The sequence below is a fragment of the Eschrichtius robustus genome, chromosome 1, assembly GCF_028021215.1.
Source record: "Eschrichtius robustus isolate mEscRob2 chromosome 1, mEscRob2.pri, whole genome shotgun sequence".
Classification (NCBI taxonomy): Eukaryota; Metazoa; Chordata; class Mammalia; order Artiodactyla; family Eschrichtiidae; genus Eschrichtius; species Eschrichtius robustus.
The window spans coordinates 172,509,010-172,581,098 of record NC_090824.1 but is presented as its reverse complement, the minus strand read 5'-3'; positions in this window follow the sequence as shown (position 1 = coordinate 172,581,098).

Here is a 72,089-nt window from a genome sequence, read left to right as displayed (position 1 = left end):
AGCCTGTGATAATGACTTTCTTGGCCAAAGCACCTCCAGATCCCTGTTGTGTTTATATTGTATCATTGTCCCCTTGAGTGGCTTTGGCTAGGACAGCACATAATTAGACAGTATATTCTAAATTATTGCACGAACACAAAAGGTGAAAATTACTAGCCTTCGAGCCAGTTGGAAATTTTTTTAAATAGATTTTTTTCCCTTAGATTCGATGACCTAAAATGTTTGTTTTAGTAAGATGGGTTTGAGCTGTATAAGGATGGAGCCAACTGCATAAAGTAGCTCAAGCTGAAAATTCATGGTTTGCTAACCCCCTAAATTACCTGGCACCCTGTGATGCTGGTCTCTGCTACTGTACACACTGGAAAGAAACAGGCTTTAGAAAAGCAATGTGGGTTTTCAGCAATCTGAAAATGCAACAGAACCTGCTTTGAACATAAGATTAATCCTCCAGATAATATCAATCTGTTGGCAAACCCCAAACTTTTCTGTGCTACTATGAAATTGTAAATGCATAAATAACAGCATGCTAGAAATGGCCTCAAAAAAAAAAGCGTTTGCACTGTACCATCAGTAAGAGAGACAAGCACCCATGCACAACATCACACTTTACAGCATCTGGTTTCATCTATTTTGGGGAGGGTTCAACTGTCTTTTCAAAGTGGCAAACAAGTACCTTCTGTACAAACGCGCCTTTAGTTTTCCATGTCAGTCATTGAGAGGATCACAGTGAAAATCTAGCTTGATAATAAATCTAGGAAGTTACACTTAGTATAAAAAGTAAGGCATTTGGAAGATGACTGAATTCTGGCTTTTGTCACTATCCGGCTAGGTCACCTTACCTCGGGTAAGTTACGTAACCCCTCTAACTTCCGTTTTCCCATATCTATTACCTGAAAATTTTGTAAACACACACACATGAACAATTTAAAGATGAAAGCACTTTACACATTGGAAATAGTAACTACATGCCAATCAGTATTACTCAGCCGAGGAGAACGGAGCTTCCTACTGTTTTATGTCTTTCGAAGAAACGTAAATAATATTTTTAAATTTCAGAGTTTGCAGAGTAGCAGAACCAAGAGGAAAAAGAGAGTTTGGATTCGTACTCCTCATTGGGTTGTAAAGATTCTTGGTTAGGTACTAGAACCCTACCCACTCTTTCCTCCTCTTCAGCCCCCTCCCCAGTTGAAACAGTGGCAGCACTAATTAGTTGGCAACTGCACTGGCAAGCAGTCCAGAAAGTCTCTCTCCAAAACCTGGAGTTTTCAAATTCACTGTCAAGCTTTGGGAGCACTTCATCTACATAGCTGACAGGAGCATGAGAGTTGATTCCAATAGATTAATATCGCAAGGCAGCTAAGAGCAAAACAAACCTCAAGGCTGCAGGGAATCTTTGAAGACAAAACCAAAAAACAACATTTTTTTCTTGGCTATAGGGGATAAACTATTCTTAGGTTACTTAACTGCCTCAACTCTTAAATGATATTAAACAAATTTTATTAAAATGCTTTCTGTAATTACTTAGAAGCAACAAGGTATCTACAGAGTCACTCCTGTGTTTAGAAGCTTAATTTTCCTCTGTGTGTGTTTTGAACTATTTCACTACAGCCAGACTAAAGGGTCACTAGAATAGACAGGAGTAAAATAAGTGAAAAGAAGGAGTGGAACATGTGACAAGGTGAAGAAGCACATCCTATGTCACAGGACAGCCTCACTACATAGATTACAACTGTATTAACCCAGAAATGATGGCTGGTCTAGGAAGACCTTCCAAATTTTCAAAGACAATAAAACCATTAATTTGTATGTGAATTCGTAATGCTTAAATGTTAGAACCTAATGTTTAACCCTATTTGCAATAGCAGTAACAATTAAACTGGACAATTTTAATAAAGCTACTATTTGCAATAGTTATATAAAAATAGAACATTTCTAGGAATAAATTTGAAAAATATGCTGAAGACTACTTTGAAAATTATAAACCTTTTCTTAACAATAATTAAGCCTAAATATATACAGTTATATATTACTTGCATGGATACAAAATTATAATTCCCTAAAGCTGTCATTTTTCCCAAATTGACATGTAGATTTTTTTATAATTTGAATCCTAAATTAGCCAAATCTACTTTGTGTACATGTAAAAATGAGACTCCTACCCTGCACTATAAATATCAATTCCCACAAGAAAAATAATTTATGTCAAAAGCAAAATGATAAATTTTAAAGACAAAAAGTCATATATGTTACATGTAGGTTATATATGTATATGTATACATTATATATATAATCTTTGTTAACCTTTATGACTTCCTTAAGCACAAGTGTATAAACATCAAAGACTGACCAACACAAATCAATTATAATCAAGAATTTCTATCCATAGGATACATTCAGAAAATGAAAAGATAAAAATAAATTGATACGGCCACTATGCAGAACAGTATGGAGGTTCCTTAAAAAACTAAAAATAGAATTACCATACGACCCAGCAATCCCACTACTGGGCATATACCCTGAGAAAACCATAATTCAAAAAGAGTCATGTACCACAATGTTCATTGCAGCTCTATTTACAATAGCCAGGACATGGAAGCAACCTAAGTGTCCATCGACAGATGAATGGATAAAGAAGATGTGGCACATGTATGCAATGGAATATTACTCAGCCATAAAAAGAAATGAAATTGAGTTATTTGTAGTAAGGTGGATGGACATAGAGTCTGTCACACAGAGTGAAGTAAGTCTGAAAAAGAAAAACAAATACTGTATGCTAACACATATATATGGAATCTAAAAAAAAAAAAATGGTTATGAAGAATCTAGGGGCAAGACAGGAATAAAGACACAGACGTAGAGAATGGACTTGAGGACACGGGGAGGGGGAAGGGTAAGCTTCCCCCTTAAGAGAGTGGCATGGACTTATATACACTACCAAATGTAAAATAGCCAGCTGGTGGGAAGCAGCCGCATAGCACAGGGAGATGCTTTGTGACCACCTACAGGGGTGGGATAGGGAAGGTGGGAGGGAGATGCAAAAGGGAGGAGATATGGGGATATATGTATATGTATAGCTGATTCACTTTGTTATAAAGCAGAAACTAACACACCATTGAAAAGCAATTATACTCCAATAAAGATGTTAAAATAAAAAAAGTCAAGAAGACAAGAAGGTCTTTGCCAGATGTATAACTCACAAAGGGCTGGTATATAAAATACAGGAAGAACTCCTAAAATAAATAAGAAAAATCAAAACCAAAGAGAAAAATGGTCAAAAGGCATGAATAGATATCTCACAAATAGAAATGGAGAACACAATGAGATAGTATTTACACCTATTTCTTTGGCAAAGTAACAAGCGTGATGATATTAAGTTATAGAAAAGATGTGAATCAGTCAGGGGTCATACATCACTAGGGATAGTGAACTTTTGTGAAAGCATTCTGCAGTAAAATGTGGTGTTGTCTTGTGAAGTTAAATATATGCAGATTGCATAGCCAGGGAACCTCACTCCTTGATTACTTACCCAGAGTAGTAATTGCAAAAAACTGAAAAACTTCCACTGAGAGGAGAATGGACAAATCAAATATAATCACATTATAGGATACTATACAGCAGTTGAAATGAGTAACTGTGCAAAAGCTTCCATAAATCTTAGTAGCACAGTGCTGAATGAAACAGCCAATCCTAATAGATAATACATATATAATACGTTCATATATAATATATAGTATCACATCCTTTTTAAAAAGCTTAAACATTTGTACAGTTTAATAATACTATATATTTTTGTTACACATTGAGTGTTAAGAGAGGGTTCCTTGGAAAAGAAGAAAGTTACACGGTGACCTGCAAGATGAGAAGGAACCAGTCATGTATAGAGAGAAAGAACATTCTAAATAGAAACACACACACACACCACTGGACACCTTGAAGCAACTGAAAAAAACCCTTTAAACAGCATAACGATGTTTAAAGGAATCTTTCTCCTACAGGAACCAACCGTCATACCTCCAGTTGCCTTCCCTCCTTTTGTGAATAACACTATTTGTCTTCTCTCTCAAGGGTGAACTGGGAGATTGGGATTGACATATACACACTACTATAAATAAAATAGATAACTAATAAGGACTTACTGTACAGCACAGGGAACTATACTCAATATTCTGTAACAACCTCTATGGGAAAAGAATCTGAAAAAAAAATGGATATATGTACATGTATAACTGATTCACTTTGCTCTACACCTGAAACTAACACAACATTGTAAATCAACTATACCCCAATTGAAATTTTTTTAAAAAGATGCCAGATCTGATATACTGTGAGTTATTTCTGAGCTTCTACTTATATGTATAGAGAAACTGTGTGGGTATCTGGGGACCTACTAAACCAATATTTTCCAGGCTTTGCAAAGGTGTGATCACATTGATGTGGGAGGGAGAGCCCATCAGCGGGATCCCTAATGTTCTAGGAAGCCTGAAGTAGGAACCTGCCCAGCATCTGCTCACCATGCAGCCGGGAGGCTGCGGGCTGGGGGAACAGGCACAGCCTTAGAAAGCCTTTGGGACTGTGACACTGGAAATGCTTGTCCATCTTCTCTGAAACCGTCAGCAGTGGTTCCACTGACAAAAACACAAATCCTCCCAGACTCACCCTCCAGACTCTTGGATACAGCCCTGGCCTGACCCGACCCCTCAGAACTCCTATAAAATTCCTCGGGGAACATACTCATTGACTCTTGCTCAGGACACTGCACGTTTCCTCTACTTGCAGTCCTAGCTGGGGTCTGGCTTCCCCCTGAGGACAGCACTGCTCTGTTAGCTCCTGTGTCAAGATTATGTTTTCTCCCACATCTTTTCAAGAGTCTGATAACCCCTAGATCTTGTTCTACCCAGACACTCCGTGAAAGTACCTTGGCAGTGATTGGCGTGTCTGCTCTATTTCCTTCTCTTGGTAAAAGCATCCACTTTCCTTTTGAGGAAATGTCCATCCTCTAGCTATGTTATTGGGAAGAAAACTCCTTCTCCTTTAATACAGTTTTCTAGATTCTTTTGCAATAAAATGAATTGCAATAAAATAAAAATAATTGCTTCATTCTCCACATCACTTTGTAAATATAGGCATAGTATCTTTTTCAGAGTTGTAAATCCAAAATATTTTATTAAGAGAACCAGTTAAATGTCCATTTGACTACTAAATGTCCATGTTTGACTGCTAATATTTTGAGGATTATGATTTTAAATTGTCTGACAGCTTAGCAAATTATCATTCAGAGGAATAGTTCCAGGCATACAAAATTTCTAGAAAAACTGAAGTATTTATAATTTTGGCTAGTTTTATTCATTTTCAACTTGGCAGAACATAACTTCTTTGATACTGCTACTAACAAATAACCTCAGAAGTATAAGGTTGAAAAATAATTTATTCTAATTTTATTTAGTTACTTAACAAAATTATTTCTAAGTGATGGTAGTAGTTTTATTTCCAGGTTATACTGCCAGCATAGTGTAACTATCAGGAAAATGTATGTGTGGCTATCTGACTCAGGGGGAGGAGCCTATATTCCAGAAGAAAGAGTCAAGAGTCATGAAGAATTATCCCCAAGTCTTGGAACTTAATCAAGGAGCTCCCAACATTTGCCCTGCTGGATTTCAAAACTGCTATGGACTGGCGACTCCTTTTTACTTGCCATGTTCCTTCTTTCTGACCTGACACATCTATAGCTATTACCCTAAGCCTGTCCCACCATTGCATGTTGGGTGGGATGGGAAGATAAATTGTTTCTCTACTTTCACATGTTCACAGAAGAAGAAGAATTGTGCTGTACTTACCAGGAGCTGTACTTAACTGATTCCACCCAGAAGCGTCATCTGCACTGAGACCTGACTTAGATGATGAGATTTTGGATTTTGAGTTGATGCTATAGTGGGGTGAAACTCCTGAGAACTTTGGGAGGAGAGTGACTACATTTGCACGGGGAAGGAAGTGAATCATTTGAGGCAGAAGGTGGACTGTGGCAGACAGACTTCAAGGTGGTGCCCACGATCCCCACTTCTCGGTGTCCACATCCTCACATCATCCCCTCCCCTGGAGTCTGGGACCAACCTGTGACTTGCTTTCAACCAATAGACTATGGTGGTAAAGGTGATGAGCTGGCACTGCCGTGACACCATTATTTTACGTAGGGTTCCGTCTTGCTAGCAGCCTTACTCCAGGTTCTTGCTCTCCATTCTGGCTTTGAGAAAGCAAGGAGTCATGAGTCCTATTGTCTCAAGGACATGAATCCTGCCAAAATGACTGAATCAACTTGAAAGGGGACCCTTCCGTCATTGAGCTCCAGCTGAGAACCCTGTCCTGTCTGACACCTTGATTGCAGTCTTGGAAAGAACCCAGGTAAGCCATGTCGGGACTCCTGATGCAGAGAAACTGAGGTTTAGTAAATGTGCAGTGTTCTAGGCAAGTCCATTTGCAGGAATCTGTTGCACTGAACGCTGTTAGACTCTGCAGTGGTGCTGCAATGAATAATACTCTTCACTGTTGCTTGCTTGAGCCTGGTGGACATACATTGCCCAAGGCTAACCACAGTTAAGAGGCACTATTTTGTTTCTGATAAGTTTTCTATATTCCTTAGAGAGAAATAAAGTGCTGTTCTGATTGATTTCTGGCTATGAGTTTGGGCTTACTATAAAAAATCTCTAGGAAGTCATTGAAGCAATCAACACATGCAAAATGGTGGCAAAAACACATTAGATTAACAGTTCATCTCCTCCAAGGATGCTATCAGAGAAAACAGCTGTAAACATGGCATAAATTCGATTCAAGTTAAGCACAGCAATCTAGTTCAGGTTATTGATCTTGTCCCTAATAAATTAGTGGGTGAATGCCTGGCTGGGCAGAACAAAGGTGGTTGAAAATTCCTTACCTGTAAACACTCTTGAATGATTCCTTACCCTGTTTTCCTCCACCTGGTTTTGTAAAATGGAGCTTAGGAACTAATTCCCTGTTATCCAGGCAAGGGTTTGGTGTCAGAAAAAAGCGGTGCTTTTAACACCAATTAATGCATGGTTTATAGGGTCTCAGATTGTGAACACTGATGGAAGAAAGGCATAGATTAAGACAGAAATAAGAGTCAATGACAGGGATAACGAAGCAACACACTTGCAAAATGCAAGTGCTTGTGTATTTGTTTAGCACTTTGAGGCAGGGAGAAGATTTTTTAAATGTGTATGTTTCGCTGGTTTATTCATTACAACAGTAAATTTGGTAAACGATCATCAGTGAAATGATCTGGTAAGTAAAAATAATACCTCCTGGTCTATACTAAGTTCTTCAAGAAAATGGGCAAATCCTGCTGTAAATGAAAGAACAATATATAAAGTTAGATGTACAACAGTACTTACTCTCCAAATATTGCCTTCAGCAATTTATTGACTACTGAAAAAAACATATGACAGCATGAAGCCAGCAAGCCGCAGATAATAGACTATCTTGAAAGAGGATCCTTTTATTCTACACACAGCAGTAGCTGATAAATGGTTCTCATGTCAGTGCCTCCTATTTTCCTCTCTTTTCCCCCCAAAGTATATCTCAGATCAGGGACTAATAGCCCCCCAGGAGAAGATATCCTGACACAACCCCTTCTTGGCTGTGATAGATGCCGTTATCATGCATCTGTCAGAAACTTCCAGTGGGGACAGGCTGATAGCTTGTTGTTTGTCTACCAAAACATGGTATTTTCAGCTATAAAACAGGAGAAAGAAACATAATGTAACTTATTTCTGTAAATGGGAGAGGTTTTATGATCCTACAACCACAGTTTAGCCAGAGGCCTTTGCAGTATTAACTATTTCTCTTAATATGTACCTCGAACAATAATATCTGTCACAAAGGTTTCCCACAGTGAATGGGAAACTTGTATTTAAGCTACCTTAGAGCGAAGCTTATTTTAATCTTGTGCTTTGAAAAAAGGAAAAAAAAAAAAAGAAAACATCAATTTCACAATTTCACGATGACATTGAATCCTATGAAATTTCTAGTGTTCAACATCGCCCAGTAGGTGTGTATTTAATTCAAATGGGTTTTAATGTCACTTTGAGACAGTTGCCTAAAAGTTATCATAAGTCTCTGCAGGTCTGCCTGATTGAAAATGGACACACCTCTTAAGAGGCCGAAAACAAGGCCCCATTCAAAGCTATCAGCACGGTAATGCAAGTACTGGATCCCCTCTTATTAAGAAAACATGTAACTGTAATTACAACCTACTCTTATTTGTTTTGTTGTCTTTAAGAGAAGAGTTGCTGGCCTCTTTAAGAATGTAATGGTAAAATAAGGTGATGATTCTTGGAGATGTACTGTGAGATTTTAGAGAGAAGCTGTGAAACCATTTTGAGGAAGGGATTTAAGAGCCATAATGAAGACAGATAGCAATTAAGGGCTCTTGAATCATTTAATAAAGAGAAGAGATTAAGGGCGGCTAGTACTCCTAGGAAATCAGTGAAGGGTGGTGAGATAGTTAATTAGTAGCAGCTACCGTGCACTTTGGTGGTTGTGGGGAAGCGCTGTCTAGATTCGTTTTGGGGGATGATGGGCTTGTTATTACCTACCTGCTGGGAGCGATGCCAACAGACAGTCATCAGCCGTCAGGCCCTAGATGAGTCTAGCAGGTGAAGACCACGCCTCTTCTGGGCAGTGCCTGCTCTCTGATTGGTCAAAGGGAGACTAAAGGCCCGGCCCCCTTCCTCCCACTCAGGATGGGGCACGTAGCATGTTATCCCAGCTCTAGGACTCCTCGCTGGCTCTGCCGAGGAGCCCATGGATTGCTTCTTGCAGAGATTATACCCAACGGAGCCATGAGGCTGAGCCAACATTGACCAGTAGCACCCAGAAAAGTACACATAGGACTGGATTCTGAGCGTGCTTGACAAAGGGAAGGAAATCATAATATTGGGTATGAAAGATTTTTATATATTGGGAGAACTCTTCCAAGACAGAGGATTTAACACCCCAGCAAGGACCCCGAGAGATGGGGAGTACCCATCGTGGAAAACAGTGATGGCACGTGCTAGGTAAGGTAGAAATGCCCGGACCCACCTGTGTGGGAGAAAGGCAGGAAAGAGGTTCTCAGAAGCAGAATTGGCTGAGCGGTTAGACTATGGCCAGACAACAGGCTGTGGGCCTGGAGGTGCACCGCATAGCAAAGCAAAGAACACACCAATGAACAGGGTCCAGCATCACCAGGAAGTGCTACGGAGGGTCTCTTCCACAGGCTGGGCTAATGGGAGGAGGCACAGTCTTAAACCAGTCTTATAGACAGCAATAGGATGACTGAATCCCGAAAAAATAGAAGCCAACACTGGTGCATCACTGTCACAAGCCAGATAGATTAAATAATTATAAAGCCCAGCAAGATTGGAATGACAGCTTCAACCCACAGGGGGTTATGGAGGTTTTGGATAAAATGCAGTATCCCTAGAGGCACCCACCAAGGACTACGCCTGTAGTCCTGTAGCCTGTAGTCGATCTGTACAATTTATGTAGGTAAAGGAGGTATGGTCAGGAGGGAGAGGACAGTCACACCATTAAAAGTCACAATCCTTCGCCATTTTCCATGTGAATCCAGTCTTCAGATGCAAAACCCATTGCCTGAGGAGAGGTTAAGTGCTCACCACTCCCAGGAAGGCATCATGGCAGTTATTCTCCAAGCCCTTCCAGTGTCTTTACTTGAGAGACTGTGCTCTGGGGAAAGGGGGAGAGTCAAACGTTTCGAGCCCTGGTTTACACCAAGTTCTTGTTGCCAATGACACCTTAAGAAGTACAGTGACATTGCAGAGTGGGGCCACCTCAAGGCCACTGGATAAAAGGAGCCCTGACTCATGTGCAGCTCACAGTGGTTCCCACTGTGTCATTTCCCTGGTTTCCAAGTGTACTTGGCAGTTGAAAAAACCTTTACATCTGTTCCTTGACTTATGCGATGATGACTATTCTATTTAGGGAGGCCAAGTGGAAGCCTCAAAACCTTTCTTCTCCCAGTCAAAGTGATACACCCAAAACAGTATGACATCCTGAAGGGGGAAAGTGAAAAATTACTGACCTAAGAGCTACAGGTGTGGTAGACACCAACATTCCACTGACTTCATGAAATGGCCTCTGCAAAGACCAGACAGATCCCAGAGCAGTTGCTGCCTTGGGTTTGCAGCCCCTGAGCTAGCAGATTCATTCTCTTCCATTCCCATCTAAAGAGAAAATCAGAAAGTACTCATGCAGTTGAAAAATAACACAAGAGGATACATTTACAATCTAGCCTCAGGACTGTGTTTACACTCACACTTCTGCCAGGACATAGTCTATAGGGAACTGAACCAGTGTGACCCCACGAAATGTCACACAGTTTCACCACCTCAGTGACACAGAGAAACAAGCAGTGGCTGGTCCATAGGAGCATTGAGAAGATACGTGAGCCCCAGAAGGGACCCACCACGTTAGAGAAGTATTAGTTATTAGGACATGCCCTGCACAATAAAGGCAGACACTGCACAGTGTACCCCCATCACAAAGGAACAAGCACAGCACCTGGCCAGCATCTGAGAGCCACACGTTCCACGCCAGGTAAAGCCACGAGGCAGCGGAGGTGGTAACTGAGGATGAGGAAGACACAGTAGGGAGACTAGAGAAAGAAGGTGAGGAGCAGGGTTGGGACCCCAAGAGCTGCAACATCCAGGGCTTCAGCTCTTCCCCAACCTCTCTCTTCTGTACTTCCCTCAGGAAGAGAGATCTGCCAGAATCCTGGAGGAACTTTTCCAAGAATCAACACAGAGTGTATCAGATGGTTGTAACGGGTGGACTATGGCGCCATGCAGGGCCCCCTACAGGAATGGAGTGTTTATTACCCCAGCTGCTCAGGACGTGTCTGGAAGACAGCCTCGGCAGCCACCCATCTTCAGAAACTGCCTCGGCTGCAGAGAGCTGCCTTCCCAGGGTGGCTCAGATCCGAATGACTGAAGGGCATGGGGGTATGAGACACCTCAGCTCAGAAAATCTCTGGATTTATTGATTTATCCCATTCCCGGAACCCTCCGTTAGATTAAGGCTGAGGCTGCCATTAAGACCAATACTCTTCCCAGGTCCCCACAAAAGAACCCAGTAACACCCCTCCTCATGCTGATCTGGGTTAGAATCTGCCTTCTGGAACCCAGCCTGCAACCTGCAGGCACGTGATGTGCTGGAGGAATTAGTCCAGCTCCATAAATTTAGCAATGTCTTCCCTGCTCATTTCCATGTTTCATGTAATATCACTGTCTTCATAACACAGAAATTAAGAAAATGAGTCCAATCAAGAAATCCTGGTGGTCTTGGTTTAAATGAATTAAAATGACTGAGAAAAATAGAATCTGTCTCAACGTGGATAGAAGTGTGTCCTCCTTATTTATCCAAAGCCAGTCTTGAAGCCAAATGTTTGCATAGCCTAAAATGTTACTCTCCATTTGCACAACTTCTTTTTGATTCAGGAGGCTGACGGTAGGGAAGACAGATGCTGGGAACTAAATCTGTGAGAGTAGCTAATTACATGAGTTCAAAACTCAAGTTGTGGTTTGTACATATTATACAGATTCACACCCCCAAAGCAATCTTATGACACATATACTTGCTTTAGGATAAACTTTCCAAAGGCTGAATTATTTCAGTCCCAGATTAATTTGTAGGATTCAGGCAGACTGAAATGTCAGTTCTCACACAAACGGGATTTGTATCTAATACAAGAAATATCTGTCATCATCATGAAGACAAAACTTCAGCTCTCCTCATGTTGGTATGTATTTTATTTAAGTCTCAATTTTTCCTTTTTGATAATACACTTTGCTATTGTTATTGCACAAAGTATGGGTGGTATTGATTTTTTTTTAAATTCTTGAAATACAGTTCAATTTAGAAAGCAGGGGTTTAACACCAACTAGATAGAATTAAAATCCGGCCAGTTACTTCAAAGATTGTGAGATGAGATGTCAGTAATAAGGGAATTTCAGATTTTGTATAAGAAATGAATATCTTCTCACTTTCATCTTGCCATCTCTTTCCAAATATTCAGATGATTGAGAGCAAACGTGGATTTTGGTTTCCATTGCTGACAGCTCTGTGGTTGTATTTCACAGTGGCAGAGAAATTGGAATTTTGTTTCCATTGTATTTTCCAACAGATGCTTGGAAGCCAGAACTGAACACAGACCTGGAATCCTAGTGTTGTGTATCTTCATTACAATGTAAAATTCCTTTGAGGGAAAGTGGTGTCTTCAGTACTAGCTGTGGAAGATAGTTTATGTATCATTATTCATCACAGCTTACACTCTGGTTTGATGTTGGAGGCCCTTAAGTTTCAATGCTTTATATGTAAAGATTTATTCATATGTTTCCCAACAGACCCACTAAACACACCCTCTCCACTCTGCTCCAATCTCTGCGAGAGATTTAATTAATGCACGTTAGTGGTGAAAAGCTTTAAAATGAGCCATTTTTTAAAGACTGTGAAAAAGCAATCTTATATTTCATGTGATTTATTTCAATTTTAAATCATAAAAGTTACGTTGGAAGAATGAAATAACTTATGTGCGTCTGCATATCATTTTATTTGAGGTAGTTCAAATACATTTAAACTTATATTAGATATTTCCCTGGAGTCTAATACTGAATAATCATGAATCTGTATTAAACTATTTCACATGTATTTTCTACTATCTTGTGCCTCAGTTTCAATCTTGCACAGATCACAAAATTTCTGAAACTTGAAAAATTCTGAGTCATGACTTCCCCCCGAAATCTAAAATCACAATGCATTTGTTTAAAAAATACACCAAAAAAAGGAAAGAAAAAGAAAATCAAAAACAACAAGGATAAAACCTTCTCTTATCCCCACTGGCTCTTTCACAGCCATATTTCTTTGCTTATCTTGGCGGAAAACAAACTCCCTCTTGGGGTCTCCTCCTATTCTTATTAAACCTCTCTGATTAGATTGGTGTCCTCCGCCACTCCATAAACACAAGCTTTGTCAAAGTTTCCGGTGACCCATACTTTTAGAAGGTCAATGGTCAATTTCTGCCTTTATTCTATCAATAATATTTGACATAGTTGGTAACTCACTTCTTTTGTCAATACTTTCCTCCTTTGGCTTCCAGGAAAACACATTTCTGTTTTTCTTTTGAACGTTTAATATGGAATTCCCCAAGTTCATAACTAATTGCTTCTCCTCTCCCATCTCCACTTCCTTGAGGATCACATCCAGTCTGGTGGTTTTGTTAACATTTATACATTAATAATCCCTAAAGTTATACTTCTACTCCTGATCTTTTCCATGAAATCCAGACTTACATAACAACTCAAGTAGAGACCAACTGCAGCTTCGCTAGAGGTTTCACAGACACTCAATGTGACTTAATACGGCTGAAGATAAAATCCTAACTTTCCAGCCTCCTCACTTGCTCTTCCCCGTTCAGTGAGGGGACTGCATGCTTCCACCTTCTCAGAGCAAAAACCTTGAAACAGTCCTTGATTTCTTTCCTTCCATTGCACTACATATCCAATCCAACATCAAATTTAGTTGACTCCATTTTTAAAATATATTCTGAATCCTTAAGTTAATTCTAACATAACATTGGTATAAAAATATCACAATTTCTTCTATCCCCCTACTGAAAGATAATAATCTCATTTCCAATCGTTCCTATCACAAATAAAGCTAAAGTGTTATCCTTACGTAATTCTAGTATGCCCACATGAAAATGTTATCTAGAAACTTAGAATTTTCTAGAAACATTAGAGTGAATTTGCTATATTCCTCAGTTTTACTGGCGTTGCAGAATGGCCCTCCAAGGTGATTTTACCAAGGCACGTTACCATCAGTAAGTTTTGAGTTCCTTTTCCCTGTTCGTTCATGCTAACGCTCACTATGTCAGATATTCTTTATTGCAAATCCAATTAATGAGAAATGGAATCTCAGTTTTCTCCATTTGCATTTCTTTGATAACCAGTGTGGTTTTAATTCCCAGTGACTTGCTCGTTCACGGGAGCTGGGTTTGCAGCTGGGGGTTGTTGGAGTTTTAACTTTAATATCTTCACCGTAGATCTGCCTCTGTCTCCACAAGATTTATCAATTTTCTGCACTGTTGACACTCTATGGTTACTGCGTCTAATATCAATTTTAAGTCTGCTTTTGCACCTTTGGTTTTCTTATCTTTTTCTTTGTAAACAGTTTGCGTCAATTCAGCTTGGTTCTCTACACTATCTACGGAGTTTATGGTAGGATTGTTCTCTCTTTCCACGTGCCAAAGAGCTGGTAGATGCTCGCAGACACTAGTCAAATGTCTGGCATCTTTCACTTAAGTTCAGCAGTGTGATGGGTCCTTCCTTCCGACTGCCTGATCACCATTCTAAGAGGAGGTGAATACCTTCCTATTCTGAAGCCATCTGTAAATCTTACTTTGCTTCAAACAGGGAACAAAGGAATGGCCTGTTGGGAAACATTTAACTATCAGGAAAATTTTGGAAGCACACATAGATATTCATCCTACAAAATTATTGAGCTATATAAAACATGTCTGATACTTATATAAGGCTCATAATAATCTCCTGAGGTAAGTACCAATATTTTCCTGTTTACATAGAAGAAGAAACAAAGTCATAGACAGATTAAATAATGTCTAAAATTTCATACTTAATACATCTTATCTTAAAAAAGCAGTGAAACAATGGCTGCCATAATTTGAGATAAGGGCAGATAGAGTAGGAGGGATTTGGAAGTAAAAGTGAAGCCGATTTAGCATTTTTGTAACTAAATGTGCCTGTTGTGAACCTACAGATGCTGCCATGGGCATGAATGGAAAATATTTGCACATGAGCCAAGTAAATTTATCTCAACAGATCCCAAAGATCAACTTTTTGATTTGTGGAAGCAGCAGGGTGAATGTAGTCTGTATAATTTTTGACTGGAGATTACTAGGAGATAGCGAGAAATTATCTCATAGGAGTAAAGGAGTCCATTCCCAACCGTGGAAGTAAATACGTATATACCCTTAGTAAATCGCTTTGTCTAGGTGGACTTAGATTCCCTATCTGAAAAGTGAGGGTTTTAAGGGTCAAATGCAGAAACCAACACAGTGCTGTGAAGCAGTTATACTCCAATAAAGATCTATTAAAAATAATAATAATAAATAAATAAATATATATATCACTTTCCTTTTCAAAAAAAAAGAGTAAATAAAACTGTCTTCTTGGAAGGAAGATATTTAATAATACAAAAAGTAATTCTCTGCAATTAAAGTAGTTGCAAAAACAACAAAATATATGATCTCTCTTGCTTCTGGCTTTACTACTTCTATTTCTTCTGAGAAAAGATTACATCTAAATAAATATTATGCAACATTTAAAACTTAGATTATTGCTCAATTGAATTTAAATTTTTAATATATTCTGCAAGCCAAGATAACTGTTATGGATCTAAGAGTGGTGGGATGCAGAGAAAGGGTTGAGATCGTCCATGTAATACCTCTGCTCTTGCAGATAAAAGGTCTGTGAGGTCATGTGTCTCTGACACAAAGCAATTCAGAAAATAAATCGTTTATTTCAAAAAAATGTATCTTTACTACATAGTTTATTGCTATACCTGTATGTTGAGTATATTCTATCATCAAATAACTATATTTACATAAATGCAAATATAGACTTCCTCAGAAATCGACGACAATGCATAACCATGTGTAAATCACAACCACAAAGACTACATAAAATAATGCTATGATGGAAACAAAATGATACTCAAGGCAAGTAAATTTCCTAAAGTTCTAAACCCCAGAGAAAGTGAGTGCTACAAAAAGGGAAAATGGTAGAGGAAAGATCCATCATTTTTTCAGGACCTAATGTGGTCCATCGACTTCTCTGTATTACACTCTAATTTCTAGATTTACATTGTTAATAAGATATTACTGTGAATTTCTCACAGATAAAAAAATCAGTTAGGGTCAGAAACTCTCAATAGGGCCTGCCATGCTTGGGACGTGCTAAAAGTTCTAATTCCTGTTATACTTTAATAAGTCAAGGATGCATGCTGTGACATCTATGTAATCATTAAAAGAATAGTAAAATGATGTTTACGTAACCAACTAAGAGTGAAAGTGTAAAGTAGTAAGAAAAAAATAATAATAATCCAGGAGAGGGAAAAAAGGAAGAGTTAAAGGGACATCAAAAACATGGAAGAAATTGAACACAGAAGTAAGATGGTTGATGTTAATCCAAATGCATGAGTAAATTTACTGAATTTAAGTAAACAAAATATTCCAATGAAAGATTATGATTCTTGCAAGCCTGGGGTCTGAGTTTTGAGCCATTCCTGCTCTCAGTTTATGGGGGTCCTTTGTAAATCAGAAGCCACTGGACTCAAAGTGTGAAGGGCACCACTAGGATGAAACACGTGCAGTTTTTGACAAAAATGAGTCACGGCAGTGAAACCATTGAACTGAAGCACGGGACACAGATCCATGAAATAATCATGGGGGCAAATGTCAGCATGAGTACATGTCTCAAATCTCCAAGCATGATCCTGAAAATCACAGAAACGGCACAGGGGGAACACTGAGAGTGCTGGGAATGGCATTTGATATGCTGTCCTGCCAGACAGTTTACCTCTGGGTGCACTACTTGTGGACACTGAAACTCAGGTGAAATCTCAGGAAAGGGAAGCCCTTGTTGGGAGAAACCGAGGCCAGGGAGGAGATGATGGGTCCTAGGCAGTGGTGACGCTGAAGATTACTGTTCCAGAATGATGAGTGATTTGGAAACTTTTCTGTACAGGTGTTGTTTACGTCAGTTATTTGTAGGCAAGATAATGATTGTCAGAGTGTCTAAAAACCACCTAGATTCCCTACATGGAAGACACATAAATATAAGCACACAGGAAGGTTGAGAGAAAAGGACAGAAAAAAGTTTTCATATGCATGCATTCATACAAGACAACTGAGGTACCTATAATAATATCAGACAAACTGGAATTTAAGTCAAGAAGTATTGCTAGACATGTCATGATAAAAAGCTGACATAATTCAAATTGTCTTTACAGCTAATGATAGAGCCTTAAAATATATAAAAGGTATAAAGCAAATATGACAGAATAATTTTTAGAAAGCATATAAAAATCCCCAGAGATGCAAGAGAAGGAATTGAATCTATATGACAAAAAAGAAATATTATAAAAGAAACTCTCCAATAAGAAAATAAAGAGCTCTTAGAAAGTAAAATAGAACCACTGTTTAACATAACTATCATATATTGAAAATATAAATAAGGAAATCTCTCATGAAATATTAACCGCTGTCAAAACAATGGCTAATAGGAAAGAAAATATTAAAAAATTCAGAGATCAATCCAGGAGGCTCAGTATCCAATTAATAGGAATTCCAGAAAGACAGATCTGAGAAACAGTGTGTACACATTTATCAGTTATTATCGAAATCAGAGAATATTTCTTAACACTAAAGTACTTTATTTTCCAAACTGAAACTGCACACCAAGAATCTAGTAGGATGAATGAATACAGACCACACTAAGGTACCTAATCCGAAGATTAGGAGAATATTTGAAAACCTTCAGATGGAGAATAATATACATGTTCAAATATCAAAAATCAGAATAGCATCAGACTTCTAACAGCAGTCTAGGAAGCTAGAAGCCAATTCAATCGTGTGAGTAGAATAACTACATTTTAAGATATGATAGATCTCAAATAAAGCATATCTGCCATGTACCCTTCTCATGAAATGACTGAGAATCTTGTTCCAATAAATGAGGGATAGACGGTAAGGAGGAAACAGAATCCTGAAAATAGCATCCAATACAGGAGAAAAGTTCAAAGGGCATCTGAGTGGCAAGCCCCCAGATGGACCAGTCTGGACTGGAAATGGTCTCTAGAAGTCCCAGGAAGGATGTACCGTAGCAGGAAGAAGCCGAGAGATGGACACCTGATGTGTTTGGCTGCCTCTATGGGGGCATCCGGAGGGACGTTCCCGTGGAGAGCTTGGAAGAAATGCCAATAGGTGCAGAGGGAAGAAAGGGGAAACAATTATTAATTCCAGGAAAAACAAAAGGTGCACAGAAAAGGAAGTGTAATCACAGTGTACTGCTTGTCTGAGGATGAAGAGTAGTAAAATTGGCCAAATGGGTTCAAATGAGTGTTGATTTCAGCTAAGGCTGTATGACCCTGTATTAGAATGATACAGGGAGTGAGGTGGTATGAGGTTAGTCTGTCTTTTCTGTAATAAAACAACAATTGAAAATGTTTATTTTGCTTAATTTATAAATGAAATGGTATATGGAGATGAATTACAGAAAAAATTGCTGATAGAGTGAAGTGTCATTGGCTGAGCAGGGAAGGCTGAAGTGCCCTGAGTACCCTTTGCCTCTTCAAACCGTGCTGTGTTCGTTCCACAGGGCGGCCATAACAAAGCACCACAGATTGTGTGCCTTAAACAACAGAAATTTATTTCTCAGTCTGGAGTCTGGAAGTCCGAGGTCCAGGTGTGGGCAGGTTGGTCCTCCTGAGGCCTCTTCCCTGGGTGTGTAGACACCGGCCTTCTCCCTGTGTCCTCACAGGGTTGTCCCTGTGTGTGTCTGTGTCTTCATCTCCTCTTCTTATAAGGACCCCAGTCCTATGGGATCAGGGCCCACCCACTTGACCTCATTTTACTTTAATCACCTCTTTAAGAACCCCATCTCCAAATACGATCACATTCTGAGGGTCTAGGGGTTAGAACTTCAACATATAAATTTTGGGGGACACAATTCAGCCTATAACATAGGCCCATGTATAACTTTGATAAAAATGAATATACTAACTAAAGTAGCAAGTGAACATATTTAGCAAAACACATCAAATTATACTCTTAAGTGCATGTATTACATTGTATGCAAATCACACCTCAATAAAACTGATTTTAAAAGAATGTGCACGGGAGAATTTGGAGTAAATTTTATTTGAGCTAAGTGCTATTTAAGTAAATTTAGAGGTATCTCCTCTTTGGATTGCCATTGTTTAAATTACCTAGACAAAGAAGAGATGAATTTTATGTTCCTGGTTAAGTAACTGAAAATCTTAGGATGCTGTTTACCCTCTTTTTATGCATTCTTATTTATTACACACACATACACACACACACATATGTTCTGAGCAGGAAAGAGGGGGGGTAATGTGGAATTTATCAATTGACAAACACTTATCCCCAAGGAGGGAAGACAAATGTGAAGGGCGTAGGTGGCAGGGCCACCACTCCAAGTGGGTGTTGCCTCCATCACAGACCCACGTATTACATCCCTTGTGTCTTTCCGTATTAGTCACTGTCAATTCTCCCTCAAAGTGGCTCACAGTGAAAATGCAACATCTCTGCTCCCCCCTCCAGATCAGGCATCCGCAATGGAGGTCACGTCAGTTGTGGATTCTGTGGCATGTCCTTTTCATCCTTCGTGTCCTCTGCCTTCAGTCCTGGAATCATAACCTCAGGCATATGCTCGGTGCAGGACCCTACAAATCGTCACCTGGACGACGCAGCAGGGCCCTGTGGTATTAAAACTAAGACATGTTTCACTTATCAAATATATGTCTTAACACTGCTGATAGCCCAAAGTGAGGAAAGGCGTAAACACTGACACCAAAGTTGAGCTCCCACGCTGACAAGCCCTGGAGCGTCGGCAAGACTTTTTCTTTTTTCCAACAGGAAAGTAACTAATGAAATAGTCTGGGGCTACAAGAGCTCACTGTCAGGGAGAACCAGTGTCAAAGACTTTCCTTTTTCCTAGCTTAGTCACATTGAGTGAGCTTGAACTTCCCACCAGCGTTATTATAAGTGTGTTCATATACTGATTAGAAAAAAAAAATGCATTATAGACACGGGCAAGTCACAAATGTTTGTTCAGTGAATTGCCAGTTGGGGAGGCCTTTAGGATGAACTTACCCTCCTGCTTTACTCCTTCAGTGACTTGTATTGAAGTCGTTACAATTTTGAGTAGTTTAATTTCTTATAAAATTTTAGAAACGTCGGTCAAAGAACCATGGATCAAAATATAGCCATATTTTGCTGTGGCCATTTTACTCAATTCATACATAAGAATAGTCATTGGATTTTTGCTGTTTGTAAAGCACCACGTTTGATTTTTGAAACATAAAGAGAATATTTATGTTTCTTTAATTGTATTTACATTCTTATTGGCAAAGATGTTATAATACATGTAATAATATTATAAGGTAAAAATACTAAGTACCAAGATAACAATATAGACAAAATGCCAGGAAGCAGTCACATACTCAGTGTGGCACTCTCTATTTTTCTGTTCAAGAAAGTAAAATAATGCACAATTCCGTGATGAGTTCTCATCTTCCGGGCTTGGCTCGTTCAGAATTGACTGGGCCCCGTTCTGCAAACATTCCCAAGTACATGAACGCCCAGCCTTTATCAGAAAGAACAGGGATCCTTCACTCTCCCCCAGCTCTCCTACACCTACTATTTCCTTTGGACACATTAGATCCAATCTGTTAGAGAAGAAAAAATGTTTTCTTTTTTCTTTTCTTTTTCGTCAGGAAATGGCCACCAAAAGCCATGCTTTCTCTGTCAGCAACACAGTCATGCCACACGCATGTGACGTGTGTTAAATGAAGCCAGAAAATTGGTGGGCGCCCATTTTGCATGCAGTGTGGATGTTTCCTGAGTCAGCAGTGACCCCCTCTCCGTTTGGGAATCCTCCTTGTACAGTTGTCAGGGCCGTCCGTAAGTCATAAGTTTGTGCATCCATGTGAAACATCTCTGCCTAAGAACTGTGGACCCACCGCAATTAAGATGCCTGTCTAGTATGCCTGGTGCCCCCGTGATATTTATGCCCTAAAAATGAAATGAGATGAGCATTATACACTTCTCATCTTGTCCTCGGAGCATGTGATGGGTCATAAGTGGGCAGACGGTCACGTGATTCATAGCTTGTAATGCCATTTAGTGGGGGCCGGCCACCTGGAAATGGGGATGGGGCCCCTGTGTGTGGATGGACTCTAAGGTTATGGGATGCTCGTTCCTTCTGGCGGTGACACGTTACACTGAGCATGTGCAGCCTTTTTCTCAGGTAGTTCTGTTATTATGAGAGTCTCTAATTTCCTGTGACACAACAGGAAAAATAAAGGCTACCTCAAGCAGGTCCTATAACTGTGCTTCTTAAATGAAAGATCTTATGTCTAAAATCAAAGACCCCTGTAATATTTTTCTCTCTTATTTATGTATCTCAATGAAAGGCAGATGTTTACATACTTTTTTCCTTCTCCCTTTCTCTCCAGAGTCCCCAAATGTTCCTTCTATGTTCCTTCAATGTTCTGTCTTCTTCTCACTTTCTGGAGACAGGCTTTTCTCCAGCTAGTAGTTACTTTGAAATGTAACTGATTTACCCTTCTGATTTTTCCAGCTCTCTGCTTTATCCATTGTCATGACTAATATCACGAAACTCAAAGGCTGAGTTTACTAAGATGGAGAAGGATCAGATTGGTTTTTTTCCCAAATATAATTGTAATATTTAACATTTGAATACACAATTATTGTGTATTGTCTCAAATAAATGCTAAATCAATGTGTGTAAATACTATAATTTCTGATGTACAGAAGGGGAAACTAAAATAGAAATACTTTAAGACCCCTATCCAAGAATAACGTAATTGTAAGTTGCAGACCCAGAATATAAACACACAGCTCCCAATAATCTAATGTTTTCCTGACTATGGCATTCTGACAATCAACTTGCGGGATTTATTTCTATATGAGTAGAGTTTTTATATGCTCACATGTGATATAAACGTTAAGTGCCAAAATAAATGCTAATCAGCCAATTAAGGAGCAAGTTATTCATAGAGGTGTTATATTTTCAAAACTTGGGGCAATTACAGTGTTTAGATATACTAAGATTTAGTTTGAATTCTTAAAAAAGCCCTTTTAGAGCAGAGAAGATAATGTAAATAATCTTAAAAAATAGAAGAAATGTTTTACAACTGAATCAGTACATGATATGTGTATTTTGATACTCTAGGTTATTAGGAAGGAAATCCAATATATCTGAATCTTTGTTTTATTCTATAGTTTTTTACAAAATGTTTTTTAAAAAGCATTTTAAATTAGAGGATTTTTAACTTTACAGAAAAATGCAAAATGAAGACAGAATGTTCCCATAAACTACACATCCAGTTTCCTCGATTAATAGCATCTTATATTAGTGTGGTTCATTTGTTAACAGTGAACAGACCAATATTGATATAATATGATTCACCAAAGCCCATCTTTTACTCAGATTCCCCTAGTTTTTACTGAGAGTCCTTTTTCTATCCCAGGATTCCATTCAGGACACCACATTACATTTCATCTTTTTGTCTCCTAAGGCGCCTCTTGGCTGGGCAGTCTCTCAGACTTCCCTTGTTTTTGAAGACCTTGACAGTTCTGAGGAAAACTGGTGTAGAATGTTCCTCAGTTGGGATTTCTCTGCTGTTTCTCATGACTAGACCAGTGTTCTGAGTTCCTGGGACAACAGAAGAGAAGTGCCATTCTCATCAAATCCCGTCAAGTGTAAATCTTCTTAAAATGACCCGTCACTGCTGAAGTTGACCTTGATCACCTGGCTAAGGTCGTTTATGTTAAGTTTCTCCACTGTAAAGTTACTCTTTTCTCCCCTTTCATGCGTTTAATGAGTGGAGAGTTATGATTCATCTTGAGGGCAGCATATCTACATAAATCGTTTGAATTATTCTGTATAGGGTATCTGTCTATTCGTCCCCATGCATTTGTTTAGTTAACCATTAATTTATATCAGTATGGATTCATGAATATTTATTATATACTATTGGTTAAGATCAGATAATATTTCTTTTCTTGCCCCAATTGTTCCAGTTTTGGCTTCTGAGTCCCTTTCGCATAACCTATTATTGTCATGTCTTTTTTTAGTTCCCTTCCTTGATTTTGGGGTCCATGAGACAATTCAAGATCTTCACGTCATAGAATCAGGCATTTCTCTAATGAGCCCTGTTCCTCTGATGGACAAACAGTATTAGAAACCAAGATCTGGGTCCTGGGGATGTTTGGTGCCATTGGCTCTTGCTGGGCTCTCTTAGCTGACAGAGCAGGGTGATGTCTGCGTGTGCTCTGAACTGATTCTGTGCACACATCTGCAAACGTTTCTACACGTAGCCGTCTGTGTCTGTGCTGAGCTGAACGTGAGCTCGTGGTGATGTCTCCACCTGGAACCCATCACCTCATGGATACTCTGCCCTCCTCCCTCGCGTATCTGTAACCGCCCCTCCAACAGTGGGAATCACGGCCCCTGTCATCCACCGATGTGTCATTTTCATTCCTGTACACACGCACGGTGACGTCAGAGTAGCTAACACACACCCTTACCCTGAAGGGAAACATCTTTATCAACTAGAGCACAGAGCTTTACACACTCCCTTTTGCTTTTTCCTCAGTCTCCACTCCAAAGTTCCTTAGGTCAGCAAATCTTCCCCAACCCCTCTTCAGGGAGGGCATTTCACACTAACTGTAACTCAGATAATTTGGCTACATGTTGTATTCCATTCTGGGGTTCCCCCGACCTCCCAAATATTTTAAAAATAATTTGTAGACATTAAGGTTCATAGTCTGTGCTGTTAAGCTCTATGGATTGAGAAAAAAAGCATGATTTCAAGTGTCCATTACGGTATCACACAGAATAGTTTCACTGCCTTAAAAAATCCTCTCTGGCAACTGTTTTTATCTTTTTAAGTCATTTTTAAAAAGCTTTTAATCAGCTCCATAGTTTGGTCTTTTCCAAAATGTCAAATATTTGGAATCATATAGTATGTGGTCTTATCAGACTGGCTTCTTTGCTTAGTATATTACCTATCTTTTTGTGGCTTGATACTTCACTTATTTTTATTGTTGAATAATATTCACTGTGTGTATGTACTACAATTCACTTATTCATTCTCCTATTTAAAAACAAGGTGACTGTGTACAGTTTGTAGAAATAACGAGTGAAGCTATAGAAAATAGGTTTCTGTGTGAACCTGAGTCTTTACATCAGTTGGGCAAATACCTAGGAATGCAATTGCTAGATTGTATGATAAGCCTATGTTCAGCTTTGTAAGAACTCTGTGTAACCGTCTTCCAAAGTAGCTGTACCTTTTTGCAATCCCAGTTGCAGTGAACGAGACTTCCTGTTATACCACATCTTTCCCAGCTTTTGGTGTTGTCAGTGGGGGGAGTTTGGCCACTCTGCTAGGTATGCCGTGGTATCCCATTGTAATTTTAATTTGCAGTTCTCTAATGACAAATGATATGGAACATCTATCTTTCCATAAGCTTATTTGCATCAACATATCTTCTCTATTCAGGTGTCCGATCAGATCTTTACTCGTTTTTTTCAATAAGTTATATTTTTGCATGTGAGTCTTTGGAAACATGTTCTTTAGCAGATATGTGCGTGTTTTGCAAATATTTCCTCCAGTCTTTGGCTTGTCTTTTTATTCTCTTAACGGTGTTTGACAAAGCAAATATTTTTGATTTAATAAAGTCCATCTTATCTATTTTTACTTTCATAGATTGTGCTTTGGGTGTTGTATCTAAAAACTCATCACCAACCCCGATGTCACCTATTTTCTCCTACGTTTTTTTCTGGCTGTTTCTTAATTGTTCCTTTTACATTTAAATCTAAGATCCATTTTTGAGTTAATTTCTGTGAAAGGTGCAAGGGCTCTACCTAAGGTCATTTTCCCCTTAAGGATGTCCAATTGTTTCAACACCATTGTTTTAAAAGACTTTCCTTTCTCAATTGAAGTCCCTTGTTCCTTTGTCAACAATCAGGTGGCTGTATTTGTGTGGGTCCATTTCTGGGCTCCCTATTCTGTTCCTAGACGTGCACATCTATTGTTTTGTCAGTACCATGGGGTCTTGATCACTGTAGTTTTATAGGAAGTTTTGAAGTTTGGTAGCGTCAATCCTCTGACTTTGTTCTTCTTCTTTGGTATTATATGGCTATTCCAGGCCTTTCCATATATACCTTAGATTCAGCTTGTCAGTACTTACAAACCAGCTTGCTGAGATTTTGATTGGGATTGGATGGAATCTATAGATCACATTGAGGAGAATTCACAACTTAACAGTCTTCACAACGCGTGAACACAGACTATCTCTCAGTTTATATAGATCTTTGATTTTTTTAACCAGAGTTTTGTAGTTTTCCACATATAGATCCGTACATGTTTAATTAGACATATATCAATCTTTTTATCCTTTGGTGCTACTGTAAATGGCATATATATATAGAGAGAGAGATTTAGATTTCAAATTCCAATTGCTCATTGCTGGTATATAGGCAAACACTCTGCTTTCGTTTATTAACTTTGTATCTTGTGATCTTGTTATACTGAATAGTTCCAAGAGTTTTTTGAAGAGTGTCTGGAATTTTCTGCATAGTCAACCTTGTCTGCTGCAAATAAAAATGATATAATTTCTTCCTTTCTAATCTGTACATTTTTTCTTTTGTCTCTCCTCTCCTCTCCTCTTCTCTTCTATTTTGTATTAGCCAGGACCCCCAGTGCCATGTTGAACAGGAGAGCCTATAGAGGACATCATGCCTTGTTCTTGGTCTTAATGGAAAAATGTTCATTTCTCACTCAAAATATTAGCTCTACATTTTTTAGAACATTGACACCTTTATCATTATGTAATGCCTCCCTTTATCTATTTTAATCTTCCTCTTTCTGAATTCTGATTTGTCTGAAATTAATATATGCTTCTCCAACTTTCTTTGACTAGTGTTTGCATGGTATATGTCCCTTCTTCTCTTTAATTTACCTGAGCTTACATTTTCCATGGTTTTCTCAACATTAAGTTGAGTCTGGGGGGTGGGGGTTGTTTGTTTGTGTTTATCCACTCTGATAATCTCTGTCTTTAATTGGTATATTTAAACCATTCACATTTAAGGTGATAATTGACACGGGTAGATTAATATACCAATTAGAGACAGAGTACCTTGAATCCCTTCCTCCCACCCTCAGTAACACTGCCATCTTCATTTCATTAGTGGGTTAATTTTCCCCATTACTTAGGCAAAGCCCTCCTGAGTATTATACTCAATCTTCCTTGAAATAGATTCTCCAGTTTTGTTGACAGAGTATGATTCCAGGCCTTTGTTCCTTGTAGTTCTTTAGAGCAGTTCTTTTCCCTGAGTAGCAGTTGCCTCCCTCATGCCCTGATGCATACCCAGATGAAGACTTAAAGGGGAGACTCTCTCTCTCTCTCCCTCTCTCTCTCTCTCCCTCTCTCTCTGCATTCTCTCTTCTCCAGTACGCTGCTCTATGAACTCTATCTGCCTTGGTCTCCCCAGACTCCTGATTCCTCTTTTATGGGCTGTGGCCCATAAATTTTCTCCATGCATTAAACTTTGGCAGGCATAGGGCTGCCCTCATTCCCTTCCCAAATCTCACTGTGCCCCTTCACTGCCTGGTGTCTAATAACTTGAATTATATTACTTCATACACATAATCTATTTGTTTGTTACTTATTTCAGGCAAAAGAGTAAATCCAGTTCCTGCTTCCTCATCTCAGCTGGAGTGGACTCTTGCGCACCTTTGATGGTAGAATATTTGAAGACGTGATTCTAGTTTAAGATGATCACATAGCGTAGATAAAATGCAGAAAAAGTGGCCTGGGATAGGAAGCACTGTTTCATTTAGAATAAGAATAAGATTTTAGATTCTGAGTCAAAGGTTTGACAAGTTTTTTTCTTTCTATCAAATAAATAACCAAAATTAACCTAGTTATATTTATATTACAGATAAATATTATCTTCTCTGGGCTTTATACATAAGGGTGTTCTTCTTTAGTCAGTAACTCCTACACACTGCAGAATGCTAGGCTTATATATATAAATAATAACATAAATATATATATATACTTATTTAAGCCTCATCTAAATGTAAATTTTGTTATTATTACAAAATAAAGTAGGAATAAAGTATAATTTGGAGGAAAATGGTTTAATTAAATTGTTACATAGTGAGTAGATAATCCAAGATACAAATTTATTGGTCTCATCCTTGAATTTACTTTTCTTTCACTAAAATATTATGCTTTAAACATACTTATATTTTTCTTCTACAAATTTATTTTAAAATAAAAATGAATTTAAGTAATGAAAATGTTACCTTTCCCACTGATGTTTTACATTAAATCTAGAAGGTAAGGCTTGAGTTATTTTATTTTATTGTATTTCTCAAATTAAAATGTTAACAACCTTATCATATAATTACAAATCATACCTATAAGTCCTCATTGATGGAACCACAAAGGGAACACTTAAATTAATAACCCATGGTTAGTATTTGAAAGAGAAACTATTTAAGATTCAAGCTCGATGATAAAGCAGGCCTGTTTCAGCAAAAGTTCTAAGAGAAAATTATGAGCCCAAACTCCTAAGGAGATTATACTGCTATAGATTGGAGCATAAATGCTCCAGAAGACAGATGATGAATATCCTTTAAAGTCTGTGAATCTTTAAATGCAAGCTGGAAGAATAAGGCTGCATTGAATTTTTATGATATTCTATGGTTACTGGATAAAAGAAAGCACAAAATCAATATTTTCACACAGTATCCAGTTATTATTGTAATTTCTTGTTAGAATCTGATAATTAAATAAATATAAGTGCTTTTTCTTTCTAAGCCATTTGGAAAAATTATTTTAAAAACCCTATGTAGATATTGATTTAGGCGAATAATATCATTCACACAATCCTTTATAGTATGCCATTAGTTTTCCCATTTTCAAAATTAATAGGAACTAAGATGCATACTAATTTGGAGATATTTGGTGGAATACATTTCATTCCTCCTTTGAGATATGATTAATAATTATAATACGTAATATCTAAACACTGTCTAATGAGCCTGAAAACACTAAGTTAAACAAACATATTAACCTTGTAGCAGGAGTTAGAGTTAGTGTTCTATGGAACCAAATATTCCCCATGACATATTCAATGTTAATGGGATTTCATGCCTGGGCTAAGACGAAGACTTTCTTTTTTCTTTTTTGTTTGTTTCAACTGGGGCTACCAATGCACATTCACATTTTTTTGTAGTTTAACAGAAACTATTTTATTCTGAGAAGGAAAATAGAACAATTTATGGTAGGGCATCTCTGGCCGAGGGCCGTTTTGACCATTGAACTATGAGGGCCGTTCAGAAAGAAAATAGGAAAGTGCAGGTTTTAGAGCCCCAAGTCTTGGTCTAGGATTGTTCTCAGCCAAGTTTCATTCACAATCTTTTAAACAAAGTTTCCTTCTTGGAATGGTTCTCTCTTTTATTAATCTCAAAGAAATTTGTAAATAATTCTGTTTGGCATAAAGGCAGCAGTCTAGCAGGATAATCACTTTTCATTTTCCTATCTCTACCTGCACAGGGACAAACCATCTGGAGAAAGAACTGGATCACAGCCAGGCCGATCTGCTGTTGCATTTAATTTAGCCAGTTTTTATATGATGTTACTTGTGTTAGAATCCCTGATCAAAGTCACTGGCTTTTTGTTCTGAAGTGCCTTATAGTTTAACTACTGTTGAGATATGTATGTTTATCTGTGTTCATCATTTAGTTGTTCTCTTCATTCAATAGAAAATAATAAATCCAGAGTACATTCAATCAAATACCAAACATATTCTATGCACGCAGTATATTATAGAGTAAAAAATTAATAAATATTGTTCTGCCATTGGTCCCTTAAAATCTAGTGAAGACAGACGTGTATATAGTCGACAATAATGCAAGGCAAATAGGATTACTTGTATTTCTTGAATGTGTATTCTCCTTACTACTCTTGCTGTCACAATTATAGTAAATGTTTGTATCATTCCTTAATGAGAATATTGCAATAACTTCCAAGTTGATCTCCTTGCCTGAATCCTTGCCCCTTCAAATTATCAGCAAGAATTATCTTTCTAAAATAGAACTACCATATGATCCAGTAATTCCACTCCTGGGTATATTTCTGGAAAAAACAAAAATGCTGATTCAAAAAGATACATGTACCTTAATGTTCATAGCAGCATTATTCACAATACTCAAGACATGGAAACAACCCAAGTGCCCATCAACAGATGAATTAAGAAGATGTGACTATCTATCTATAAATAAAATGGAATATTACTCAGCCATAAAAAGAATGAAATATTGCCAGACAGAAAAAGACAAATACTATATGATATCACTTATATGTGGAATCTAAAAAATAATACAAATTAACCTATATACAAAACAGAAGCAAGACTCACAGACATAGAAAACAAACTTATGGTTACCAAAAGGGAGAGGAAGGTGGGGAAGGACAAATTAGGTGCTTGGGATTAACAGATATAAACTACTGCATAAAATAGATAAGCAACAAGGATTTACTATATTGCACAGGGTATTATACCCAATATCTTTTAATAACTTATAATGGAATATAATCTGCAAAACAAAACAAGTCACAGTGCTGTACACCCAAAGCTAACACAATATTGTAAATCAATTATACTTGGGTAAAAAATGCAAACCCCATCTTGCTTTTATTCTGATGCTAAAACTCCAGTGTCTCTCCATTGCTTCAGGATAATACCTGGCCTGGCAGGCATGTCACAACCCTTTATAAATACCATCAACATCCTCCTACCCTATCACTTCTGTGAATGAATATGTTTTCCAGTCACTCCAAGCTACTTACCTTCCTCAGAAGTAGTCATAATTCACACACACACACACACACACATATCCCTCTTTATGGAACACTCAGAGAGTTAATACATCTTTATTTAATAAAACAAATACCCTCATTTTGTCATGTCCTCCAAACAATCCATAGAGTTTTATACTCTAATCTCATCCTGCATCTGTCCCTTGAGCAGCTTTATTTGTATGAATTCTATTTGGGGAAAAGTTAATTCATGAATTATCATACAGAGAATGCTGTCTCATTTGAAACTGAGCCCTCTTTCCCATGGACCAAATCAAAATTATGATAATGGAACACCTTGGTGTTCGTGGAAACTTTGTCTCTTAGGTGCTGAAATCATTTTATCTATTACAGTACCTTGTTGATTTTTACAACTATAAAAATGCAGAAAACGGAAACCACTTAAGTTTTTTACCCAGAAATATCTATGTGCTAATGATACTAACACATTTTTAAAATTCTAGTTTATTATAACATAATAAATGCTGTAAAATCTCAGAGACTCTAGGAGGGATACATGGACTAAAGTGCAGTTTTGACCAGGTCCAGCAGGAAGAAATCTCTCTGAACAAAAACACTCAACTTTCCATGGTGATACACCTTTCCAATAGCTAAGGTGCTGACAGCAAACTAATTTTAAGCAAAATACAGAACAGATTTGGGAAGAGAGTAATTACAACTGAGACCCTACTTGTAACATACACTGAGCTGAAACTTTTATATATCCTACTTTATTTAATCCAAGAGGGAACACGGAGCTAACACAAGATTGACATTATCCCGTTTTGTATTTAAAGAGGTTAGTTTATTCACGCAATGTCACAGGACTCAAATTCATGTCTTTTTGATTCTACATCATCAGCTTGTCACACTACACCAGCTTGCCGTCAAAGTTTGCTTTGTAAACTTGTCACTTTTTAAACCTCTTTTTCACAGCACCTTATTCTGTCTCAGGTATCATTATCCACTTTATCGTATTTTGTGTATTTTTATTTTTACTCATGTTGCTAATTTGGGATTTTCTCACCAGAAGAAAAACGTATTTATTTTGTTACTAAAACCTTAGGGCAAATTGGATTGTTAGTTCTTGTGGGCAATAGATAGAGAACGTTAAAAAAAATACGTGGCTAATTTAGGGAATTTCCATTACTGTGGCACCTGTTGTAGAGATGTTTTCAGGCGTGGGTCCCTCCTAATGGCCCTGAAACCATACCCTTTATAACAAGGTGCATTCGTTATACATATAATCATTACCCAGCTGGCAGTTTCAGAGTACTCTGTGTGTAAGACCCCATCTTCAGAATAACAGCATAACCATCTGAACTAAAAGAAAATTAAATCAATAAGCATTTCACATGGAAAACAGGCAGTTCAGAGCTTAATTTGAATGTGTGAAGCACTCAACCCAGAGGGAAAATGTTAAGTACATTTTTAAAAAGCAGTCACAGTGTCATCAGAAGAACAGGCAATTCCATGCTACTAAGTGCAATCAAATCAAACTCGAGAACACATATCAATACAACCTTAGACTGGAAGGCCAGTTTATTAGACACTCCAGGCATGTCTCCATTCAAATGCCAAGTGGGTATGGTTGTGCCTCTTTCACTGTTCCCAGAATCTTTCATGTCTGAGGACCACAGCGTGTCTTTTGGATTTGCAGAGGGATGCTCTCTGCCTGTGGGTAGGCTAGTCCATCTGACTGTCCGTGACCCCTGCAAGCTGCCCCCCCCCACCTTTCCAAGCACTCCCCTTCAGTACAAGGGTTCAAGAAATGGAAGCTGCTTTCTCTGCATCTTTTGCCAGCTGCGTTTATGGTTAAAGCCCACCAGTGAGAAACTTTGCAGGTTACCAAGATGGGAGAGAACCAGAAGCCACATTCTTTCTCTTTCAAAGGCATGAGCACAAAGGACAAGATTCAGCAGACCTGATAATGAAGAGCAAGCTTGGGTTTTCCCTGCAGAGATTTTCTCTGCTGCCATCCTGCTGGTTCTGCCGTCTCCTGACTCTGGCAGTGAGTAGCCCACATAAGAAGGTGGTGTCTTCCATTCCTTCTGAGTCCCCATCTCTTCTGTTGGTTTTGTGGTCACCACATGTCGTGAATTACAGTCCCTCCTGCTCAAAATCTCCAGTGATTTTCTCTCCTGGACACACCATCGCCATAGGGCAATTGACCTTGAACCCTCAGGACGACCAGTGCTGATGGTTGACTGCTTCATTTACTCGGAGGAATTTCTTCATTTGAGTTAACCCTAAAACATTCTTATTTTTTCAATAAAGTTCTCATTGCTGGATAAGGGTCGTTAAAATCCACAGTGTAAGCAGCAGATGGAATTAATTTCAATATAACTGAGAAACATAGTAAAAGTAAATAAAAATGCGTGGACCTCACACAAATCCGCTAAAAGTCTCATTTTACCCATTGTCAGTAGGGGAGTATTTGTGATATTATTCCACCCACACATTGCTTACTTAGCTTTCCTTAGATGATCATCCATAAAATGCACTAATTTGCGGATGAGAAGACACCATGAAAATGGTGTTATACCATCTACATGGATGGTTTTATAATTTGACTCCAGGACAGGTCCCTGAGAAGCGGAGTTTGAAATGGAGATGCTTGTGTAAGTGATATATTGAAGGAGTGCTCTCAGGAGAAACACTTTAGGGGTGAGGGAAGCCCAAGGGAGCAGAGGAAGAAAATAAGCACAGTGCGTTTAGACTGCGGTCCAGCTTCTGCCCGAGTCCGAGGAGGGCCCTGGGGTGTGCACGGAGCAAGAGCTGTCTCACTCAGAGGCAAGGGGGCTGTGTACTTTCACATTGATTCATTATGGGCCGTGGGATACTTCTAATTGAAAGAGCACATAATCTCCTGTGCTTCCTGCAGAGGTGGCCCAAGCCAGGTGAGGGCAACCTTCTGGAAAACGATGCAGCCATGAGTGATTAGCACCCCACAACCACTGCAGCTGAAAGTCTGGGGTCAGGGGCTCCATAAAGGGGATCAGTGCAGGTCGCCAATAACATCTACTACAGAATTCATTGATTTATGGTGTGGTTTTTTTTTTTTTTCTTTTTCTTTTTTTTAATCAGTCATCAATTTTATACACATCAGTGTATACATGTCAATCCCAATCGCCCAATATGGAGTGTTTTTTTGAAGAGATAGCCCATGTTTATATGGTCTAAAAGTCAAAAGGATGTAAAAAAGATAAACCGATATCTCACTTATGCCTCTCCCCATCCAACCTATTTATTTTTGAGTCTTTAATGTATTTATTTAACTGAGTTTTTTCTCATCCCGGATTTCTTTAGGTAGACATAAGGAAATACAAATATATATTAATTTGTATCTTGCCCTTTCCACATATGCATAATATACAACAGTGTATGATATAAGAATTCAACATTCACTGTTGTATACTCTGCTTTTCTCACAAGTATATACCGATGTCTCTCCATCGTAGTACATGGAGATCATCCTCATCCTTTCAGTTGTAGAGAAATCTGTATGTGGGTGAAATATAATTTATTCAGACAGTCTTCTCTCATTAGGTACTCACTAAAGAGAGATCTAGAGAGAGATTGGCTCATCCATGTTGGTAGAACTCCATTCTTCTGGATATATCATTTAATTAGAGCTGCTTTATTAGATGTGTGGTGTTAGCGAATCAGCCAATGAATGGAAAAACCTCATAATAAATGTGAGGTATTAACATCTCGCCCATCCTGGATCTGTGCTCTGAAAAGTCAGATGCACATGATTTAGACAAACTTGTGAACATTCTCATTTCAGATTTATTTATTAATGAAGCTACTAATGATGACAATAGATTTATGCAATTCAAAAATAGTCCAACAGATGGACTATGGAACAAAGGAATACACATAACTAAAAATCATAAAACGTCTCATTGTTCTTCTCTACTATGAATAATAACAAGAATTCCGAAACACTGCGGTATGCTCATTTCATTAAAAATGATTCAATTTATGTCAATTTAATGCAATAGTAGTCTGATTGGGCTGCACTGCATTGTATTAAACTTAATTTGTATCTATTTCAGACCTCTGATAAATCAGCTCTTAACAAAAACCTAAGGATTAAGGGATATTTTATGATATATCATGATAGGACAGCCACTCTCATTGGTTTCTTATTGTGCAGTCATAAACCAAATTCCTATTGATGACCGGCACAAGTGAAATTTTACTGCATTACTTTCACCCTTATGTTCCATGATGAATAAAACATCCTGACCTCTGCAAGAAGCATGCTTATTTTGTATTTTCTATCAGAAAGTACCATGTAGAATGGAAACAGTAAGAAAAAGAAGAAGAACCAATATGTTTGTACTTTCAAGTTTGTGCAAAATATATCTAACTGTAAAATGCTTGAATTAAAAACGCAAGCCAGGGCTTCCCTCATGGCTCAGTGGTTAAGAAGAATCCGCCTGCCAATGCAGGGGACATGGGTTAGAGTCCTGGTCCAGGAAGATCCCACATGCCGCGGAGCAACTAAGCCCATGTACCACAACTACTGAGCCTGCGCTCTAGAGCCCACGAGACACAACTACTGAGCCCACGTGCCACAACTACTGAAGCCTGCGTGCCTAGAGCCCGTGCTCCACACTAAGAGAAGCCACCGCAATGAGAAGCCCGTGCCCCGCAATGAAGAGTGGCCCCCGCTCGCCGCAACTAGAGAAGGCTGTGCACAGCAATGAAGACACAATGCAGCCAAAGATAAAATAAATAAAATAAATTAATTTATTAAAAAATAAAACCAAAAAACCGCAAGCCCAAAGGACAACTTACAGTTTGGGGTATTAGTCTCTGAAGGACTTACCATAGTGGAACTTGATAGTACTCATCCTCTTTCATGACCTCAACTGAGAAACCTTCTTATATGCTTGTCTCTTGCCCAAGTAGATTAACGAATTCAGGATAGAATATAGGTGCCTGAAGTGATTTGCATGTATTGATTAAATGTCATGAATGAAATACTGTAGGTTAAATTACTAGAGACACAGGAAACGGAGAAAGCACAATTGTAACCATTGTTTAAATAAACTACTTGGAGATTCTTCTCAACATATCATTATGTTCTTCATATCTACCCCAACGGCTGCATAAGTGGTGAGATTATAAACTGCCAGTGTTTCTGACAGACTCCAACACTTCAGAGAACTTTGGTTCGGGAAATCACTTCAATATCTTAACACAATTATATAACAACTGACCCTTGGTTGTGTAAGACCTTTTTGTAAAATGCAGATATTCCACATTGGAGGCTGGCGCTGAGGTTTACAAACAAAACTGAAGTATAATTAGAAGACTTTGGTATAGACAAGCTCAACAGTGCTGACTGAATGTGCAGTAGGATGAATTTAAAAAGACCCACATCCAGGCTGAGAGGTCAGCAGAAATGGGGAACTTGGACCACGCTTAAGTGATGCCAAGTGTCTACTTAACTTAGATAAGAATACATTTCCATAAGTTAAGGCAAGGGACACAGTTATATTAAAGTTTGCAAGGGTCCTGGTGCTGCCCACCTTCACCCCGCTCTCGAAAGATTTCCTTAGGATGATTCTCTTAGGTGACCAGTATGGGGTCAGGGTCTAGTCAGGTCAGAAAAGCTCTGGATCCTCCTATTCATGCATTTATCCCAAATAACCCAGGAAGACACACCACTTATTTCCCAGCACAACACATGTCTTACCCAACCGTTTATGCACCCTGTGACTACCAACATATGCAGACTTAACTTCTAGTTTCTTGTTTAGGTAAAAATGTCCAATGGACTTCTCAACATAAGAGCTTTCTCTATATAAGGGGGGAACTTTAGCTGATGGCTTTCCAAGGATCCGATCTGATCATGGTCTAACACAGCAAGGCATATCATTTTATGATTTTATAAGGCCATGTATAAAAGAGGAAACCATAAAATCTTCTAAGAGGAAAGCAACAAAGACATTAACAAACACACAAAACGCTAATCAGTAAAGGGATAAGAAGTCTGGCATCAGACACGCTCATCAACAATAGTCCTACCAGGAGATAATATAAAAATGCATTCTAGTTCTGCAGAAAGAGTATTTTCAGCCTGGGATTCTGTGTAAGACACTCTCCTGAATTTTGATGAGGATAAATGGAAAAGAAAAAAAAAAGTCCATAGCCAGCTGGAGCCCAAAACCTCTTATGTGTTGCGCAATGGGAAGTTCAGAATATATTTAAGAAATGTGAAGTCAGGAGCTTTGAGGGGTCCAGATGTTTCCCTGTTTCCAACCTAACTAACATTGTTAGCCTACAAGAGTTTCATAAACGATGCTGGAAAGACATTGTCTTAGTTCAGGCTGCTGTAACAAAATACCAGAGATTGGGTGACTTATAAACAACAGGCATTTATTTCTCCCAGTTCTGGAGGCTCCTACGTCACTTACAACCCAGAAGAAATGTCTCACCAGAGCCCGACCTCGCTGGCACCTGACCTCAGACTTCCGGTCTGTAGAACTTGGGGTGTGTGGATGGGGCGAGGGAGCTTTCTGGGGTCTCCTTTACAAGGGCACTAGCTTCATCATGGGGGCTCCACCCATGTCCTCATCACCTCCCACAGACCCCACCTCCTAACACCATCACACTGGGGGTTTGGATTTCAACATATGAATTTAGCAGGGGGACAAAAACAGACCATAGCAGGCATGAAACTCCTGGGTTAGAGACAAAGGATGTTACTACTTGTGACACAGCAGGAAGCCTGAGTTTCATGTCTGAATAGGTTCCCTTTGCTCCCCAAGTCCAATGCGAGAAATGAAGTGGGTGCTGCACACACAGTGGGTCTGTGGCACAGCTGGGAGCCCCACGCTTAGGAAACCCCAGTCTCAAAGGGGGCAGCTAGCAACCCTACCCAAGCCTTGCGCCCAAGAAGACGTTATCTTCACTGTGCTGGTCAGGAGACAAATCTGCTCTCTTCTCTGGAGAAAGACACCATCTCTGTCCTCCTAGGCTGTTTGCTGTTCCAACATCCTCGAGAAGATATTCTGCCACAAAAGCTGTCACACGATGTGCAGAAATGCCATGGAGAATTGTCTCCCAACAAGTGGTACCAGGTGCTTGCTTAACATAAAGGGAGGAACCATTTCAGCCACTCAGGAGAAGGACATTTAATATCAACACTGACCAGGTCACAGTGAGTCAAGGGTGAGGCATCTGCATCCATGGGAGGACTCAGAACATATTTCATGGACATACATTCTTAGGAAATTAATTTTTGTAAAATGTATTTCAGCAAAATGAGTTTGAAATGGATCCAGGAAACAGTTCTCCCAGCTCAAAAATGCAAGAAAGGTATATCCTAAGTTAACAGCTACTTACAGACCTAAAGACTGACTATGAGGCAGAAGGTTTCTAGAAGGAGGTCTAAAATAAATTAGAGGATTCCACAAAAATGTAGTATAGTTGACTGCTTCAGAGCAAAAATAAGCATATTGTAATGCACAGAATGCAGCTTCTAAAAGCCAAGGGAAACTTAAATTGTGCATTATTAAATATCATAGCCCAACCAAATATGACATATTCAATCAAAGTAGAATAGGAAGCCAATGGATTTCACCTTAAAATATGAAATAGCCATAGTGATGGAGAGAATGAATAAGAAATATTTTTCTTTTTTACTTTTTACACATTGAGTAAAACCATATTCATTCAAGAGAAAAAGGCATGTAGTATATGATAATTCACATAATAAGATATAAGCAATCAGAAACCCCAAGAAAAAGGATCATTTTTAAAGAGTTATGGTCCAAATATAGAGCAAACTAAAATGCAGCATGGGTTTGGGCAACTGGTATTGTTCAGGAAAGGATAGTGTATCTGAAACTTTTCCTTTTTGTGGCATGCAGATTGTGGAAACAAGGTCTCAGTTATTAACCAAGTTTGTATAATACTGATCATGTAAATGCTGTCCATTGTTTTGAATTGTGAAATTAATCTATAGATAAAACACAGTACTTTTATTTTTGGTTATAAAAATAGTACAAATGTAATTAATCTTGTGAGGGTTAAAAAAGGAAAAGAAAATTGGCAAATAGTTAAAAGTGATAAGGATGGTTGGAAGGGAGGAAGGTTGATAACATTTTCACCTTTCTAAGTGAGGAAACTGGAGCTATTGTGTGACGTTTATGAAATAAGATGGAGAGGTTTAAGAATTTTTTATAAATTGTGAACAGATTAAATATGAAGAACTAAAGGTAATTCCAGAGTTCATTGCAGGGAATGGAAATAAATAGGGAGTGGGAAGAGGAGGTGTAGATAAATTATATTTTTACCCATCAGAGAAAGAAATCTATTCATAATGGTGATGAATTAAAAATAACTACAAATACATAAGATGGTAACCCATGTATGAAATATAAAGAAAAATGGTTAAATAAGGTTTCTTCTGGCAGCTGGATCAGGAGTGGGGAGAAATGAGGATGGAAGTGCAAATCTTAGTACATACTCTTTGTATTGCTTGATAGTCTGATTTATTTTTTTAAAGAACAGATACAGAGATGAGATGTTTCCTAATATTACACAGCTAATTATTTAGGCAATTGAGAAAAGGGCTAGAAATGGGGGCGTGGGGTCTCAAATGCAGGGCAGGCTTTCTCCATCATAATCATTCACAGAACTTGTTACAAAGATATATTCTCTGCCCCACTCTTTTCCTCTTCAGTAAGTCGGCCGTTCTGGCTGGGAATCTGCATTTTTAGCATAGTTTGAGGTGATTTTGCCACACATCTCATTATGATAACCATACCGAATGTCCCCTACCCTCAATCTAACTGTACTAATGCTCAGTAGTTTAATAGTTAATGAGAAAGTTGCCAGCTTTAAAAATCTCCACGTGACTTAAAATTGACCATAGTGATTGATTTGACTAGTATGCTTGGAAATACTTACCTTCGAGAAGATTTGGTCTCTCCTATTTTCTAAGATTTAAGATAGAGTATAAGAAGAAAACAGAAATGTTAGTTAGTGGGATTATTTCCTTTTCACCCCTGGGATGTGTGGTTTCCAGCTTTCACTCCACTGTTGCTATTCAGTTCATAGTATTGATTACAAATGACATTACCGATAATCATCACACAGATGTGAAAGTAATCCATACTAATTTGCACCATATGGATACACTTTTTATATGAGCCATGGATGACAAGATCATTCAGAAGAAGCTTTGGTAGTCAGATTTCATTGGCTGCACAAAGATACAAAAGATGAATGTTTCCCAAAATGTTGAGGCCACACGATGAATGTTCCTACTGTAAGTGTGTCTGCTGGGAGTGTGAAGAGAGTGGCTTTCTCTCCTCTCTGATGTCATCTTTCCTTCTGCTCCTCTGCTTTTTGTGTCTTCCCAAGGTCGACCTTATCATTTCCGCCCTTGGTTCTTTAAGAACTGTTTCATCTTTGGTTATTTCAAGCTTTCAGGATAATTTCCAACCTCCACCTTGAGGAATAATGAGTCCTTTTATGTTACAAGGTAGAAATCAATACGTGGTGTTTTAATTGCTCAAAGGAAAAAGAAAATAAGGGACGATAGCAAAGAAAGTTATGAGAGGGTTAATTTCTGCCTGTTTGGAAAAGAGAATGAAAAAGAGATTGCCCTGAGGGCTTGTACTTCATCCTAGAATGTATTGAAATGTAAGCTGCAACCAACAGTCTGGTTAATAACAATTCATGCTGCTGTCAATCTTTTTGACCAATGTCATCAATATTTTACTCTGCAAAATAACAACAATTAAGAATCAGGAGCAGGAGAAGCACCAGGGGCAAAAGTGTTTCTAACATGATAGTGAAATCGACAACACAGAGCAGGCATTTCCAATAGACATTCTAAGAAAGGTCTTACCACAGTTTTCTTTGCCAAGTAGTATGAACCACTGTCCTTTGTTGCAAAGGAACACTGATGCCTGGAAGAGACAGCATAATCCCAGCCCATAAAATTCGGATGAAAGTGTACAAATCGTAATAGTAACAGTAGCTCACATTTACTCTGTACTTACCATGGGCTGTTCCAAATACAGAATGAATTCAAAACTAGAGTAATCTGAATGAAAACAAATCTTGACGGGTAAGGTAGCTTGCAAAGCAGCATACCAAAAATAAAATAAAACTTCCATTTTTCCCTCTCAGTTCAATTTTTGTAGGTTTTAAGAAAGTTGAAATTGGCCTTCGTTTTACTTATTCTACTCCTTGCTGAAAATGAAAGCAGTAAGGCATCAAACTAAAAATTCCATTTTATTTATTACATAAACTTGAGTTGAGCTTTTACGTATTTTCAAGTCATTTTAGGTTCAGAGTTAAAGCATCAGTTTTGAAGTTTACCAGAGCCTGACGAAAACAGACCTACGGTCACAGTCATGCGAAGTCCCAGGCATCATGGATCCACTAGGATTCTGTGCTCCGGGGACACCGTGAACACTGCACGTGATGGGAGGAGAGAGAGGGCAGCAGCTCAGAAGCATGTGCCATCATCCTGCTGGACTTCACTTACTAAACACAAGTTCAAAGGTAAAATTATTAAGAATTCAGGACGGCAGCAGCAGAGATGGAGGCTACTAGGAGTGGACCCTGTCGGTGCCTGGCCCCGTGTGCAGCCCCTGAAGCTGGTCCTGCTCACAAGTGCATAAACCTGCCCTTACTCCTCCCATGTGGGGAAAAACAAACAAATGAACAAACAAGACAACCGGGTTACTCCACCTTCCCCACAGTTACTGCTCAATTTCACTTCTCTTACAGGAAACTCCTTTGACAAGTTTCCCCTCTATGTACGACCTCCGATGCTCTCTTCCCCTCTTCCACTGAGTCCACTGACACCAGGGTTTTGCCCAAATCACCTCCACGAGGTTGCTCTTCTCCGGGTCAATAATGAGCTTTCCATTGTCAAATCCAGTGACCATTCCCCAGTCCTTATCTTTTTTTTTTTTTTTTTAATGAATGAATACAGCACCATGAATTTTCTTTTTTTTTTTTAATTTATTTTATTTATTTATTTATTTATTTTTGGCTGCATTGGGTCTTCGTTTCTGTGTAAGGCCTTTCTCTAGTTGCGGCGGGCGGGGGTCACTCTTCATCGCGGTGTGTGGGCTTCTCACTGTCGCAGCCTCTCTTGTTGCGGAGCACAAGCTCCAGACACGCAGGCTCAGTAGTTGTGGCTCACGGGCCCAGTTGCTCCGCGGCATGTGGGATCTTCCCAGACCAGGACTCGAACCCGTGTCCCCTGCATTGGCAGGCAGATTCTCAACCACTGCACCACCAGGGAAGCCCCCCAGTCCTTATCTTGACACACGAGCATGTCCTCGGGTAATTCTGTCATCAGGTCCTGATGTATATACAGCAGTTTCCTCCCAGGTCTTTGGCCTCTGCCTCTTACTGTCCCACGCCAGCTGCCTCTTCCCCCGTCCTCCAAACTTTGATCTGCTGATAGCACTTTTTGATACATTCAGAAACTCTCCTTTAAGCAAGAGGGGCAGGACACAACCATCTTTGCCCTTCTAACACCTGTTGGCTAAAAGTGAATGTAATTGCTGAAGCTCTATCAGTCACCTTGGCTCAAGAGACACTGACCAAACACTAGACATAATACAATGGAGCTCGGGGGATCCTTAAGACATTCTCTGTCATTCTATGCATGGCTGGTCTTTTTGAGAGGTAAAACCCTGGTACTTTGGGTTTTCTGTAACCTGCTGCTGCATCCATGATGGACATCCTGAGAAATGACTCCTAACTGCCGTAATTCTCTAGAATGTACAACCTGTTCTAAAGACATGCAAACCATAATGAGATGAAAATACCTTAGAATGGGAAAGGTCAGGAAAACCCAGTAGGAGTGGGATGCACCCAGACTAGTCAACTCCTATTTCCGAATTTTTTGAGACAATAGGAGTTAACCTTATGTTTGAAAACTAATGGACTCTTGGATAGAAGACTACCTTGTTGAAAATACAATAAAGGATTGAAACCCACACATTCATTTACAGCTTGAGTGAAAGTTGCCTTGTTTCCTTTATCTATAAAGATCTGATGTGAGAAATATTTCCCTCTATTCTGGGATTCTTGCTGCTTATAATAAAAATAACTTTCATTTGTATAGATAAAAATCATCTCAGTTGGGTCTCACAGATATTCTTCAAGGTTAAAATTATCATCTCCATGAACAATGAGAAACAAGGTCAGGTAGTCTAAATCAGCTGTTGATGAATATATAGTGGCAGAGATGGGTCTCTGACATAGCTATTCTGACTCCAGAACCAAGGTTCGTTTTCTATAAGGATTGCTTTATTAAATAACACATATCTATATCCAAAGTCAAAAACAGAGAATGAGTCTAATGTTGTTTGACATCTGAATTCCAAGTTTGTTGATTTTTATTGGTCTTCACTGGGATCTGGACCATGTTCAAGATTAAGAACAAACCAAAACTTTCAGGTCGTTTCAAGTCATTACTAAAAAATAACATTAATAGGAATCATTTATTACTCTTCATTTGATGAATCTCTCCTAGTCCTTCCTGGACAAAGTTGACAGTTACATAATGAGAACATCCACTGGGCTTTGGAACTTAGTTGTACTTGGATAGAGTGAGTTAACCCAATTGTAACGCTTTGAGTTACTTATCCATTGCCAGGAATGCCTGACTTATTGGAACCCGCTGGCAAAACCCACAGTATTCTGCTAGAATAAGATATTTTCACCACAGTCAAGCAGAATAATGCTGCTAGGGATGAGAATTGAATATATCAGAATTCCTATTTTTCATGATTGAGGCTAAGGAAAAGCAGAGGACCAAATCAATTTTCTGACCTGGTAAAATGACTTAATATCATTTCAGAAATTGAAGACATTATAAATGTAATCCATTTTAAACTTTTTAACACTAGGCATAAAGTAGAAAGTATAATTCTTTTATTGGGAGTTCTTATAAAAGAATCATTATATTTTCAGTTATTATGTTAAATAGCATATTTTAAATGAAAATACTAGTTTTAACAAATAAAGGTGACTGGTTACAATAATCTACTCTTTTCTATTCATAAAATCAAATTTGTTTTAATACTAACATTTATGATGCCTTTGATGAGAAATAACGCCGATCTGTGGTGAGGAGAAGGGATGAACAGTGTTTAGAATGAATGCTGCTGTAAGAATTTTAGCATCTATTTAGAGATAGAGATCTCCTAGCACTTTGACAAACATTTAGGACCAGAATTCAGAAGCCTGGGTTCCGACCTCTGGCTTTGAGCTAATCACACAAACTCTTCTGAAAAATAGTGGTGATAGCATTATCGGTAAGATTTTTTTTCTTTTTTCAATTTTTTGCAAGGATATTGGTGTTCTTACTTTAATTACTACTAAATTCAGAATCATAATATTGACTGAATACATACATATACATACATATTTGCATATCTATTTATATACATAGTGTGTGTGTATTAAATTTTAAAAAATCTTGACTTCAAAGAATTTTACTATTTAGAATTTACAGTTTTGTTGAGAAAAAATGTATGTGATGAAATTGTCAATGTCAAACAGTTTTCTTGATCAAAATCCTGAATCGCCTACATACAGCCAGAAAACATGATATTCATCTCTTGCTGTACCATACTTGTTAGAACCTACGTTGTGGGAAATGGCATTTGTGGGGAACTTCTTAAAGCACTTGATGTTCATCTATTTGTCTAGATCAGAAGCTGACCATTTACCACAAGGTAATCAGAACCAGTACCTGCTTTAAGCCAGAACCATCATTCCCTGAAATGCCCTTCAAATTTGGGGTGTATTGAATTGCCCCTTCACTGGGAAGACACTCATGGCTTTCACAGGTCCTCAGAGTCTAGAAAACCATAGATGACATCATTCGACCACGTAAAATCCCTTTCCCTGAATTGTATGTTGGTATTGTCTTCTATCATGAATTTTAAAGCAGAACTCTTTGTGAAATTATCACATAGGTGTAACCACAGTATTTGGGGAAGGGGGGTTGATTTATAAAGTTGTGTCCATTATGAAGCTACAAAGGAGAATTGTGACCCGTACAGAAGTACAGGGACATCTGTGAGGTTGTTCTTCACCTGAACAGCTGTGTCACTATCGACTCACAGACACTCATCCTTTCAACACATCCTTAATGGATGCAGACGGCGGCAGAAACTGCTCTCAGATTGGGAATCTTGTCTTGGACAAAATAGACTAAAAACCCTTCCTCACAGAATTTCCACCCTAGTGACCTCATGAATTTCACATTCTAACGACTGACATTATGGACCTGGAACATTTTGAAATTTGTAACTGAGTGCATTTCCTTCCCTGCTTTGAGCATTAGATAGTCCTCCCAACGCTTCTAGCCTGAATACAGCAACTGTACAGGATTTTATGGCATGTATCTCTACGAATCCAATTTCTTCCTTTATTGTATTCCCCTTCATCTTAATTTCTTTATTTACAAATTTTAGAACCACTTTAAATTCCCTTGAAAACAAAGCAACAAATAAAATTTAAGAGTAAAGCAATCTTGGTTAATTGTTAACAAATGATTTTAAAGCAGGGCATCTATTTTTACTTTAATCCAAAAATTTTCTACTTGCATTGGAAGGAATTGGAAGACAAGTTACACTTGTTTGTTTCTTTTGTTTTTTTTCAGAAGAAAATCCCAAGTTAAGCAAAATACATCTGAGACTTTTTGAGAGAACTTTTTAAAAAGTAGCCCTACCATAAACTCAGGTGCATTACCAACAATTGAGTTTATGTAGCATCACATAAAAAAGGTTACAGGTTACAAAATCTGTGCCAAACCCTCCTCCCCCACCCCCCGCCCAGAGCAAAATGAAAATGCAGGGTCGCTCGCTCAAAACATATTAAGAAGGTTAAAACAGGGTTAGTAGAACATTAAACCAAGTGCCAGCCTGTCCTGCATGGGGCCCGTGCGACCACACAGATCATATGCCCACAAATCTGTTCTTATGCATGTTAGAGTCCAATTTTTGGTGGAGTTTACTTTTCTTTATCCCTAGTGCAAGTTATGGGAAGTGAATCTTGAGAGAACAGTTCACAACGTGAATGTGATGATCAATACAATACAATTGGCTTAATTTCCACCCTGGAGGAGATCTTCAGCCAAGACATCAACACCCCTCACGTTGAGTGCATGACCATCTAAATGCAGAACAAGTTCGATTACCCTGTTTATAAAGAACTGCTGGCAGTGACACAAAGAATTCAATGATAGTGTCCTAGAACATCAAAGAAACTAGGAAAATAAGCACTGTGAAAACTGATGAAATGACATTAATTTGAGCTTGGGACAGTCATTTAACCTCTATTGGTGAAAATTTCATAATCCTTTTCATTCAAATATCTTGTTGTTCTAAGAAGTTAAATACATTTGCAAAAAATGAACAATATCCCAAAGAGTCGACAAAAAAAAGCCTCCTGGCACTAATAAGCAATTATGCTACAAAGTTACAGCATCCAAGGTTAATAAATAAAAGTCAATCGCTTTCCAATATACTGGCAATGAACAAGTGGAATTTGAAATTAAAAACACGATACCATTTACATTAACAGCCTCCCTAATAAAATACTTAGGTGTAAATCTAACAAAAGACTTAAAGATTTATATGAGAAAAAACTACAACATTCTGATGAATGAAATCAAATAACTAAATAAATTGAGAGACAGTCTACATTAATGGATGGGAAGGCTCAAAAGTGTCAACTTGTCAGTTCTTTCCAACTTGATCTATAGATGCCACACAACCCCCAATCAAAATCCCAGCAAGCTATTTTGTGGATTGTGACAAATTGATCCCGAAGATTTAAGGAGAGTCAAAAGACCCAGAAGAATCAACACAATATTGAAGGAGAAGAACAAAATTGAGGACTGATGCCACCTGAATTCAAGATTTACTAGAAAGCTACAGTAATCAACACAGTGCGGTATTGGTGAAATAACAGACAGATCAATGAAACAAAATAGAAAGCCCAGGCTCACACATAGAGTCAACTGTTTTTGACAAAGGAGCAGTATAATGGAGCAAATGTAGCTTTTCCAACAAATGATGCTGGAACAGCTGGACACCCACATACAGAAAAAAAAAAAAAAAGAATCTAGACACAAACCTTACACGCTTCACAAAAATCAAATCAAAATGGATCATAGACCTAAACAGAAAACTCCTAGAAGTTAATATAGGAGAAAACCTAGATGACCTTGGGTATGGGGATGACTTTTTAGATACAACACCAAAGGCACAATCCATGAAAGAGAGTCTTGATAGGCTGGACTTCATTAAAATTTAAAACTATTCTGTAAAAGAAAAAGACAAGAGCATGAGAAGACCTTTCACGGACTGGGAGAAAAATCTGTGCAAAAGACATTTGATAAAGGACTGTGATCCAAAATATACAAAAAGCTCTTAAAATTCAACAATAAGAAAATGAACCACCTGGTTTAGACATGGGCAAGTGATCTGAACAGTCACCTCACCAAAGAAGAAATACAGAGAGCAAGTAAGTCTATGAAAAGATGCTTCACATTGTGTATCATCAGGGAAATGCAAATAAAAACAACAATGAGATTCTACTATGCACCTGTCAGAATGGCCCAAATCCAGAATGCTGACAACACCTAATACTGCCTAGGTTGTGCAGCACCAGGAACTGTCATTCACTGCTAGCAGGAATACAAAATGGTACAGCTCCTTTAGAAACAACCAAGGTGTCCTTCAGTGGGTGAATTTATAAATAAACTCTGATACATCCAATGGAAAATTAGTCAGTGTTAAAAAGGACTAAGCTATCAAGAGATAAAAGACATGGAGGAAACTTGAATGCATATTAAATGAATTTTACTAAGTGAAAGAAGCCAATCTGAGAAGTCTACATACTGCATGATTCCAACTATATGACATTCTGGAAAAGGTAAAACTATGGAGATAATAAAAAGATCAGTGGTTGTGGGGGTCAGGCAGTGAGGGAGAGAAATGAATAGGTGGAGAATAGGGGATTTTTAGTGCAAGGAAACTACTCTGTATGATACTATGATGGTGGATACATGTCATTATACATTTGTCCAAACCCATATAATGTATGACACCAAGAGTGAACCCTAAGGTAAACTGTGGACTCTGGGTGATGATGACGTGTCCATGTAGGTTCATCAGTGATAACAAAGGTTCCATCTCTGGGGGATGTTGATGGTGGGGGAGGTGTGCATGTTTGGGGAAGGGGGTATTTTTTGGAACACCTCTTACTTTCCATTCAATTTCGCTGTGAACCTGAAACTGCTCTAAAATAAAATGTATTAAAAATAAATAATAACTATGAGTTTAGTGACCATTACTCTTAAGATTTTGATGTCATTAAAATACTTGTTTTTTATTGTAAATCTTATAATGCAAAGGCAAAGAAGCTTACATTGCCTCATACAGAGAAGACAGTTCTAGGTAAAGCAAACTGGATTGAGGTATTTTTTACGATTACCTTTTCATGTCTTATTCTCTCTGATTATAGACACTAAGTCTTCAGATAAATATGTTTCCTTTTACTTCTGTCTTTGTTGAAGCATTAACTTGGGGCCCAAATGGCATTTTCTGAAGTTTACAATTTACCTTCCTTATGGGACTAGATAAAGTGCCTACACTCCCCCACAAGATCAGGTCTCCTGCCTACAACAGTTACCCTTACACTAAGGACTTTTGAACCATAAGTAACAATAACTGTAATCAAGTGCTCTGCGAATAATTGTCCAAAAGCTGAACCAAGAACTTGAGAGCCATGGTTTTCAATGTAATTTGTGCCCCTTTCAATTTTGAAAGATCTTGTCAGATTCCTTGACATTCAGAGAAGATGCTTTCCTGTTTCTCCTGTGGATAAATTTTCGTTTTTCTTAATTGGCTTTAAGTATGAGCACCTTGCCAGTGACTGCCCATCACTTTGCAGCTCCCATTTAAGCATCATTAGGTTTCCTGGTTATGCTCCCTATAAGGAAACAGGTTAGGAATATTATAGGAGGTGGGCTGAAAGCATTCAAAAATATTTGCATTGTGTCAAATTGTCAGTCTTTGCACAAGCTAACAATTTATTTTCTCCTCCTAGCAGTGAATGCTACAAATTGTGTGGCTTACACTGCAATTTTGTTTAAAAGGCATTATAGCCTGCAATCTTAGTTCATTTGGTGCCAGTCTGGTAAAATGGCCATCTTTCATGCCAAACATTTCAATCTAAGTACTGATCGGGGGCTAATATTATAGAAAGTGCACCCTAAGGGTACAGAAAGAGATGGTTGGTTTTTAGGACCTGGTAAAATAGTTTTCTACTCCAAAATGGGAATAGTTTAATCAACAAAATAACTTGCAGTAAATACGCCCCTTCTTGGTGTTTCCGTTTATTTGAGTGATAATTCACCAGAATCTTACAATTTTTTCATCATGTATGTTGCTTGTTTCAGTTGTTAATTTTTAAAGCTATGTTGATATTCTAGGAACATAATTTGATATATACCTCCTACCCTGCAAATGAATAAAATAAAATAAATCTAGATATTTTTGCAACTATTTAGAAACCCCATCATACTTTCCCAGGAGTTCATCATGGGGTAGGTTATGGTGGAATTATGGTAGAGTATGGTGGTCTTCTATGCACTAATCCCCCTCTTTTGTATAGGTTATACCAGCTCCTTTAATATAATTTTAGTAAGGTAGGAAGCTTTTATATCAAATGCCTGTGTGTTATTTCTCTCATATGTAGCGTTTTTCCACACAGATATCTCTCTAACAACAAAAGGTAGACAATGCTGATAGCTTCAGAGTGAATCCATGGCAGCTACACGCCCAGTACACTGGATCTGTTGTGGTCACCCTCGCAATAGCCAGGAGAGGTATTATTATCCTTAACGTTCAGTCAAATGAACTTGGGCTCAAAAAACTAAGCCATTTGCTAAGGGCTCTCAAGGCAAGGCAGTGAGAGCCACGGAATACACGCCAGCTCCACTCGAATTCACATTCCATCTGACCGCCTTCCTGAGGCTGCTTTCCAAAGCTCTGCCAGGGATGACTAAGTCTGGGATGTGTGGATGGTATGGTAGACGGAGGAGTGCAAAAATAAATAAACGAAAAAAAAGTGTTCTCTGCTACAAGATCTCTGACTGTAATGGGGGAACCATCCACTGAAGAGTTAATGAAACATTAGTTTTGGCAACTCTTTTGAAATATTCAATTTTTAATATTTTTGCCTGTTTAATTAAATTTCAAGATCTTCAGGGTCAATACATCCAGTAGTACACGGATTTGGGGTTACTCTTAATAATAAGAATAATACAAAGTGGGATGATAATGAATCATGAGATTCTTAATCTCATGTTAGACATGAGGCTCAGAGAGGTTAAGTAACTCCCCCAAGGTTACACAGCTCCTCCACTGCAAATCAAAGAGTGAAGGAAGCCTGAAAGTCCTGCTCTAAACCAAGTGATTTTCACCACTTCTCTAGATTGCCAGGCTCACTCTCTGCAGTATCTGACACACCTCTTACAAATGCATTTTGGGACTGAAAAATGAGATAATATTAGGGATTTTCTGATTCATGCTTGAATGAAAATATAGATAAAAGCGTCATGTTCTATGTGAAACTTTTTATGAAGTTTTGTTGAACAACACTTATCCTAAAGTGAAAATATAATTTAAGAGAGAACAGGAGAAAATTTCAGAGAACTCAGAGGACAGAGTGCCTTTTTATTATGACTTTGTCAAATCTATTTGAAAATTTTCCAAAATGTGTGAACCCCCATTAAAACTAGGGCATATATGTGACCCAATGAGATACACTTTGCAAAAGAAGAATGTTACAAGGCATGCCAATAACTCATACTATTCTATTATAAATTTCTGCAAAAGTCACTATGATCATGAACTATTCCAGTTAGCCTGATACACGCTGTTGAAAGTATTATTCTAGTGTGCCTTCAGTCATTCAGCACAAAATGTTCCCAGTCATGGAGGCTAAATGTTAAAGGCACCTTGGTTAGTATTTCAAAGCTGTGCCGCAGTATTCCAAGTTATTTCCATATGTTAACATTGGAGATAGGAAAACACATTCCTGATTATCTGTTTGTAAATTAACTCACAAGAAGAGATCAAATATAAGGAAGGAGTACAAATGCTGGTTGAATCCACAGTACATTCTAGCCAGAAACATTTTCCTCCTCGGCAGTTGTTTTCCTTCACACATGGTTTTCTGGTGTCTATCGATTGGGCTAAGCGGGTTGATGGGTAATTTAGCATCCCTTGGGCTACAATCAGGCAACAGGCTTTTCACCCTGGCACTGCTTCGTCTGCCTGTATAGTTGATTGCCTTCTTTTATTCTGTGGGCTGAGCCTGACTGGAATATTTCATTGTCTCACTCATTTGCAGCCAAGAGCACCTCAGGAGGAAACCCTTCCCTTGGAATGAAATATTGGCAGGGTGGAGGAGAACGTGCACATTATTACCAAATTAAATATCTGTCTCTGAGACTCAGGGACAAGCACCGTGCCATGCTGCATATTAAATCCTAGAGAAACTCGAGAAGAAAGAAAAGTTCAGGTAACAAATTGATTTACCATCACCAGGCCAAGACGTTCTCAGTAATCCTGATGGTCTTATTCTTTTCCTTCTCCTCCTGCTCCTCCTCCTCCTCTTTTGCAGCAACCTCTAAGGTATGTTTTAAATTTTTAATATAAATACACAATACCCCACGCACACACAAACACATACATATACCTCCAGAAGAGCCCAGGTTAGCATTTCAACCGCACATTTGGTCTAATAAAGCCATCTTTGATGCCTGGTTCTCAATCTTAGGAAATACTTTGTCTTAGTCAATTCAGGCTGCTATAACAAAATACCACAGGCTAGGGGGCTTATAAAGGACAGACATTTATTTCTCACAGTTCTGGAGGCTGGAGGTCCAAGATCAAGGGGCCGGCAGATTCGGTGTCTGGTGAGGACCCACTTCCCGGTTCATAGATGGCGTCTTCTCGCTCTGTCCTCACATGGAGGAAGGGGCAAGGGAGCTCTCTGGAGTCTCTTTTATTTGGACACTGATCCCATCGTGGGGGCTCCACCCTCATGACCTCATCACCTCCCAACGGCCCCACCTCCTGCCACCATCACCTTGGGGGTTAGGATTCAACACAAGAGTTTTGAGGGGGGTCTCATAGCAACCTCTAAAGGTGACTCAGAAAGTAAAGACAAAGAAGAAAAATTCTTCGTTCTCCTGAACAAATCTTTCTCAAATTTGAAAAACATACAGATACTTTATAATTTTGAAAACCATTTACCCTTGTGTCATTAACTTAAATTTGTTTTATTACAAAATTTTCCAAATAGTCATAAAATGTATATATAAATATATTTATCTTTAGAGATATTATTCAATTATAAAAGGGAATTACAAGTTGAATTTAAAAGATGTTCCTCTTCCTTTCAATTTGTTTACTGAATAATTCAGACCTAAGCTGTTAGGTAGGACAGATAAGGAATACCTGTGTGCTGGGAGCGGAGGGGAGCAGAGACCGTGCCGGTGATGGAATCGGATAACCAGCGACTGCATCTCAGAATCTGAGGCGGGAAGGCAGAAGACTGGAGGCCCAGCAGGGGGAGGAACAGCCTGAGCGGGAGGAAGGGAGTGTGCTGGCATCTGAGCAGCAGCCTAGCTTGGAGAGTCAGGCACGGGCAGGAGGACTCATTTCCTGGGGCTGTTTGTAGCCACAAACGTGGTGGCTAAAACCAACAGAAATGTATCCTCTTACAGTTCAGAGGCCAGAAGTCTGAAATCAATTTCCCTGGGCTGGAATCCACATGCTGGCAGGGACTTCCCTCCAAAGGCTGCAGGGAGCATCGGTTTGCTCACCGTCTCCAGCATTCTTGGCTTGCTCCGTCTCCAGATCCCACAGCACAGCACCTTCCACCGTCATCACCAATACTGCCTTCCCTTTCTGTAGGAGAGTCTCTTCTGATCACATGCAGGGCCTACCAGGGCAAGATCTTTAATCCTTTCTGCACAGTCCCCATTGCCATGTAAGGGAACATCCCCAGGTTTCAGGGCTCAGGACCTGATATCTTTGAGGTCATGATTCACCCTAACAGGGAATACTGTGGGCCCCCCTGGGAAAGCGTTGGTTGTCTCTTAGCTGGTTGTATATTCTGTCCCAATGGTATCACTTGTAATTGAATTAAAAATACTAATATGTATTTTTAAATTCATATGTGGCTGAAGACATTTCTTTCTTAATATCCATAAAAGAAGCACCTTCCTAGTTTAGGCAAACAGCCAGTAACCACTTAGACCAGTTCCTCGGGTGAGGCCAGGGCATCTTGGCTATGTAGTGGGAGCCACAGCTGAGGGAGGCATCCTGCAAACTTCCCCTTTAGGGGAGATAAGATGGAATGAAATGAAACACGCAACATCTTTAAAGTGATGTTATGTCTGCTCAATACTTAGTGAGCAAAAAGACATGTTTGCCTTATTAATTCCATTCTTAAGATCCTAAATTTCTTGGAATGCACAGAACATTAGGCTCTGACCCATTTGCCCCCCAAAACCCTGGGACACTGGGAATTAAGCAGAAGAAAGAAAAAAATGGGGCTGACCTGGGGAGAGAGGAAAACAGAGAGAGAAGGAAAGAAAATCTGACTCCCATGCTGGAGGGACTTTAATTAATAGATGACTCAGTGGGGAAAGTCAAGGAAGGTTCTGCCCCCTCCTCAGGACTTGTCACCCTCAATCTGGGGTAAATAAGACTTTGTTTCTGGTAATGGATGGTACTCCACACCTTCTCAGATGGTATAAGCACAGAATCAGGGGGTTAAAACCACATACGCCTCATAGTCCTTTACAGTTTGCAAAACTCTTTCAAATAAACAATCTTATTTGATCTCCACCACGTCAGTGAGGCATGTCTGAACCACAGTATGTGGTAAAGCTGAGATTCAAGCACAAGTTTCCTTTTCCAAATGTCGACAAGATAAAGCAAGCTGGAGAGGCAGTATTGCAGTACATAGCAAGAACTACACAAACTCCCATCCTGCCAAGAAACCCCACATTCTGAAACAGATTGGCAGCAGCAATATGCAAAGTCACCTTTAGAATAAAGCATGCCCTCAGCAAAACTCAATTGACCATAATCTGATTAAGAGGATTAGCATATGAAAAGAAAGAATGTGTCAATAAGAATTAAAGGATGTAAGCTGTGTGCATTCAAGTTGCCTGGGTTCCCGCCTGTCAAGGAAACTATGGGCTTGTGTGGTACATATCTAGCCAATGCCAACATGGAGGACACAGCAGCCCAACAGAGTCTCACGCTATTAACACTTCAAACCACATAATTAACCCCCTTTGTTGTGATAGCGTGCTGCAGAAAAAACCATCCAGGAATTTGACTCAACATGTAGCTTTTCTCCAAGGAGAGGGTGTACATGTTAATGTGGGGTCCATAGACTGTTACATTCCACGTTGCAAATTAGCAAATCACCCAGGTGGCTTTGCTACTTTGGTCTGTGATCAAGTCCATTGGGACGTATCATTTTCTCCAAGTCTAATCTCTCCAGATGCCTGGACTCACCTCACCCCTCAGAGATGAGATTTTAAGACAGGAATTATGTTGCCAAAGGCCAGGAAGCCAGGCATGGAAGGTAAGGATGGTTTGAACTACTTCATTTTACAAGGAGGTTGGGGAGGTTCTTGGAGGTTCCTTAAAAGAGGAATAGAGCTGGACTCCAGCTAAAAATTGGAAAGGCAGAATTTATTCAGTGCTCTTGCAATGGGGAAAGAGTCTTCAGTGTAGAACTGAGCCCCATTCTGAATACAGCAAAGACAGCTGGGGATTTATAGCCAGGGTGCACAGAGCAGGGTCTGTGGGTGGAAAATTACTAAGAGGATTCTTACTAAACTGGCCTAGCAGGATTCTAGCTAGAGGCAGGCCAAGGACTTAGATGCCAAGGGTGGGGGATGAGGACCCTGATCAGATATTGGGGTGGAGGGGTGGAATTCTCCCTAAACTGACTTGGCAGGATTCTTGCTAAAACTGGACAAGGCCCAAGACTGAGGCCTGGCTAAGAAGAGGGCTCAGAGGAGGCTGACTAGAGTCTGATGGAGGAGAGGGTCTTTGAAAGTACACAGTACAATGGAATATTATCCATAAAAAAGAACCAAATAATGCCATTTGCAGCAACATGGACGGACCTGGAGATTATCATACTGCGTGAAATAAGTCAGACAGAGAAAGACAGATATCATATGATATCACTTATATGTGGATTCTAAAAAAATGATACAAATGAACTTATTTATAAAACAGAAACAGACAGACAGACTTAGAGAATGAACTTATTATGGTTACCAAAGGGGAAAGGTGGGGGGGAGGGAGGGATAAATTAGGAGTTTGGAATTAACATATACACACTACTATTTACAAAACAGATAATCAACAACGACCTGCTGTATAGCACCGGGAACTCTACTCAATATTCTGTAATAACCTGTATGGGAAAAGAATCTGAAAAAGAATGGATATATGTATATATATAAATGAATCACTTTGCCGTACACCTGAAACTAACACAACATTGTAAATCAACTATACTCTAATATAAAATAAAATTAAAAAAAAAAAGAAAGTGCACAGTATATTGGAGGCAGTTGAAGTGCTGTATTTCAGGTTTTCTAACTCCTAGAGTTGCTTCCACTATTCCACACCATTTCACAATCTGATTTCTACCCATTTTAAAAATTATTACTTTACTTCAGTCTTCATAATGTTTAATTTTGTGCTTACAGAATATTCCACTGAGTTGACAGAAGTAACTCACCATTTTCCTTCACAGTGTACATCCGACCTTGCCCAGTTTACTGGTTTTATAAATAAATATAAGCACACATTTTTTCTTCTGTGATATTATTTCTTTAAGATAAATTCTCAGGAGAGGGATTAACACATCTACCATATATCAATATGTATCTTTATGGTTCCCATAATATCAGATATTCCTTTACAAGAGGATTCAGACTGCTCTCAATCCTTTATGAGTAATTCAGGGCCCCCTTAACCTGCAACCTTTGTGTGTTATGATTTAAAACATTGATCCTGCAAGTACAAACATCTGGCCCAGGTTTACTTTCATTTGCATTCTTTTAATTATCATGGATGATTCAGTTTTCCATTTTGTCTTGTGTGGATTTTCTGTAGCCTTTTAAAATGGTCTGATGATTTATTTTATTAAATTTTAGAGCACTTCAATACAAGCATGGCCTGAAACATAAATGATGCAGTTGCTACAAGATGCATGACACAGTTGAAATGACAATGTGATTCAGGGACTTTACTGAAAGCTTTAAAATCTGTTTCTGTTTGCAAACTTAAGTATTTGGAAGGTCTGTAGGTAAATCTCTCACAATACTATTTAAGACTCTTTCTTCAGTGTTTTGCAAAAATGATCCTAATTCAATGTAGACTGAGACAAATTTCAAAAAAACCCACAAAACTTAGTAACATTAAATAATAATAATAATGACATGATGTGTACTTTTATTAATATTTTATTAAGTGCTACCTCATCTGAAGCAAGACATGCTACATTTTCTAGAGATTCAGGAAAATGATGAGAACTTGAAACTACATACTTACACAGATAATGCAATATAATTTTATAAATTGGAAAGGAAATTCTTTTTAATCTTTTTGGCTATGTTTTTTCATAACTTAAATTTTAAGTCAATGACTTAACCTGCTTATTTGCGTCTCTTGAGTGCTGGGGACTGTTGGAAGGTTGGACTTCATGCACTCTGGATGATGTCTTTCAGAGAATCACCCGTGGGCTCAGCGCCTCCCCAGAGACGTCCTTCCTCAGAATTACCCAGACAGAGTCTCCTCCCGCGTTGCAAAGGTTTCCTGTGTAGTGCAGTGAAAAGTCTTCTTCAAGCTCCTGTCTCTCCTCTCTCCAGAGTCCTGTCCTTCCATCATAGGAAGAAATTAAACTGACTTGGTATAGTTTGTCCTCACGAAGCGCAGCTGACTGTTCTCCACCACCTGTTCTCTTCCAGATGATTGCAAATTGATTACTAGACAGTTTATCTCAATTCCTTCCCAACTACTGGAATTTTAAGCTGACCAGTTAATGATGATGAAGATAAAACTTTTCTTTCAATTGCAAAACTGAGCAGTCTCATCAGTCCTCCCTGTGACTTCAAGGACTCGGGATGGTGGCCGTACCTTATCACAAACATCTGCTGATGACTCAAAAGAGGGCTCTTGGGACCTCCCGGCTGGGCTCCATCTCCCGCTGAGACCTCTCTCATCGCTTTTCCCATATTGCACTTTACTGCAACCCAGCAAATGCCTCTCGATTCTCCAGATTTTCTTGTCTTTGTTAAATGTATTAATGTTCCTATATAGAGATGAATCCTTTATCTGATACAAAAATGGGGGGCAGTTGGAATTAAAAGCTTTTATAGCTGAAATCCTTTAAGGCACTGACTGTAATGAGTATTACATTACAATACTGCATATTTTTCCAGTGCTACATAACTTCCCAGATGACTGTTCCATTGGCTACATATGTTGAGATTCAAATCACCGAATAACTATTCGCAAATAGTAAGAAAAAGGCATATACCCTGAGAAGACCATAATTCAAAGAGAGACATGCACCCCAATGTTCACTGCAGCACTATTTACAATAGCCAGGACATGGAAGCCACCTAAGTGTCCATCGACAGCTGAATGGATGAAGAAGATGTGGCACATATACCATGGAATATTACTCAGCCATAGAAAGGAATGAAAGTGAGTTATTTGTAGTGAGGTGGATGGACCTAGAGTCTGTCATACAGAGTGAAATAAGTCAGAAAGAGAAAAACAAATACCGTATGCTAATGCATATATATGGAATCTAAAAAAAAAAAAAAATGGTACTGATGAACCTAGTCGCAGGACAGGAATAAAGACGTAGACATAGAGAATGGACTTGAGGACACAGGGAGGGGGAAGGGTGAGCTGGGACGAAGTGAGAGAGTGGCATGGACATATATACACTACGGAATGTAAAATAGATAGCTAGTGGGAAGCAGCAGCATAGCACAGGGAGATCAGCTTGGTGCTTTGTGATGACCTAGAGGGGTGGGATAGGGAGGTTGGGAGCGAGATGCAAGAGGGAGGGGATATGGGGACATGTGTATGCATATGTCTGATTCACTTTGGTGTACAACAGAAACTAACACAGTATTGTGAGGCAATTATACTGCAGTAAAGATTTTAAAAAAAGAAAAGAAAAAGGCTGGCAGGGTTTTACATATTCTATGGTGAGGAGTGATGGTACGGTTTTAGTTGTGTGATAATGCATTCTAAAGTAAACAAATGGGTTTCAAAGTATTTAGCCAAATATTCTTGATTAGAAAGAATAAAACTTCCTTTTGGAGTTTTAATCGGGAACCTTGGGGAACTGCATTAGCCCTTCCAGTCTTTTGCCATCCAGTGGCTGCAAGAATAATAATTTGCTAAATGACACACTTGTGTCCTGAGAAAAGTGAAGCAAATTACAAAAGCACAGGGCACATCGCTAACCTCCCCAGGGCAGGATGGGAACCGCAGACACCCGCCACAGCCAACAAAGCACAAGTTGTTGATTTGGTTCCCAAAGCGGCACATCATTGTGAGACCAAATGACCTTCAAAATCTCCGTCCTTGCTGGGGCAGGATCTGTTTGTTTGCAGAAAAAGAACATGAAGGTAACAAGTAAAATCCTGCCTTATTCAGTTCAGGGGCAAATACTTGTACCAGCTCTGAATGAAGTGTAGGACAGTCATTGGGGCCAGCAGACTTCACCAGCAGCAGTCCCTTCCGGGGCAACCAAACCGTCTGCACACATGACTTCACCCATAAAGAGTAACCTTTGGGAGAAACCCTAAAGACCTAGAATGGAGTCAGCAATTGGGCATTATGCTATGCCACTCACTTCTTTCTGTGGATTTGTTTGAAATACATACAAAAATAAAACGAATGTGCTCTCTGTTGGCTTGCAGAGGAGCTGAATGATCCCTGTGTTTTTCCTTTGTGTTGCACTTATTCTGGTTTTGTCTAATCTCTCTTCTGATCACACTCTGCCCATGAAACCAGGGTGAAGGTGCAATTCCACCTGGTGACCCACCTTTGGACAGCACACAGTGTGGGAGGCTCACGGACCCTGTGCGTTTCTGAATGGGGGAAGTCAGTGTTGGACTTGGTGTGGAATAGTGGTTTATTTATTCATTTAATAAATATTTGTTGAGCGTTTCCTCTATGCTAGGAGTGTTCTAGACAAGAAGCTAGGCAGACAAAAACCTGCACCTTTGAAACTTGCTTTCTAATTAGGATAAGGTGGTTGAGGTAGGGCATAGAGAGCTGTTACCAACTGAATATGTTCTTCCAAAATTTATGTTGAAACCTAACCCCCAAGGTGATGGTGCCAGGAGGTGGGGCTTGTGGAAGGTGATGAGGCCATGAGGGTAGAGCCCCCATGAATGGAGTTCGTGCCCTTACAAAGAGACCCCTGAGAGCTGGCTCCCTCTCCCCATCTCTGCCACGTGTGAATATGATGAGAAGTCAGCCATCTGTAAGCCTGGAAGCAGGCTCTCACCAGAACAAGATTATGTTGGCACCTTGACCTTGGACTTCCAGCCTCCAGACTGTAAGAAATAAATTTCTTCTGTTTATAAGCCTCTCAGTCTATGGTATTTCCTTATAGCAGCCTGAACTAAGACGAGAGTAAACAGGCAAACTATTAAATGAACTGAAAAAAACACAGAGTGAGAGGTATTATGAAGACAAACAAAAATTAACTAACTAAATAAATACACAAAAAGACACACAGAACAAGAGGGATGGAGAATAAGAGCTAATAGATGCTATGGTCAGAGAAGCTTCTTTGGAGGATGTAGTATTTATTCAATAACACTAAATAACAGTAAAGCTTATGGTGAGTGACATTGCTGAGTCATGGAAGTACAGATGTACCTTGAAAAGAAATTTGCTGACTTTTGTCCACTTTAGCCATGCTATTTTGCATTCCCGCTAGTATCATTTCGTTCCACATCTTCGGGGGCATTTGCACTCAGTACTGCCAGGTTTGTTCCTAGGTATGCAGTGGTATCACTTTGTGGTTTTATTTGCATCTCGCTACTGACTAGCAAAGATGAGCACCAGCTTTTCAAATACTTATTTGCCATCTGCTCCTCTTCTTTGCTGTGGGGTCTGTTCAAATTACTTGCCCTTTTTTTATTGGGTCGTCCATTTCATTTTCATTGTGTTTTGAGAGATTTTTGTGTATCCTCTACCCAAGTCCTTCTTCAGATACGCATTTTGCAAATATTCTCTCCCAGTTCGTAGCTGTTCGTATGGTTAATTGCATGTTTTCCTATGGTTAACTCGTAATTCACGTTTGAAGAGGACAAGATTTTAATTTTGACGAAAACTGGTTTCATGCCTAGAACACTGCCAGGTATACAGGAAACACTCAATAAACATCTATTAAATAAATACCCCACTATTTCAAATTAACTCTTTACACTGATTTCCTCCATTAACCTATTAATGTTTTTCAGATATGGGTCATGCCTTCTGTGTCATGTAATAGAAATTTTTGCCAAAACCAAGGTCACAAAAATTTTCTCTTATGTTTTCTTCTCAAAGTTTTAAAAGTTTATTAGTATTTTGTGATTGTTTTAATGTCATGGAAGTTATGTGTTAAAAAGCTGGGGGTCTTTTTGCATATGGTTGTTCAGTTCTCCCACACTGTTTTCTGAAAAGAATATCCTTTCTTAATTAAATTGCTAATGTACCTTTGATGTAAATCAATTGAATATATAAGCACATACATATAGCCGTTTTTTAAAAATTGGTTTTTGTGCCTCTGCTGTTGTCAGTATCACAATATCCCAGTCTCTTGATAACTGTGGCTTAAAGAGTAACTCGAAATAAGGCACCAAATGTTCTACACATTTCTTCTTGTTTTTAAAAATTCTCATGACTATTCTAATTCCTTTGATATTTTTCCCCATATACATTTTAGCATCAGCTTCTCAACATCTACTCAACAGTCCTGCAGAGATTTTGACTGGTATTAGTTTGAACGAATAAATCAATCTGGGGAGAATTACCATCTTAACAATGTTCAGTCCTCTGACCCATAAACATGGCATATCTCTCCATGTATTCAGTCAGTTCTCAACATACAGGTCATGTGCATGTGTATTATTACCTAAGTTTCAGGGGGTTTTGTGCTATCAAAAATGGTACTGTGTTTTTATTTTTTTCTAATTGTCCATTGTTCATATACAGAAAAGATATTGGTTTTTGTGTATATTGACCTTGTATCCTAAAACTTGATAAAATTACTTGTTAGTTCTACAAGATTTTGTAGATTCTTTGGTAAGTACTGTGTAGTTAATTATGCTGTTTGAAAATACTGTTTGACTTTTATATCTTTTCTTGCCTTAGTGCCCTGACTAGGATTTCAAGCACAATATGGATTAAGACTGAAGATAGCAGACATCCTAGACTTTTTTTGTGATGTGTGTGTGTGTGTGTGTTTATTTTTATCCAATGCAAAATATATAATTTTTTAGTTTTCTTTGTCTCTTCCTCTTTGACTCATGACTTATTGAGAATTATATTTTTAAATTTCCAAATATTTATGGACTATTCAGATACTTTGTTTCATTTCTTTTCTTTTTCTTTTTGCCAGAAAAACTACTTTGAATGATTCCAATTATTTTAAATTTGACATGGCTGTTCTGTAGCTCAGAATATGGCCTAACTTGGTGAATAATCAATGTGTTCATGAAAATAATGTGCATTCTGCTGTTCCAGGGCTGGGTGTTTTATAAATGTCAATTAGGTCAAGTTGGTAGATATTATTGCTCTAAATCCTGGATGAGTTTTCATCTACAATTACTTTGATGCCTGAGAATGGAGTGTTGAAGTGTTCAGGTAGAATGGTAGATTTTTTATTTACCCTTTCACTTGTGATCATTATTTTTCTTCCTTTTAAAACTAATTTGGGAATAATCATGTATTCTCTTTCTTCAATTATTAAACAGAACCATTTGTACTGGTGGAGAACCTGATTCATATCCAGAATTCCTCCTATGAAACCCTGGGAGTCAGATGACGTCCAAAGCCCAGAATTTTAGGGGGTTTTAGAATGATGATACACAGCATGAAACAGACAGCAAGTAAGGCCTCAGAAAGGTCTGAGTGAGCAGCATAGAATCAAGCACATTAATATCCCCGCAGGGAAACATGCAGATATTGGCACTCAGTGGGTACAGCAAGACTTTCATAAACAGCCTCATTTAGTTCAGCCCATTAGTGTTCACAATGAGTTACAACAAAACTTTCAGTTGTCAAAGACAGTTGAGTTTGGGAATTAGAGTTAAGAGCCTGTAGCAGCTCATATTTATAGCTATGAATGCTATAAATTACAATTAGATTACCATTTACATTTACTAAGAGCACAAAAAATAAAAAACCCAAAAAGATGAATAATAAAATGATTACATAAAAGCAGCTAATGGGAAACTCCCAGGAGCTAGTCACACACCCACCTACTTATATTCATTCAAGAGATAAATATATATATTTACACACATATGTTTATCATTCAAGCGATAAGTATATTTATAAACATGCTCATGTGTCTTGTTTAAAATCGAGTGTCCAATAATGGGGTTATTAACTCTGGTCAATATTAAATTCTGATCAATAATTAAATCATCAGAAACACCTTTAAGCTATTAGAGCTTGTAAAGCAAAGCTTAACCACTTGTGTAATTGAATTATTATTATGAAATAATAAAAACCTTTTTAAAAAACCGTTTCTCTATTATTACTAGGAAACAATATTTTAACTACATCTAATTGAAATCCTCCTTAAAAACAGATTTTTTTGCAGTGCATGGAAAGTGAGAATCAGGTCTTATCCAGGCTTGGCACTCTTTAGATATTTGATGTTGCTGATTTTGCCTTACATCCTGCTTTTACTGTCAGTGCCAAGACCATTCACTTCTTTGCCTGGTCTACTAATCTTATGATTTGCTTTATAAATACCACCTCTATTCCCTCCCACCTTCTTTGGGACACTGGAAGAGTTGAAAGGAGAATGGAAGCAAACTGGTCTCATGTATACATAGATCAGTATGTACAGACTCTCTGCTCTAATGAAATATACTGCCAAGTCAATCTCATGCGACATTTTAACATAAAAAGCAATATTTCCCCAAATCTGTTTAATCTTCACTTAATCATTAGGAGAGCCTGATAGACTTAAAGGTTAATCCACTCATGTTCTTATTACCTACAAAAATAGCTCGTTCTCATGGTATTATTGATGGCATCTCATGGGCTATTAATTTAAAAGTTCTCAAAAATTAAATTAAATTAATTTAAAAGTTCTCAAAAATTAAAAAATATACATTTCCATGATTTTGGGTCATGCAGAAGCTAAATACTTGGAAGTTCAAAACAATTATTGTAGCAAACTGTCCCCCTCATCCCACCAATGCCCAGAAAAACACACACCGTGAGGACTGACTCCTTCGAATAAAATATCTTACATTCTTCTAAATAGCCATACAGATGACTTAGAAAATAATTTAAATAAACAGCATTTTTCGAGAATAAGAATCCTTGATGCTTTAAAGCTTCTGAAATCCTAAAATATTACTAAACACCCTCATTGCACTTAAAACATATTAATCTTCTTTCAAAACTTCAAATTAATTTCTGTGACATCTTAGTCAAGTTCATGTAAAGTTGAAATACCAAAGACTGCCTGTAGGAAAATGTTTTATTCTTTCAAAAATAATTTATATTGTTTCTTCACAAAATGTTCCCTCTAAGTCTCCACGAATTCTTTCCTTATAATTTAGTTGTGATAATAGCATTGTCTTCTTCTAAGTGCTCTCGTTTGCCTCTGTCTTTACACTGATGACAATGTAACAGTCTCCCCTTCTTTGGCAAGGATGAGGAAGTTCAGTAAATTTGGGAGAAATAAAATATATATGCTGAACCATGTAAACGGACTATTTTAGACACTCGTTCCCCTTTTCAGATTGTTTATTACTTTGAGTATATCTGTAATATACAAATGCATCTTTTCTTATGTAAACATAGCTAAACTTCCACGTTCTCCTTTCTCCCAAATCTTTTTCATGTGCCTGCTAGAAAGCAAGTTCTATGATAAAACCACACTGGACAGAGTGAGTTTAGTGTGGGGGATGAGTTCATAGACTCTTGAGATAGATTTTCTCTTCCTCAGAGGCTATGAAATTGAAGAATGGCTCAGAGGAATTATATCCAGACCTCAAAGGGCAGAGAGACACCTGCCATATGAATTATAATCTATGTGCATTTAGTCTCTAGGTCAGAAATCTCTGCTGAGCTTCATAAAAGTAGAGCAATTATTTCACAGGCACCTCAAACTCATGATTTTTAGAACTAAAAACAGCATCTCGTGCTGAAACCAAGAATTCTAACGATTAAGGAAAATAATATCACAGAGCAATTAGCATTGAACCTTGTATGGGAAAATGGAAGCTAATACCAGGAAATGATAAGGAGTGTTAGTAATGTAATAATCATCATCATAATAAATAATAACAACATCATGAATAATGGTAGCAGTGCAGAGGTACTTCTAATGTGCCAGACACCTTGACAGCAGCTTCTTATGACCCTAATGAACAAATGTCTGCCAACTCCAGTCAACTTTAACTTTTAAATATTTCCCAGTGTTGTTCAGATCTTCTCAGGCCCCTCACTGAACCTGCTCACTGGTTTTCGAATCTCCACTTCTGCAAATAATACACCACAATGAGGACATCAAGCCCTTTTACAACAAAGCATGGCTGTTATCCAGTGGGTAGAACTTTTCAATGTCTTCCTATGGCTCTTTGTACAAACATCAAAGTTCTCACATGACTTGGAGGTTTGTTCCAGGTCATCACATCACTGCCGCTTAGGACGAGTCCTGTTTCACCCCATGAGTTACTCAAAACCCCCAGTCCCTTCTACCCCAGGACCCTTGCACATGCTGATTCCTCTGCTCCCAAACCCTACTTTGCTTAACTAACCCTCGTTCTCTTGACATTGTCAAGACACTGCTTCTACCATCACCCAATCTAAGATACAAGAATTGTAATTGCTTCCTTTTTATAATTTCTATCTCTTTATGACATTCTTATATTGTTCATACATGTTTTCTCTTGTTTTCCTTTAGCCATTGTCCATGGTTTCCTTTAGCATTTTGCACATATTTAAGGCAGTTGATTTTTTTTTTTTTTAATTTGACCACGCTGCACCATGCAGCTTGCAGGATCTTAGTTCCCCGACCAGGGATCGAACCTGGGCCCTCAGCAGTGAGAGCACCGAGTCCTAACCACTGGCTGCTAGGGAATTCCCTAAGATGGTTGATTTAAAGTTTTGAATAATAAATCCAATATTTGGCTTCTTCATAGATGATTTCTGTTGATTTATTTTTCACCTTTGAATGGGCCATGCTTTCTCTTTTTTTTAATGTTTTGTGATGTCGTTAATATCTGGACTGTTGAATTTTATAATGTGCTAATTCTGGAAATCAGATTCTCCTCTTTCCTCCGAGGTTGCTGCTCTTGCTTGTTAAAGCCTTCTCTTTGTGTAGTGACTTTTAAAATCTACTCTGTAAAAGACTGAATTCCTTGTCATGTGTGGCCACTGAAGCATCTGTTCCTTTAGTTTGTGTTCAGCTAGTATGGTATTTGCCTTTCTTGGTCTTATTTCACTCAGCATAATGCCCTCAAGGTCCATCTGTGTTGTCACAAATGGTAGGATTTTCTTCTTTCTGTGGATGAAGAGTATTCCATTATACATGGCACATTTTCTTTATCCGTTCATCCATTGATGGACACAGGTTGCTTTCCTGTCCTGGTTATTAGAAATAATGTTGTAATGAACATAGGGGTGAAGATCTTTTCGAGGTAGTGTTTTCATTTTCTTTAGATAAATACCCAGGAGTGGAATTGCTGGATCATAGGGTAGTTCTACTTTTTAATTTTTTGAGGGACTTCCATACTTTTTTCCATAGTGGCTGCACCAACTTACATTCCCACCAACAGTGCACAAGGGTTCCCTTTTCTCCACATCCTCACCAACACTTGTTATTTCTTACCTTTTGGATGATGGCCATTCTGACAGGTGTGAGGTGATATCTCATTGTAGTTTTGATTTGCATTTCCCTGATTATTAGTGATGTTGAGCATCTTTTCATGTGCCTGTGGGCCACCTGTATGTCTTCTTTGGAAAAAAGACTGTTCAGATCTTCTACCCATTTTTTAATTTTTATTCTATTTTTATTTTCAAAGCCATTCTTTTTAGAGGACATTGACACTCTCTTCTTATTTAGATCAATTGCTTTTCAGGCCTTCACACTATCTCTCATACTAAAGTTGTCTTTCATTGGAATCCTAAGTTACTTCTATAGTTTTTGATATGTCACATTTTTCTTTTTATTGATTTTCTTTTTCCCCTTGCAGGATTAAATCAAGTTTTTTTTGTTTTTAGGTTTTTTTCCAGAAAGGAAACATGTGAGTTTATATTTTGAGCCCTTACATCACTGAATATGGGTTTATCTTGTGAACTTGATTGATAGATTTGCTTCATATAAATTTCTAGGAGAAAAACCATTTGCTCTCACATATTTGAAGGTCACACTCCTCTGTAGTCTAGAATTTATTCTTACTAACGAAAAATCTTATTCCTTTTTGTTTGTAAAAATATTTTTTAAAGTTCTTTCTATCTCTTCACCCCTAGAAGCCTTTAGGACACTTTAAATTTAGTATTCATTAAATTCATAATGATCGAGTCTAGGGATATCAATTTGCTATTACCACAAAAATATTCTGCAACTAAGCTACCAAAAACTTAGTTGTTGAAAACAATAATCATTATTCTTGTTGTTCTGGAGGTGAGTTGAGGGAAAGCGCATCTAGGCTGTGCTTGGCTAGATGGCTCTGCTTTGCTTCATGTGCCTTCTGTCCTCCCAGGATTAATGAACTTCCCCACAGATGTTCTTGTGATGCTACTGGCAGGGGCACAAAATAGAAAGTCCAGCCGTGCAAGCATTTTTCAAGCAGTAAGACATGCCACTCACACCACACACACATACACACACACACACCACACACACCACACACCACATCACACACACTGCACATACCACATTGGCCAAAGTAAGTCACACAGCCGCATCTAAAGGCAAGGAGCCGGGAAATATATTTAACCCCTTTAGTGGGAGGAATTGCAAAGTCAAATGGAAAATGTCATAGATGCTGGTAAAGGTGAAGATCTGGCACCATAAATGACAATTTCCCATTGGGTAAGGATTCCCTCCTTTGTATGTTGCATAATGCTTAGTGTTGTCTTCAATTTCAGCATTCATGAATGTCTCCTTTAGCTCTGGGTAATTTTCTTAAGTTCTCTCTGCATCTATTGAGATGCTCATATGATTTTCGTCCTTCTCTTAATGTAGTGAATCATACTTATTGATTTGCATATGTTGAACCATGCTTGCATCCCAGGGATGAATCCCACTTGATCATGTGGTATGGTCCCTTTAACGTGCTGTTGAATTCGGTATTCCAGTATTTTGCTGAGAATGTTTGCATCTATGTTCATCAGAGCTATTGACCTACAATTTACATTTCTTATAGTGTCCTTGTCTGAGATGAGGGTAACACCAGCTTTGTAAAGTGAGTTTGGGAGTGTTCCTTCCTCTTCTAGTTTTTGGAAGAGTTTGAGAAGAACTGTTCTTTTTTAATTCTTGGAGTTATTTTACTCTTTCTTATCAGACAGTTAACACATGTTCACTGTAGAAAATACAGATAAAGAAAATAAGGACTAAAAACCATTCATAGTCTTAACATTACACCCAGAAATAATCAATGACAACAGTGTATGCTAGTCTGGCCTTTTTATGCATTATAGTTATATATGTTTAAATGTATTTATGTTTGCATAATCTATATATTTTTAATGAGATAATAATGTGAAGCTACTTTGCATTTTTTTTAAGTAAATACTTTTTCCTCAGCATCTTTCCCACTTGATAAATACATTCTTTTATTTTTTATTATGGAAGGGCTATACTCTAACCAAATTCCTATTACTGGTCTTTTAGGTTACATTCAAATCTTTGGTATGATTAACTATTAATGGTGTAGACTAAGTTGTGCACATACTCTTTTTTTTTTTTCTTCTTTGGTATTTTTGTAATTAGTATTAATCCTTCTTTAAATGACTAAATGATTGTTGGAATTCACCAATGAAGCCATCTGGTCTTGAGCTTCTCTTTCTTGGGATATTTTTGATTACTGACTCAATCTCCTTACTCTTTACTGCTCTGTTCAGATTTTCTATTTCTTCCTGACCCTCCTTTTCATTCATGAATTAGAATATTAATACTTTCCCTTTCCACTTTCAGGTTTGTTGTTTTCTCTTGAAAGATGCTTCCGTTTGAGAAGTTCTATAAACTATCTCAGAACTTCCTGGAATCACAAATGGACTCTGTCATGGTTCTATAACAAGGCTTCTCTACTCTGTCTTAGATGATAATGAGGCAGGTGGTTGATCCTTCAGAGTAGAGTGATCCAGAGCACAGCTGTCTCCTTTTTGTTCCTATAGTGATGCTGTGGGTAGCACAGAAAAAAGAGAGAGAAAAAATAAAAGTGCGAGGGGGGAGGGAGGGAGAGGAGAATGCAGGAGGGAAGGAGGAGGAATTAAGGAAAGGAAGAAAGGAAGGAAGGATGGAAGAGAGGGAGGGAGGGAGGAAGGGGAGAGAGAGATAAGTCTGGTCCACAACTGATGATTGTTGCATGATGCTGACAATGATAGAAGTCCCCAGGGAGCTATGAGGTAAGTAAATGTAAAAAGTAGACTCCTACAGATAAAATTTGACTAATAAATCTAGCTCAGAGCAAATGCTTCTTTAGAGAAACCAAAACAGATGCATAATTAGAGATGTAAAAGTACTGGAAAAGCAAAAAGAGAAAATCAACTTAAAATAGCATCATCTTTAATGGGTTGTGTTGATGTTTAAAAATTGGTTGTAAGCTGTTTTTTCAAAAAGCACATACACACACATTTTGTGACTTATGGAATTTCAGATACACTCATTGTGTGCACATTTTCTAAACATATTTTAAAATTGTAATCCAAATAATGTAGCTATTTCAGTCACCCTATGTTACTAAGTAAAAGGAAATACTGGAAGATTTTTAAACTGTTGATCAAAAAGGCATCATTACTTGTTAGAAATCCAGACACATGTCCTTATCAGTGAAGCTCACACTTTGGACTGATGGTAATAATACTGTTATAAACCCACGTGGGCACTGGACTTTCTAGCTAAGAAGACTCAACATAGAAAAATATCAACTATAATCACTTATTTCTATGAAGAGGGGAGCAGATGGAAGAAACGATTGATAAATGATTAAAGCCTTTCACATTTTCTTTTACTTCTCTTTATTTTTAACTCAAACCTTTCCTTTTCCCCCATAATGCTGAAAAAATAAAAGAGCAAATGATGAGGTCGCCAGACACCATTATTAGTTTAGAATCTAAGTCCATTGCACTTGCTCTGAATTGCTGCCATTTTCCCCATGGAGGGTTTCAGAAAGTACTGACACTGCTGCTTAATTAAATTGAGAGAATTTTAGCAGCTAATTTCCTTAGCTTACAGTCCAGAGAAAACAACTATATATTTACTTAGTTGGTGACAACATGCAATTGTGAATGGAATCTCTTTACAAATTCAAATATGCACCGTGGAAAATTAAATCGTTACAGCTTCTGAGATTAGTAAGACGCTTTGGAGGTTAGGAGAATGCTAACAGTACATTCTCCTAGAGGGAAAGGATCCACCGTCAGCATCTCTCCTACACACATTTTTTAAAATACTGAAAAGATTGTACAACAACTTTTAGGCAAATGTCCAAAAAATTACACCTAGAACTACTCCACCAAATCACCAATTATTTTACTTTCCTTCATTACTCCCCTGCCTTCATTTTATTACCTAGTTGCACCACACAAAATGTCCTGTGATTTCCGGGGCCTGGTTTTCACCAGAGGGGATGAGCAATATAAATGTGCCCTTCCCACATTGGTTGATTCACTTGAACCTGATTTATGACTGTGATAATCTCCTCTTGTTTCCTCACCTGGTTAGTCAGATTAGCATGTTTTCAGTTGCATTTCTTGCAAAGACACTTCTGGATTTGTGTACGGGGTTGCATCCTAGTGCTTTGGGGCAGGTACCTATTTCCTCCAAAGAGTTGGCTCCTGTGACTTACTGAGATGCTGGAGGTTCAGATAGAGTCAGGAGAGTGGAGTGTGGTGGAAGCCTGCTGGCCTTCCACCCAATCCCCTTCCCTCTGTCCACGTGCACGAGGCTGGACTCAGTTATGAAGCTTAGTGTGGACGAGCCAGTGCCATGGGATTGAGCTTTCCCCCCCATTGCTTTATGAGCTAGTAATGAGTTCCAATGTGCACTCACCACTTCAGAGGACTTCTTCTCTATCCCTTTCTATCCCAAGAATGGCAATGGTTAAAGCAAATTTGGAAGGCAGAGATGAACTCGGGGATGTGACTCTCCCACTGTTTCCTGGAATCTTTGAGCAGGGCAGAGCCTCCCACCAGCCTGAAACACTCACCTACAGTGGGAGCTTGAAAGGGAAACCCTGTCTCTTTCTTTCTCTCTCTCTCTCTGTCTCTGTCTGTCTCTGTCTCCGTCTCTCTCTCTCTCATCACAATATTATTGAGCCTCTGGTTACAGAAGCTCAACTGCTCTCCCAACCTGGACTCAATCATTTGGTTGAGTGTTTACAGGAATTATTTGTAGTTATTTCTTAGGCTCTGCCTATGAATATGTCTGAATTATAAATGGGTATGCTTATTGTAAAATTTGTTTGTGTTTTTTTCTTGTCTCTGTATTTTATTCCCTAACATCTCCCAAGCACAGTGTGAGGACATCATAATAAAAATGGTGATGAAACACCATCCACACGCCACGTTCCACGATACTGTTACTCATTAGTGAGCTTCAAGCAAGCATCCCTGAATTCCTCAATTTTGTAATATTTCTTTATCGTATTTTATTTTATAAAAAAATCAGCAAATATGCACATACATAATTTTCACAATTGCATAAGCATAATCATGTCGATTATGCATTTTTAATTTTTTTCTTTTCCCACTGGGCTTCCCCTGTCTCCTTTTCTGCATGTTCTCACCCACAACTTCTAACCCCTCCCCATAGGTAACTCACATTCATAATCGAGTATTTATGTTTTCCAATATTGTCTGTATATTCATGGAATTATGTAAAATTGTATAACAGTAGAGATAAACACAGGCATATATAGGGTTTTTGCTCTCTGTTTTGTGAAAACAGTTTCATATTTTACTTTTCTGCATCTGGCTTTTCTTCTTTTACTGCTATCTTGCAGAGGGAATTGCAGGAAATCTTAATAGTTCTAATTCATTCCTTCTAGCATCTGTGAATTGTTGCATCCTGTGATAGTTGCATAATGTATTCAACCACACCACTATCCATGGGTATTTACTGTTTCCTCATTAGTGGGTTAACAAGCGTGGGGCGGCGGGGAATTTACTGCAGACAGTTTAAGGACAAGGTAAACCTGACTGAAAGTTGGACGGCTTTTATTACCACTAAGCATCAGCAATTCTCAACAACGCCAGTGATAAAGAAGACCTCTTGCTGGGGGTGACCGCTTCCACCACTGAGAGGCTGCTGTTCTTCATTCGCCACTAGAATCAGAGCTGGATAAGCATCCTAATCACCCATCCTTACATCCGAGTGATATGGTGGCAGCAGAGGAGATGCCCAGGACTTGGACTGCTGAGCCAAGCTATGTGCATTTTTGAATAGATATTGCTAGAATTTCCACATGTACTAGTTCACGTTTCTACCTTCAGTGCCTGGAAGTGCACATTTCCAATGACAGAAATTGTTGAACTTTAAAATTTGGGCCAGATGGGCAAAAAGTTATACTGCAATCTTAAAAGCATGTAACTACCTACCACTGAATTTGAATATGCTTTCATATATTTCACAGCCAATTGAACTTGCTTCATGGTTTCTTTTTTTAGATGTCATTAAATTTACTTTTTAAAATTTTATTTAGTTAGTAATTAACAGCTTTATTGAGGTGTGATTAATATAGAAAACTACACATTTTTAATGTACACAATTTGGTGAGCTAGGACATATGCATACATCTGTGAAACCATCAGCACAATCAAGGTAATCCACATATCCACCACCTCTGAAAGTCTCCTCCTGTCCCTCAGGCTGTGTGTGTGCATGTGTGCAGTAAGGACTCAATATGAATTCTACCCTCTTAACAGAATTTTTAAGTGAACAATACAGTGTTGTTAGGCACCTATTCAATTCATAAGGATTTCTTCCAAATCTATCAGGTTTCTATAAAGTTTGTTGATGATACATTTTGCTATACCAAGAGGTGAGTTTTTCTCCAAATATGGCCTCTTTTCTGGCATCCCTTCTGTGTGTCCAGCCTTGGTATAAAAGTTCTCCTGCAATACAAGATGCTCCATTTCATCCCTTACATGTTCTCGAAAGAGCAATCTTGGGATACTGTTTATGGTTTTAAGCCAACAGGACCACCTATCTTAAAATACGTCATAAAATAAGGAATTGGTTTATTTTTTCCTGATGGATAATCACTTGCAACAGCACGTAAAAAAATTAATCCCTCATAACTAAACCTTTTGAGGCATAACTTACATACAATAAGATGCACCTTGGGTATTCGGCAGACATTTTCTCAGACGTGAGCAACGTGAATCTGTCACTTCAAAACCAAATTATTATTGTCCAGTGATGAAATTTTAAATGTTAAGTGCTTGGCAGTTTTTCTATATTTGAAGACTTTTCCAATGAGAACAGAAATGGTAATAGCAACTATGAATTTCTGATATTAATGAAGCATGGGAACATTGGAAGACCTGAGCAACTTAGTGAACTGGTACTAAGTGACCAGTTCATGAGGTTACATAATCAAGAGTTGGGAAAAGATCCATTTCTCAAGTCAGAGCTCCTCAACTGACAGATTTTCTCATGGGATGAGGGCGCTCAATATACGGACCCGTAAAAAATAGGTGACATCTAAACTACGAGG